The sequence below is a fragment of the Thamnophis elegans genome, chromosome 4 (genome assembly GCF_009769535.1).
Source record: "Thamnophis elegans isolate rThaEle1 chromosome 4, rThaEle1.pri, whole genome shotgun sequence".
In the NCBI taxonomy this organism is placed as follows: Eukaryota; Metazoa; Chordata; class Lepidosauria; order Squamata; family Colubridae; genus Thamnophis; species Thamnophis elegans.
In genome coordinates, this window is record NC_045544.1 from 16,568,945 (window position 1) to 16,641,033 (window position 72,089).

The 72,089-nt window shown below is 39.5% G+C and overlaps 1 protein-coding gene across 1 annotated transcript; it reads right to left on the reverse strand.

Annotated features, from left to right (window-relative positions):
• Window positions 1-7,506: 7,506 nt before the first annotated feature.
• On the reverse strand, window positions 7,507-47,780 carry ELOVL4 (ELOVL fatty acid elongase 4). The gene is made up of 6 exons (XM_032214817.1): window positions 47,696-47,780; window positions 30,387-30,574; window positions 26,744-26,824; window positions 12,686-12,857; window positions 9,914-10,041; window positions 7,507-7,794 (listed from the first exon to the last, which is right to left on the reverse strand). The coding sequence occupies exons 1-6, from the start codon at window positions 47,778-47,780 to the stop codon at window positions 7,507-7,509; spliced, it is 942 nt and encodes a 313-aa protein (XP_032070708.1).
• Between the last annotated feature and the right edge of the window lie 24,309 nt (window positions 47,781-72,089).

Below are 72,089 nucleotides of genomic sequence, written 5' to 3' on the forward strand. Positions count from 1 at the left end.
GCGTGTCTCACGGCCCAACACCGCCAACCTCACCCTAATGGTAAAGGCAGCCTGCCTGGTTCCCTTCCCCGCCGTCCCTTTAGCGAGGGGTGGCAGGTGGGGGGGGGGAGAAGCGAGGCACGCATCTTACCTTTCCAGGTCTGTTGCGTTCCTCGCCCTTTCGCCCATTGAATCCCCTTGTAAAAAAATACTTCATGAGTTCAACTCGCGAGATTCAACTGAGACCAACTGAGATTCTTTCATTCCAGACTACATTCTGAGCTAGCAAAGAAAAGCCAATACTGTACCTTACCCACTAACTCTAACTTGGATAGTTCAATTAACTAACCCTCAGGGCAGGGGTAAAATGCTACCGGTTTGGACCGGTTCGCCTCAACTGGTAGTAAGAATGCTACCGGTTCCGGTGAACTGGTTTTTCCAACCATCAGCTGTGATGCCCAATTTCCTGCTTTCTAGTTAATCTAAATTGTGTGGCGTAGCGGATTGCCCCCACCCGCTGTTCACTTACCTTTTCAGGCGCACTCAGTAGCAGTCTCCACCCCCCCCGCCCGGATGTCATCATGTCTGTGTTTGACGCTCTGCGCATGCATGGAAGGTCCTGCGTATGCATGAAGGTGGCACCTGTGAGCAAAGCGAGCTCACCTTGCTATTGAAACCCGGTAGCCAAGGTAAGTGAATTTCACCCCTGCCGCAGGAGAACAGTTAAGTGTCTCGTAAGTTGATAATCCCTCTATAAGTATTGTCCTAGTCATATTTTTGCAATACAGGATTGTCAATCCAATGTTTTTCTTCCAAAATAGGTCAGATCTCTTAAGCAAAAGTAGGCCCATGATTGCTGTCTTATCTATTGTTCTATAAATAAATTGGTTCCTTGGTGCTTTCTGAACTTGGTTGTTTTCTTGCAGACATTTCATTACCCAAACTAGCAATAGCAATAGCAGTTAGACTTATATACCGCTTCATAGGGCTTTCAGCCCTCTCTAAGTGGTTTACAGAGTCAGCATATTGCCCCCAACAATCCAGGTCCTCATTTTACCCACCTCGGAAGGATGGAAGGCTGAGTTAACCTTGAGCCGGTGAGATTTGAACAGCTGAACTGCAGAACTGCAGTCAGCTGAAGTAGCCTGCAGTGCTGCACTCTAACCACTGCGCTAATTACATTGTAAATCAGAGTAAACATTGGACTCTGTACAATTCAAAATAAGTAGACTTTCTCACATCTGAGATAAAGTTCTTCTCATTCAAAACTCTAGACAATTTCTCTTTATATTTTTATAAAGAGCTAATCTGCTACATTTTAGTAATAGTATTATTTTAATAAGAGCTCATGAATCAAATAATAATACCAACAAATATCCTTAGCTAGTCCTCAGTTTAAAGCATCCGTTCTTAATTGCATAGATCAGTAGAACGATAACATAGCAGAAATATATAACTTTTCTCTTGTAAATAGACACATTTGCAAAATGTAAACTGAGTATTATAACCAACCTAGAAGGGGGTAGGGATGGAAACCACCTTTTCTCCGTTGTTATCGAGAACCATCACATTCTGAACATGCTGTGACGTATCATATCTCACCATCCAATCTGCTCCTGGAGAAAAGTATTTTGAATGTTCAAGAATGAAGGGCCAGACAGCTTGACTGCCCCTACCAATAGAAATTACTCTCAGTAACATATGATCATGGTGTGTGTGTGTGAGAGAGAGAGAGGGGAGGGGAATTCAAAAAAATTACTACCAGTTCTGTGGGTGTGGCTTGGTGTGTGTGGCATGGCTTGGTGGGCGTGGCAGGGGAAGGATACCATAAAATCTCCATTCCCTCCCCACTCCAGGGGAAGGATACTGCAAAATCCCCAATTCCTCCCGATCAGCTGGGACTCGGGAGGCAGAGAATAGATGGGGGCGGGGCCAGTCAGAGGTGGTATTTAGTGGTTCTCCAGAACTAGTCAGAACCTGGTGAATACCACCTCTGGTGTGTGTGTGTGTTTGTGTGACTTTCTTGATGTCTGTGGTTAGATTCTATCATAAGGCAGGACTTGTCTTCATGTGTTAGTGTCAATCAGCAACCTATGCCCAATATATTGCAATAAACAAACAAACAAACAAATAATTGGCAAAGATAATATTTATTTCTGTCAACCCATTCAGCAGTGTCTGTAAATAAATACAAGTATTTTTAGCATCTTAACTTACTAGATTTTTCCAGGAAATATCACCTTCTTGTAGCCCATACATTCTTTGGATTATGGATCCTTCCACTTATTAATATTGGTCCTTCTGGGATGATGCAGGATATTGCTTATTTATGAGACACAGGTATTGACAACTTTGTTCCATCCTAGCGTTTGTGCAATTACGGCAGGTGTTAGAATTCAAATGCACATAGCCAGAGGGACTGTGTTTATCACTGTAGTAAGTAAAAGCACTTGTCCGTGTCCATGAAAAACACTTCAACAAAGCAAAGATGTTAACATAAACATCAGCATTTCAAATGATTATGGGCATGACAATGTATTTTGAAATGACTTCTAGAGTACTAATCCAGGCTGTCTGTGTATCGATAATCTTAAATGAAAGATATGCACTGGGACCGTGTCTTTATACACATGCATACATCCAACACGGAGTGCCTGTAAATGATATTTAGGTCTGTACAAAGCATTCATAAGAGTACTTTGTGAAATGAAGCTGTGCATGTGGGAGATTTCTCCCCCAAATAGCCTTAAAACAGCCACAATAAGCCTTCTGTGGGGAGCAGGGACAGGGACAAATAGTTTGCATAGCTCTTCTTACAGTTCTGCTGAAATACAAGATGATGTGCAGAATTATACCGGAAGGATGTTATCGATGTCCTTAAGTATTTTGTCTCATTTTTGTTTTGTTTTTGTTGCAGATGTTTCATTACCCTAATTAGGTAACATCATCAATACTAGTAGCACTATCTAGTTAGGTGTTCTGTCCCCCCTTCTCCGCTCGTTAAACAGACGACAGGCAAACAACTTAAAAGGAACTCTCTTTATCAGTTCTCGGCTCAAACTGGCTGCGAGCCCAAAAATAACATAAATACAGTCTCTGCCTGAAGATAACGGAATGAAAAACAAATCTTTCTTACGGCAACACAAGTTGAACAAAATGAAAGCAAAGCACTTCTTCCAAAGTCTCTACGAATCAGGGTTACAGAAATCACAGCACTTCTCCAAGTGTATCCTTGAATCAGGGTTACAGAAAACAAAGCACTTTTCCAAGTGTATCTTACATAAATCACGACTGATGATCAATCAATGTTGAACGAACCAAGGAACGTTGACTCCTGCAACTAGGGCGTGGCACCATCCGTCCTTTTATCCCCAGAGTATGCCCCTAACGAGCCCCAGCTGCATAACTAATCTTGCATCTCGAAAAGACTCACAGAAGACTGCTGCTGAGTCACAACAGTTAGGGTAATAAAACATCTGCAAGAAAACAAACAAGCTCAGAAAGCACCAAGGATCCCTCATTTCAACCCTGAGCTACACGTATTCTCCTTTATTGGTATTTTGTCTCACTTAACAGCAGGGGCTGCTTGTTCTTATACTTTACTCCCTTGTTCTCAAAGCAAAGTTATCAGTGCTTGATGAGGCAAGGGTTGTGCTTTTTTTAAATTAGTGGGCTTACCGCAAGACACAAAATCACGCAGCCACCTTCCTTTCATACCTAAGGCAGGATTACAACCTTGGTCCCTACCTTCTTAATCCAAGACCTTAAGTACTATACTATGCTGCTCTTTATATAGGAAGAATACTGGAATAATTTTCCATTGTTTAAAGGTGGGGAGAGCAATCCCAAACCCCAAGCACACTTCTATCTTCCAGGCCAGGGGTCCCAGAATTAGTTTTCCTTTTAGTAAAAAATAAATAAAGAAGAAATATTAACTGAAAACCAAATGACCATAAATATACTTATTTTAGCTGGTGACATTACAGACATAATATGGGCAGATACACCAAGGTTAGGTATAGCCTTCTAAAACTCCATTAATATGAAGTCAGGTTTTGTTGTTTGTAAACACAATGTATTTTGGTATATGATTTCTGTCACGTTCTATTGTGTTACAGTGAAGCTTTAACCTCGCCCCATCCCCAAACACCATCAATATAGTCCCTTGTATATATTGTCACTTGCAATATAGCCTTAATGGCAAACCTATGGCACGTTTGCCAGAGATGGTATTCAGTGCCCTCTCTCATGGCACGTGAGCTGTCGCCCCAGTTTAAGCTCCGCTGCGCATTTGTGCGTACCTCCCACCAGCCAGCTGGTCTTCAGGTCTGTGGAGCACATGGGTGGGGATACATGCGGGTGTGTGTGTGTGCATACATGGGTGCTGGGATGCATGCAGAGGGACACACACACCCACATTGCATTTTTGGGGTTTCATGTGCACACCCAGGCTTTGGGCAAAAGTTACCCATCATTGCAATTTAGTCACTTGTCCCACATAAATAATGAATTATTGCTCAAAATTGCTCAAAATTGCTTTGTATCAAAACTGATTTGGGCTATCCTGTGCATGCCCAGCATATATCATCTAACTATTGAGATGGGAATGTTGTTGATCTGTCAAAAGTGAAAGATTAAAAGATCTTCAGGACACAACTTGTGCATGTTGGTGCTGCATTTTCCTCCCCAGCTAGTGGCAAAGAGAATGTGAAAAGGTAAGGTCATTACAGGTTGAGAATGAATAATAATAATAAAGCTCTAGAAAAAGGAGTAAGTAGGCAGGATATTATAGGTACTTTAGGAGATTACTTGAGTATGTTCCAGAGGTGGGTTCCTATCAGTTCGCACCTATTCGGTAGAACCAGTTCGTCAAATCTACCAAACTGGTTAGAAGAGGTTCCACCAGTAGACCCGGAAAGCAGGCGACACCTACAGAAGAGGTTCCAAAATTTTTTGAAACTCACCACTGGTATGTTTCTTCAAATCTGTTCTCAAAAGTTGTGGAGAACTGATGGGAGCCTAGAAATATAGAGGCTCCAATATTGAACAATCAAAACATCGGGGTAGGTCATGTGGTATCTGGGGATATTTCTCCAGGTGTCCATCTACCTTAAGTTTTCATTAAAAAGACCTTATTTTATGTATAAAGTAGGTAGCTAGGAAACTACCATCTGTGGCATTGTTTTTATTTCCAATGAAACCTTAAGCCTCACATCCTTTCCACATTGTTAAATAACAACACAAATAGGGGACTGTAGTTTTTGTTTTTAAAAAGTGCCCATCTACCCAGAAAAAATACAATGGGAAAGGGAATAACCTGATAGGGTTGAGCTGGTGCCAGGGTCATGGTTTGCCACCAAGATGTTTTGTTCAAACAGGCAAACCTTTCCATGATATATATTTATGGAGTTATCTATAAGATATCCTTTAAAGGTCTCTATTGGCCCCAAATGGTCATTTGCTCTCATGTGCGCAGAACAATTTACATTGAACAGCGCATGCACATGCAGTGCACACATTGTATGCCAGTTGCGAACTGGTAGTAAAACCAGCAGCAGCCCACCCCTGATCTAAACTTTATTTCCTGACACCTAAGTCTCTCTAGCTAAAATTATGCACACCGACGTCCTACTGATTTCAGTAGAAGAACTAAGGAACTTTAATGAAGGAACTAAAGAACCAAGGAAAAAACTGTAATGCCCCTTCTCTGAAATCAACAAAAATTCAAGTTATTAGTATTTGGTTCCACATCAGTTCAGATCATAGAAGTAAAATTGAATTTATACAGATTTACTGCAGCGTATATGTATGAGAGAATTGAAGCTCATCAGTATTTTATTGCTAAATTGGATTACTATGGGTACAAGTCTAAAAGTTAATCTGTTACTACCTTCAAAGCCAAGCTATTTACCTAAATTATATTTGCATTTGAAAATTTTCAAGTCAGACACATTATGAATATCAAGAAATGTGATTTTGTTTTCCTGTTGTTTATTGTAGACAATACAAGACAGGTAAAATAAAACAGAATATTCTGTGAGCTTCTTTCTCAACTAAATAACTTTATTTCCATGATATAAAATATGCTGCTAGAAAGAACTATTTCTGAAAAATACATGAGGAGTGGCTCTTGTATTTAGAACGGAGAAATCTAAAGACCTTCTGGGTGATGCAGCTCTCCCTCAAAGTCACTCCAAGCCGGAGCAAATCATGACTTCTCTCCAAATTGCTCTGGCTGTGCAAATGAAGAGTCATTGCTGTACTTTCTTCATTGTAGTGCAATATAATGTATGTAGTTCATAGTAGAGACAAGCTTGAGGTACTCTCTCAAACTTTAGAGAGAAGCCACAATGGTGCAGCAGAAGGAATGAGAAGAGCATCTATGGAAATAAGACTTAGAGAAGCTGATATGGAAAGAATAGAATCTTACCAAACCATTATTGTTCTTGCAGGGATGCGATTGCAAGAACCATCATTACATGCACAGAGCCTGTTTTAAACACATGAGTCTGGAGGTTTTACAGTACCAAAGAGCAAGATTATTGTGTGAATAAACAGTTCACAACAATATAGGTACAGTGCATCTGGTCATGGCATTGAAGTGCTTGCTGCCACAATTAGATTCCAGTAAACTGTGGGTTTCAAGCCTTCCAATGCGAAGTTCTTTATAATTATGAATCTCTCTCCTCTTTATATTGAATTTGTCCCATGCTTAATAAGTAGGCCATTAGCAAAGTAAAAAAAAATGAATTCTATCCTTGATCCACCCACTATGTACAATCTGACCATTGAAAAAGCATCAACACCATGCATTTCGTGCAATTGGATACAAGAATTGTTAAAGATGTTCAAATGTGGTTTTAGGCTTGTTAATAAGAAAACACATTTTGTGAATGGGAGACAATTTTTTTTCTAAATAATATATTACGGGCTCCTTATTTCAGAAATGAATATTTAATAGTGGTTGTTATTTTTTTTACCAAATAAAGAGGTAGGTGTATTTTCACACAATGAACAACAATGTAACAGGGGAAATTAGGGGGAAATTAGAACAACCAAATACAGCAATACTGCATAATTTAGATGAAGAAACTACAAATTATTAAAAAAGAGAGCAAACTTCCCTCTCCATATTTTCATCGAGGGCTTCTTTCTTTTGCTTAAAACATTGATTAGAAATGGTAGAATTTGTAAGCTCTCTTTTTCGAAAAGATGCCTGTTTCAATAAATCAATTGTATCCATGGCTAATTGCAATTTTAACCGCTGGATTGACAGTAAAGAATATTTCAGCAATTCTCTCTTACGTTACCAACACCCGCAGTCTAAAAGTTTACATAAAGTTAACGAATCTCAATAATTACATAATTACAATAGGATTTTGTTGTTAAAACAATCTTCATAAATAATGTTTTCTATCTCTTCAACAACCTAACGGTCAATTGGTAAAGACAGGACAGTATTTCCTTTTCTTTTATTATCAGATTGAAGAATCCTCACTGCTCGTAATGTTTAAGGCTTGGATCAAGTTACTCTCCTTTGGCTTTCTTCTGCACTTTTCCGTTTTCCATAATTGCACCGTTTTCTTGTTTGCATGTACCATTTGCTATTACGCCGTTGGTGATCTTGCCGTTCTTTTCTTTTTGCTTGAGGTCCTTGGGCTCCTTGGGCATCTTGTATGTCCGATAGTAGAAGTTACCAAACAGAACAATAAAAGTGCTGGCATAGAAAATGACACCCCAGTGCATCCATTTAGGAAAGGGGCAATCAATATAAATAGACAGGGCGGTGTGGCCAATAGTCACGTGGAACTGAAGCTGAAAGGCAGAATAACAGAAGGTCCATTAATCCTGATTATTAAATTTCTGTTAAGAGTTTATGTGAGTCCCTCCCTCCACCAAAAATGTGTCTGAATAATACCATTCATACATTTCTTTACTTTACTTAAAACCATTATGGACTTTCTAATTCAGAGAGGGGATTTAGCCAGTTCTGACTGGTTCTGGAGAACCAGTAGCGGAAATTTTGAATAACTCAGAGAACCAGCAAATTCCACCTCTGGCTGTGTCCACCCCCATCTATTCGCTGCCTCCCAAGTCCCAGCTGATTGGCTGGGTCTTCTTCTACTGCCCTGCACAGGAGAACGGAGCTGGAAAGCAGGTTAGTGGGGTGGGGAGGGAATGGGGATTTTACAGCATCCTTGCCCCAGGAGTGGGGAAGGAATGGGGATTTTGTAATATATTTCCCCTGCAACATCCACCAAGCCTAAAAAAATATATTCTGTATACAGCCACTCCTTGTTTAGTGACTATCAGGGTTAGCAATCATTCACAAACACAATGATAAAAAAAAAAATTTCTAACCAATGTGCACCTTTATGACAACAAAAGCCTTTGGTGTGAAACTGATTAAGGTCTGATCAGTTTCAGGCAGTAGCACAGTTCAACTAATTCAAGTCACAGACTTGAGCTTGTATACTTGTGATTAGCACTTTTTAGGGAGGTTCCATCCTGTGGAGAAAAGCAGCTCAGGAAGAGATAGCTTGTTTAAGCAATATCACCACCCTGAAAGGCGGGCGGAAGGGACGGGGGATGGACAATGGGTCAGTCACAGGACTTATAGGGCAGAATTTTATTTGAACGAAACCACATCAACTAGTGATCTTTGCAGCATCTTTTTCTATCAACCCATGACCATTTTGCTTAATGACATGACATTTGGAATGGAGGGCAGTCACTAAATGAATTGAATTTTATTATTTGTATGCCGCCCTTCTCCGGGAAGGACTCAGAGCGGCGAACAATTCAATAGAGGAAAAAAGGGGAACATAAAACGACATACAGACAATTAAAATAAGCAAGAGTCACGCAGCCATACAAGTTGAGAGGGGTGAGGAGTGATTGTGTGGGAAAAGGGAGAACAGCTATAAGAGCTCTAGGTGAGTATCTTTATTTATTTATTTATATTTATTTAGTAGGTTTATAGGCCGCCCAATCCCAGAGGACTCCGGGCGGCTTACAAAACAAAAAGAAGAGTAATTAATAAAAAAATAAAAGAAAATAATTTAAAACATCACACATGCACTCAATCTGATGGGGGCTGGACCTCAACAATGAGGTCAACAGCCCCAGGCCTGCCGGAATAGCCAGGTTTTAACAGCTTTTCGGAAGGCCATGAGAGTGGGCAAGGTCCGGATCTCTGGGGGTAGTTCATTCCACAGGGTCGGAGCAGCCACAGAGAAGGCCCTCCTCCGGGGAGCCGCCAGCCGACATCTTGTTGCCATTCTTGTAGTTCTCTATGTGCTGATAGCAAGAGTGGGTGGTAGGGAGTTTCTTCTTCTTTTATCTATATGAGTTTCCTCATGTTGGAAAAGATAGTCACTCATAAAGCCCTCCATGGTAGTGGATCTGCGTACTTGAGAGACCGCCTCCTGCCAATTACCTCCCTGCGACCAATTAGATTGCATAGATTAGGCCTCCTCCGAGTTCCATCTGCCAGTCAGTGCCGACTGGCAACTACACGGAGGAGAGCCTTTTCAGTAGTAGCTCCGACCCTTTGGAACGATCTCCCCGTGGAGATTCGTACCCTCACCACCGTCCAGACCTTCCGCACAGCCCTTAAGACCTGGCTAGCCCGTCAGGCCTGGGGATAAAGCTAATTTGTCCCCACCCGAATGATGAATGAATGTTGCTTACTATTTTACTTCTATGTATTGTTTGTGTCTATTGTCTGTACCCTCCCTTCCTCATTTTATGTAAGCCGCCCTGAGTCCCCTCAGGGAAAAGGGCGGCCTATAAATACTAATAAAATCCAAATCCAAATCCAAATAGTCTCTAAAGGTGGTGTCTATGTTATTACTTTCAAAGTTCTCACACTGAAAAGACCCAAAATTAAAAATAACTGATTTTTTTTTTAAAAAACCCAAATATTACTTACTAATTGCATTATGGTCAAGTATCGTTTCCACCAAAGGTACTTTTGGATTTTTGGGCCACAGGCAGCTAGTCCATAGTACATGTACATGACAACGTGAATGAAAGCATTCATATGAGCTCCAAAAAATGCTGTTGGATAGAAGAAACAAAAGAAGCACATTAAGGAAATCATTAAGGCATTCAATATTCAATGATGTTTAATTTTTCTCACCAAAGAGAAGAAAGCACAATGCCTCAACAACAGTTTCCCTCATCATTTCTTCTTATAATTTTTGAAAAGCTATAATTTCTCAGGGCTAGATCAAAGGACAAGAAGAAAAAAAGGAAGAGACTCCTCTGTTAACACATATAAAGGCCCACCAAAGGGACTCTACTTGAGAGACCGCCTGCTGCCAATTACCTCCCACAGACCCATTAGATCTCACAGGGTTGGCCTCCTCCGGGTGCCATCTACCAGCCAATGCCATCTGGCTATTACCCAGGGGAGGGCCTTCTCTGTGGCAGCTCCGGCCCTCTGGAATGAACTCCCCGCAGGGATTCGGACCCTCACCTCTCTCCAGGCCTTCCGAAAAGCCGTCAAAACCTGGCTTTGCCGGCAGGCCTGGGGGTGATGAGTTCCCTCCCCTCTCGACATGTATGGTTGTGCGACTGTTGCCTATTTTATTATTTGTATTTCGTTTTTATGTTCCCCTTTTCCCCCTTTTGAATTGTTTGCCGCCCTGAGTCCTCCCGGAGAAGGGCGGCATACAAATAATAAAATTCTATTCTATTCTATTCTATTCTCTATAGGTAGCCACTCTATAGCTTGAATGAGTTGCTCCAATTTTATTGCAACCATAAATCGTTACAAGTATTGGAGAGTGGAATCATATTCCCACATCACTTGTTCTACATGATATGTGTGCCTGAAAAACCTATTTGTAATTTTACTACACAACAGCACAACTAAGAGTAGAAATGTTTGGTGATTACATGTCCATTTTCAGTCCAACAAAGGATAAGCAATGAATAACTCTTCCATATTCCTAGTTGTACAGGTAGTCATTGACTTTGACCACAATTGACATTTATGTTGCTAAGCAAAACAGTTTTCTTGTGCTGGACTGAACACGCAAATGTAACACTTGATCAAGTCAGAAAACTGATATTTGAGATGGCTCATTTTTCTAGACTTGTACTGGAAGGATTATTGATTTGGGGTAAATGTGTATCCTTTCAAACTGTTATCGTTTACAACTATAAAGTATATAGGGACTGCAGAGTCATATGAACGGTTATACTATATAATAGAAATTATGAATTTATTATTTAATAAGAGCAAAAAATATCTAATTTATCAGGCAATCTATGGAAATGTATACACAGGGAAACATGCATTATTAAAGACAGAAAAATGAAAACTATGGGCAAGATTCTGATTTAAAGTAAGAGAGTTGTATGACTTAAGAAACCATAAAGAAAAAAAAATGAAAAGAAAGTGTGATAAGTATTACAGCCTGATCAGGGGTGGGTTCCTGCCAGTTCTAACCTCTTCTATAGAAGAGGTTCCACAAATCTACAGTGCCGCTTAGAACCAGTTCCAGCTCCTTCCCCCCACCCGTCTGCACATTATCAAGATGAAGAGCGAGAGGAGGAATTCTGGGAGTTGAAGTCCACAAGTCTTAAAGCTATCTAGTTTGAAGACCCCTGGGGTATTTTTTCTAAAGGGTTAAAGGTGCAAGGGTCTTGTAACTTGACTGCTTTAAGACTTGCACACTTCAATGCCAGAGTTCCTGAGCCAACATGACTGGAGGAGGAATTCTGGGAGTTGAAGCCCACAAGTCTTAAAGCTATCAAGTTTGAACACCCCTGGGTTTTTTTTTCTAAAGGGTTAGGGGTGCAAGGGTCTTGTAACTTGACTGCTTTAAGACTTGCACACTTCAATGCCAGAGCCAAGATGACTGGAGAAGGAATTCTGGGAGTTGAAGTCCACAGGTCTTAAAGCTTAAACACCCCTGGGGTTTTTTTTCCCCTAAAGGGTGAGGGTCTTGTAACCTGACAGCTTTAAAACTTGCGTGCTTCAAATGCCTGAGTTTCTGAGCCAACATTTTGGTTGCTAAGCAAGAGCGTTGTTAAGTGAGTGTCACCACATTTTACAAGTTGGCCATGCCCACCCAGTCACATGGCTGGCAAGCCATTCCCACAAAGCAGGCCACACATACAGAAGAGGTTCTAAAAATTTTTGAAACCCACCACTGAGCCTGATATAATCTTTATGTACAATTTTTATTCACAGAGTAAAATGAAGCAGTTAAATCTAGTTTTTACAGTACATAAAAATAAAATAAATACAGGTGTTCCAAGCATAAATGGAAGTTATTGAATTTATTATGACTTGGTCGACTAGATTCTTTCATCACCATGTTAATTAAACAAGGCACAATCAAAAAATTTATCTGCCTGTGGTTGCAGAATTTTAGTTAGGCAAGTTAGATCTATCTGTTGCTTCATGCAGTTCATAGACCTAAACACAAGGGGAAGAATATGGATTTAAAATCTGAATCATGCACTTATGCCAGTGTGAAAAGTGTTTCACAAGATTATAGTAATATATTTTTCCTCCCCCTCATTTCCCAGACAAGGAAGAATATACCTTTAAACTGTTAGTACCACAGAATTAATTCAACTTATTTTTATAACTGTAGTATAGAAAATATGTACATGCTAATACTCTATATGAATATTCATTATCTTTTCAATATTCACTTTCCACTTACTAGACAAGTTTACTCACCTTGTCCTCCTGCAACCCATTTGATGCCAACCCACCATAAAGTAAACATAGTGAAATGGTGATAGACATGAAGAAAACTGATTTGGTTAAATTTCTTTCTTAGGATGAAGAATATTGTGTCCAGATACTCAATTCCTTTTGATATGTAGTACCACCATAAAGCTCCTGCTATCTGTGAAACGAAAGAAGAATATAAAGACAAGATCAGACCAATGAATCACGAAAGACAAGATCAGATTAATGCACCATGTAGGATAGGATGTGCGTCCCATGGAATCTTTAATTACTCAATTTGTTCTTCTGGGTTAAGAAGTTCCTGCACAATTTGCACAATATTTATCTCTTTTCGTTGACTGTCTCAGTTAGTAGGTATTTAAATTAAGAGTTAAACATTATTTTGTAATGCCAAGACAAGAGATGTGAAACCATTTTGTACATTATTCTCCCCAAAAAAGTATTTTAAAAAAATCTCCCACATTTTCCTGAATTTAGCCATTTGAAGTCTTATTTGGAACAAGCAGCTTTCATGACTTGGAAATTAAGATAAAATCAGATATGCACACCACTTCATCAGGCCTAGCCATCTTATACTACAAGTGCAGAAATATGATTAATATTCTTATTTTCATTTATTTATTTATTTCATATTCACAAATATTCTCTCTCTCTCAAAAGACAATACTGTGTGTGTGAGAGAGAGAGCGCGCGGGTTGTGGGGTTGGGTTAACGTGTGTATATAATTTGTTTTTATATTGCTATTTTTATTATTTGTAAGTCACCTAGCATCACTCTGGACAACAACGAATAATAAATAAATAAATAATGCTATTGAAAGTTTCCAAAACAAGAGAAAAATACAAACAAAAAAAAAGAGTAAAAATGAAAAAGGAAGAAATAAAAGAGCCAAAGTTCAAAAAACAAAGGAAAAAAGGTAGAAGAAAAATAGAAAAAAAAAAAAGAAGTGGTTTCGGATCTTCTTTATAGCAGTTATAAGTATAACTGTAGATTCTTAAAGTTACACTATGAATCTATTCTTTCTAGTCTGTCCTATTTAAACATTAAAACCATACATTTTTACGTACATAAGTACAAGGTTACAGGCAGCAGCAAACAGATACTGTCTTTTCTCTAATGAAATTAAAGATACCTCAGTGTTCTAATCATTGTGGTTATAACTTCTTAATTGTTTTATGAACCAAGATTAACTGCTTAAACATTTACTACTTTTCAGTTTCTGCTCAGAGTATAATAACTCAGTGCTCTCAATTTATATATAAAGTGAGTAGGAATGATGTTTATATGTAACACGGTATCACTATGTGAAACTATATATATTTTAAAAAAATATGAATTCTAACACACTATGCACGTATTTAAAACTTTCAGGAATCTATAAATATTTCTGAAAAATATGAAGTAAGAGTAGAGAATATAAGATGTTATTTAAGCAGTATCTCTAAAATGTGAGTCTTTCCACAGTGGACAACTGAGAGCTCTCTTTTTCTTAAAAACATAAAAGTTACAGTTTCATATTCTCCCAATGGAAAGCACTTGATGATGATCTTTCAACTTGTGATTTGCAACACATGAACTAGAAGAAGCAACCATGCTTGGGAACCCGCAGGGAACACAAGAAGGGATGAAATGGCAAAATGTGTGCAATAGCATCATTCAAATGTCAGAACTTGTAACTTGCATCAGATGCTGGCGTGCAAGCAAGTAATGGGAAAAATCTGTACAATGCTACTGCACCCATGTTGTAATTTTGCTATAAAGATTTACTATGGACAGTGTTGCAATTACTCTCCCACCTTAGGATGTGTTTCTAATACTATTCAAATATCATTTAATGGCACAATGAAGGCACAATTAATCCTAATCATGGGATTATGAAAAGAATACTGATAAATGGATGAATCTTTCCTAAATATTCCATGTCTCAGAAGACAAGTCTATTTAATTCTGATTATTTTATTTCAGGAAAGCATTATAAACAATTGGCTTCTGCTGCTCCCCGCTCCTTGGAAGCACACTGCTTGATTTTGCCTTCAGTCAATCATGCATTAATACCTTGCCTAGTCATAATACCCAATTATGGTTGAACTGCTTTGGAAGACAATTCATGACTTTACACAAATGGCTTCGGGTTTATGACCACAATTAGGACTGAAACTTCCATTGTTCAGTGAGATGATCATTAAGTCAGCCGTGACGATTTGACCACATGACCATAGAGGTGCTGCGATGTCCATAAGCATGACTGGTTGCAAATCACCTTTTTCAGCACCACTGAAATCTTTGAACAGATATAGATATAGAAACAAATGGTCATAAGTCAAGGACTACCTACAAACATTTAGAACAGGTTGTATTGTACTGGTATAGCAATAGCACTTAGATTTATGTATCGCTTCATAGTGCTTTTACAGCCCTCTCTAAGAGGTTTATAGAGTCAGCATATTGCCTCCCGCAACAATCTGGGTCCTCCTTTCACTGACCTCGGGTGGACGAAAGGCCTTGAGCCGGTGAGATCTGAACTGCCGAACTGCAGCTAGCAGTCAGCTGAAGTAGCCTGCAGTACTGCACTCTAACCACTGCACCACCTCAGCTCAGTATAATATTCAAAATAACATATTGTGTTATTTTGTATTAATTGCAGTGGGATTAATGCATTTCTGGCGTAATCTAAAGCAGATCTGGGCATTTTACGGCCCCTGGGACATATCTGCCCTTTGACTATCCCCATCTGGCTCACATGGCGTCAATTGGACATCAGAAATCAAATGTAAATAAATGTATTTCAGGGGGCAGGAAAAGCATCCGAGTCAGGCCAAACTCTGTGCAATTGCTTCGTACCCCTTCAATCAGCTGGTGGCCACAGAGCGAGCACTTTTCTGCCCTTACGCAGGACTCACCCACCCCCTCACCTAGAGCAGCCTGAGGAGTTGACAGAGTTTGAGGACATCAAATCAGGGTATACATTGGTTCAGCCCTCCACAACCATCCCAGTTTCTCATGTGGCCCCTTGGGAAAATAAATTGCCCAGCCCTGATCTAAAGGATTACTGCATTTGTAGAAATATTTTTTTTTTAAATTAAGATTGGTATCAGAGACCCTATTTGTTGCTTTGCCTATTATTCACATGTCTTATAATTCCTTGAACGACTGACATTTTTCAGTTTTAAGTACTGTAGTTTTTAATTCAGATGATGCTATTCAACATACTGCAGAGATTAAAACTAATCATCTGCACAATAATTTTACCATTCTCAACTTTTGAATGAATGATTCTATGATAGCGAGCATCGGTTTCAAGTTGATTTAAAAAAAATACTAAATTTGTTTTATTGTTGTACTATTTAAGTGTTCACATATCCTTGTTCTAGGTTGGTTTTATTATTGAACTGAAATAATGTTTTTATACGTCTGTAAACTGGCTTGAACTAGGTAGCCTGGAAAGACAGCATGAAAAGCATGTGACTAAACAAATAACGTTTTCCAGTTATTACACAGCAATCTAGAAAGTTGATGTTCTGATACTATTTGAAAAAAGCCGAAGTAATCTCTCCCTGCTTTCTAAAACAGTATTTCCTAGCTAACAATATTAATACACAAATGAAGGCAAATATATGTGTCCCCGGATAATGTTGCAGGATCCAATCTGGGACGGTCACGGGGACCAGTCTTCCAAGCTTTCTGACTCATGTTGGAGCCCATCTTCAGGGAACTTCTTTCCAACAGAGTGTATGCTTTGGGCTATTCTGTGTGTGGTATTTATATGGCGCCTGTTGTTATACAGCTTTTTAGATGTTGATTGGGCTGTTGATATGCCAGCTATGATTGACCACCAGCTAAGGAGGTGAGGACTTGGCAGCGCAAGCAAACAACAGCCAATGGCTTAATAGCCAGCCATCAACACCCCAATCAACATCTAAAAAGCCACATACAACAAACTTATGGAGATTGGATCCTGCAGTATTAATACATCCCATTTTTTTCAAATGTAAAGATAGCCACCATGAAACTGTAGAACATGCTTGTTGGTTTAGATCAAAATCTTCCTGTTCAGCACTCTGTTCCCACATTTGCCAATTCAAGTGTTGCCTGAGCTGTTGCCTGAGGGAAACAGCCAAGCACAATAGCAGAATAGACTCTTCCAATTTGTATTTTTTCATCAACCGGTATTTAAAGGGCAGAGTGCATCTGAGACTGGAGGCAAGATACAGCTCACACAAAAAAAATAGGTATTTTAGGTGCATTTGCTCACTGCAATGAATTATGTGGTTGACTGGCTTAGTTTTTTTTTTTATTAGAAGGGCATGATTTCCATCGTTGGTTTGTCATTAAGAATACATCAGCAAGCCACAGAACAGTATTTTTGAAACTGTATATTAGCTCACTGCAAATCCCTTTGAGTTTAAACTGACAACTTGTTAGTTGGGATCAGGGAGAGAAGGCTGGCTTACAATCCCACCCCCGAAAGGAGTTCCATCTGGAGGCATCTGCAATTATCCACACACACTATGCAATGACCCCTAATAAATTTTTTTAGCAGGGTAGTTTGATGGAATATTTGGGGGGATATTAACTTTGGGCCTGTTAAAACTATCACAAAATACAATAGTGGTGCTCTCAGATGAGGAGTATCCCTATAGTCCCATTGTGGTTTGTTGTTTTAAAATTTCTGTTTCTATGCTATACAGAATTGGTAGGCATGGTACGGCATGGCGGAAGGAAGGGAGAGAGGGAGGGAGGGAAGGAACGAAGGAACGAATGAACGAAGGGAGGAAGGAAACTGCCATTTACCTTCCCCAGATGAATACATCAGGGAAATTTTTCTCTTTCTCTGCAGATTGTAGTTTGATCAGTCTCTCTTTCAAACATGACTATTAGTTTGCTAATCCCCCCCCCTATCAAATTGGGCCCTTTATTGTTCTGTTTTTTTCAAAGTTGATATTTATACTTCGGATAGTTCCTGATATCGCTGTAAGGAATGCAATAAATGCATGAAAAATAGTTTATGCTTTTGCTTAAATTACTCTTCCCAACCTCAAAAAATGTCGGAAATAAATTATATAAGGAAGTTCAGGACTTTATCTGTGTCTGTTCATCAGCAAGGTAACTCTCCAAGAAACACAATGAGAGAGAGAGAAGTACAACAAACATTGAGTTAAAGAACAACAGACCCAAGAAATTCATTGTGGAGAAAACCACAATTGCTCCCTTCTAAGCCCCTCCCTCCTGGTCATGTGATCCAAAGAAAGCATGCACAGTCTATTTATGCTAAAGCACATACACCCACAAACACAAAGACACAACATACAGAAAAAGCAGAAACACACAGGTTATGTTATAGAGTAGAAAAATACTTCCTATGACCTCTGCTGTCCTCCATGGTTTCCCTAATTTATTTTAGATCAGATACTAAATGGTTGCTACTTGTCTTAAATGTCTATGATACTGATTTTCAAAACTATTGTTAATGCTATAACAAAATAACAAAAAAGGCAAAATAAAAAATATGGCACAATAAACCTAAAACTAAATAAAAACAATAAAATAAAATAAAAAATCAACAAATTTAGAAAACAATGCCTCTTCTGATCATAAAGAGAGATCCAATTTAATCTTTAAGGAACCTGGAAACTCTCAACTGAGAAATATACTTTATGTGCATTGACTAGCCACACTGCTAAAGGGAATAGAATACAGAGCATGAATTTATATTCAGTTCAACTGTTGCATAACCTCCACTCTCAGTATGGAACGTATTTTTAATTTTCAATAGGGAGTATATTCAGTATTCATAAATTCAGTGAGAGCCGTAGTGGCACAGTAATTAGAAAGCAGTACTGCAGGCTAAACTCTTCCCACTGCCAGGAGTTCAAACCTGACTGGCTCAAGGTTGACTCAGCCTTCCATCCAACTGAGGTTGGTAAAATGAGGATCCACATTGTTGGGGGCAATATGCTGACTCTGTAAACTGTTTAGAGAGTGCTATTGCTATTCAGTATGGAATATATTTTAAGATTTGTGCCTTCATTTTGAAGCTATGAAAAGTATGCTGTTGAAAATAAATTTGGATTAGAAATGTAAAAATAACATTTACATTATTATCAACCAATTTATTGTGGAAAGTACTGGCATCTTCTAAAAAACATAATCTGTGTCAAGAATGATTAATACAGGACTGCCAAGTTTTGGCCTGCAAACGTCTGGATAATGATTTGGTGGCAGCAAACAAGAACAAATAATTTCAGCTTTTTGCTGCCATCTAGTAATGGTATGGATGCAGATCAGACTTCCTTAATAAAGTGATCTTTAGGACATAGAAATTCAAAAAAAAAATCTGAGATATGTGTTATCACTACTATTTATATAAAGAAATTGTCTTATAATGTATATAATCTTGCTCTTTTCTTCAGGGTAAACCTGTCTAAACAAATTCTAACAGAAGAGTAAGACATACAAACAGCTAAGGTAAATCTTTGACATAAAGAATTTGAATAGGTGATAAAACTCATAAATCAAAGTTCCAAAGGAAATATGGCCATCTGAAGCAGTTCTGTGAAAGCAGAATTAATAATCGTGGTAAAAATCCAAAAATTAGTGATAAAGTTCTTGAAAGTTCTCTAGATAAAGAGAGGACAGGAGATCATCCACAGGTATTCGGGATGGCTGCTCCACATGAGAAAACTGTAGGACAGCAGTTTTCTGTGTGTTTGAGTGCGGGAAGATGATAGAACTAGCCATCTTGTTGCAACCATGATGGAGACTTTTAAAGGATGCTAAGCTCACAAACCTCACTTTCCAATCACGTTGTTGATTAACTATTGCTAAGCTGTTGTAAAGCCCTTTAGAAAGACAAATTTGAAAGCACTGGGTGACGCTGTCTTTAATCCTGAGCAAAATAAAAAAATTAATCATAAGCATAGGAATTTAAAGAATCTGAAATAAACAGCAAAAACCTAAAGAAGATTTTGATCCTGTAAAGTTATAAATGGACTAAGGGTTCAGATAAAATTGGAAACTTTTACAATAAATTTTGGAATTAATTATCAAATACAAACAGCATCTCATGGGAATATAGAATATCAGAGTTAGAAGGGACCTTGGAGGTCTTCTAGTTCAACTTTTCCTTAAGCAGAAGACTCTATACCATTCCAGACAAATGGCTATCCAATCTCTTAAAAACATCAAGTGATGGAACATCTATAATTTCAGGAGGCAAACTATTCCACTGATTAATTGTTCTAACTGTTAGGAAATTTCTCCTTAATTCTAGCTTGTTTCCATTTGTTAATTCTTGTCCTGCCTTCAGGTGCTTTAAAAATAGGTCAATCCTCTCTTGTTTGTGACTGTCCCTCAACTATTGGAAGACTGCTATCATGTCGTCTCTAGTACTTCTCTTTGTTAAGACTAGGTATACTGTCCTTGCAATTGTTCATCATATGCTTTAGTCTCCAGTCCCATAATTATCTTTGTTGCTGTTCTTTGCACTCTTTCTAGCATCTCAACATCTGGATGCAGCATTCCAAGTGTGGTTTTACCAATGCAGTATTAAGCAGTACCAGCACTTCATGTAATCTTGATACTATCTCTCTGTTGATGCAGCCTAAAACTGCCTGGCTTTTTTGGCAGCTGGAGTACACTGCGGGCTCATACTTAAGTGGTGGTCCACTAGAACTCCTAAATCCCCTTCACTGGTACTGCAGTAGAGCCAGATAGGTTGAGCCAATTCTATACCTGTGCATTTGGTTTTTCCTGAATAGGTGTAAAACCTTGCTTTTCTCGTCACTGAATTGCATTTTGTTGGATAGAGCCCAGTCTGTCAAGATTTTGCTGGATCCTGAGACTGTCTTCTAATGTATTGACTATTCCAGCTTGGTGTTATCTCCAAATTTGATGAGTTCCCTTTCTATCTCCTCATCTAAATTGTTTATGAAGATGTTGAAGAGTACCGTGACTAAGACAGAACCTTAGGGTACTCCACTGCATGCTTCCTTCCATGTCAATGTAGTTCCATTGAGAACTACAGTTGTGCACAGTTGGTCAACTAGTTACAAATCCATCTGGTGGTTATGCTGTTTATCCCACAGTATCTTACCAAGAAGTAGGCTGTAGTCTACTTTGTCAAATGACTTGCCACAGTCCAAGTATACTAGTGTACTATGTCCACAGCATTTTGCTGATCCAATAATAAGGTTTGTCTAGCATGATTTGTTTTTGATCAATCCATGTTGGCTTCTACTAATAGCTTAGTTTGTTTCATTCATTCATTCACTCACTCACTCATTCATTCATTCCATTCTGAGCCTTAGCTTTCCTGACTTCATCTTTGGGCTATATGCTGCTTTAGTTATGTCTCCTCTTTCCAGTTTTTATACTGTCCTTTTTGTTTTTTAGTTTATCAGAGTTCTTTATGCAACCATACTGGTTTTGTCGGGATTCTCTTTTTTCTTTTTCTTTTTCAGTGGTATTGTGCTAGACTGGGTTTTTATAATCTCAAATTTCCCAAGATTCTTGAATTGTTTTCTCCTTTAAGATTTCCATCCAGTTATCCTACCCAAGCTCTCTCTAAGCTTGTTGAAATCAGCTGTCTTAAAGTGTAAGACATTAGTTTGACTTTGTTTTAGTATCTATGCCTGCATTATGTTGAATTCCAATATGATATCATCACTCTCTCCCAAAATTCCCACAACTTCAACCCCTCTATTATTTAATCTTTGTTAGTAATGATTAAGTCCAGTATAGTTAACCCTCTAGTTGTCTTCTCCATCTTTTGGGTGACAAAGTTGTCTGCTAGCTTTGTTGGAAATTTGTTAGATCTCCCATTTAGCGCAGACTTTGTCTCCCAATTGATGTCAGGGTACTTTTGTAGTGTGTTTCCTGCACATCTTACCTAACTAATTAGCAAAAAGATTCCATCTATTTCATCTGTTTGGTCATCTGTAGTATACACTTTTGGCAACGTCATTTCTTTTTTCCTTTTATATTAACTCAAATGAGTTCAAGAAAGTTTTCATTCTGTTTTGCATTTCTATAGAGATGTAGTTATTTCTTATCTATAATGGAACTCCACATCCTCTTTATAGATCCTGTTTTGCTTTTTACAAGATATAAGACAGATAAACAAATTTCATAATTTCAAAAAGTGGACACTAGAGGGGACTTTAGGTACAGGAATCCCATAAAGATCTGCAAGATTTGTTATAGATAAGACATAGCATAGGGTATGAAAAAAGAAATGTTTGTAAATTTAGAGAGAGTGAAAAATTACAACATTTGTTTATACTTATTGTGATGAAAATTGGAAGTCACTACTTTATATATATCTTTTTTTCCTAACACTATTTTCTTACTTTTCATTCTTTTTCCTTTGCACTTTTAACCCTTGCTATTCTGTTTTTTCTTTTAGTTTGCATTAGATTCACACACACACACACACACTTATCCATCTAGGAAATTAGTAAATATTGAAGGACATCAGGTTATTACAAATATATTAAAGAAATAAAGCTGTGACTCATACAAACAATGATTACATGTAAAAAACTGAAATGTGTAAAACATGATGTTTTCTTCAAATGTGAAACAGAAAGACCTGGGTAGTTGGAACGAATGAAGCTGATGTCTTACATGTTAATTAAGAACAAGTTCTGAAAAGCATTTTAAAAAACAATTATGATGTTACCGGTACGGCTGACAAATTATTAGATGTAAAATGACATTATCTTAACATCTTTCTGCCTAAGAACATTTAAAATATGCAAAGTCTGCCTTTAATGCTCAATTACATATTTTTTAATCTACTAGCTACTTAGTTTTAAAGAGAAAAGCAAATAATTCAATTAGCAATTTTCTAGGTAGAAACTATAAACAACTATTATTATTCTACTTTTCATCTGAGAAGAAAATAAATAAAATGATAAATCTCAAAGCACTTCTTAAGCAGTTGCTCAAGCTAGAAAAATAATCAGTGTCACAGATGAGAAGAAAGCAATTTACATTTGCCAGGTGTGAATAGATAGTTTGCAATCCCCAGTGGACTCCCTGTGGAAAGTTCACTAAACTGAATACAAGTGGCATGTGGGGAGCACAGCAGCCAAATGACTCAAAGAGGATAAAGAGATTGGTTAAAGAGGTGGCAGGGAGGAAATCATCATTCTTGGCAGCCAATTAACCCCTACATGGGCAAGGCCACTGGTGAGCAGATGGAGATTCTATCTACTATGGTGTGCTCCTAGTTCTTTTATGTGGAATCTCCAGGCAGGTTCAGTGGCACACTTATTCTCCCTTTTGTTTGTTGTTAAAGGCATGAACAACTGGTTTTCTTTCTTTTTTCTTTCTTCAGTTTGAAGTACCGGGGGGGGGGGGGGGAACACACTTGTTTAATACAGTACCGTATATACCCGTGATGGCGAACCTATAGCATGTGTGCCACAGGTGGCACGCAGACCCCCCTCTGTGGGCACATGAGCTGTCACCCCAGCTCAGCTCCACCACGCATGTGAGCACAGCTCCCACCAGCCAGCTGGTTTTCAGATCTTTGCCATGCATGTGTGTGTGGGGGGGGGGGGGGGGGGCAGGGTACATGCAGGAGATGCATGCGCTTGCAAGGGAGGGGCATGCACAGGGGATTGGTTGCGTGGGGTGGGGGTTGCGTGTGCATTCTATTATGGGTTGGCAAGCAAGATTTCGGCACATGATGACAAAAAAATTAGCTATCACCAGTATATATATAAACTGTATGTAGGGGAAGGAATTGCAGAACCTGGGGATGTCTGAGTGAATAGGGGGAATCAGCCTAGAATTGTTAGATAGCCACAGGTTTGCTGTTGGCCCTTATCTAAATCTAGATGTTGATTGTTAGTTATTTATTGCTAAAGCCTATGTGCCTAGGCTTTAGCAATAAATCAGTTTAATTGTTACCTTCACACATGGAGCTAGTCTTTCATGCCTGACATTACAGTAAGTATACTCTGGAATACACAATTTCTGACTGGGATAAATCCATGATTGGGGAGCCAGACATTATACAACCAATAACCCAGAATATCAATTTTCTCATAATGGACCCAAGAGATACAACCTCAGGTGTTTCCCCTAATTTAGGCCTACTAATTGCCCTATCTTGCACCAATTCATTGTAACTGTAATGAGTAAATCTATGGCCTCCTCAGACCAGAGTTTATTGAATAAACATCCACACTAGAAAAAATTGTAAGTGCTTATTATTATATTCTGTTGTTGTCTTCAATTACATATTGTATAAACTACTCGCAAAGACTGTAATCATGTCAACATTGTAGAGTCATAAAACGTAAATAACCTAACCAAATAAGAGCAGAAATATAAGACTATTATCAGCAAGCATGGCTGATGGATGATGTTATACATCCCTAATGTGTCTGCTATTATTGCTATTACTGTAGCAGTAAGAGAGCCGAGGTGGCGCAGTGGTTAAATGCAGCACTGCAGGCTACTTCAGCTGACTGCAGTTCTGCAGTTCGGCTGTTCAAATCTCACCGGCTCAGGGTTGACTCAGCTTTCCATCCTTCCGAGGTGGGTAAAATGAGGACCCGGATTGTTGTTGGGGGCAATATGCTGACTCTGTAAACCGCTTAGAGAGGGCTGAAAGCCCTATGAAGCGGTATATAAGTTTAACTGCTATTGCTATTGCTACTGTAGTTGATATAACTAAAGGCTAGAATGATACTGGAATTTTCAGATTTTTTTAAAAAAAACTATTTTTTTGTAGAATTTTGCTTCACATAACATTGAGGAGAGAGAATTCTTGACCACGGGATATTTCTTATCATCAAGCTTTAGTATTATCTGCATCAGAAATATTTAAGAAATCAAATAAAAACAAATGCCACTAAATTAATAGCCTCACACTTATGTGTTCTTTCCTGAAGGCCTCTGTAGCCAGTAACAAAGCCTTGTTATCGGCTATAGAGGACTTCGGGAAAGCCTTGCTGGTTGCAGAAGAAATGGGCCAAGGTGTGCGAAGCTTGGCTGCAGAAGTTCCTGAAGGCCTCTGACAGCGAAAAAGAGGCTGGGGGCGACCTGTACAAGTGAGTGAGTCAGTGGATGACATTCCTACCTGAAAATAAGACCTGGTATCTTTTTTTGGTGGAAAAAATATTGTAAGAGGGTCTTATTTTCAGGGGAATATTGTATTATGTTATCAATTGGTAATAGGTGTGATTGTTATTACTTTCTAGAAGGAAATAAATTATTTTTTTAAAAAATCCTTTAAAGGAGGCAATGTTGAAATATTTTAGCCAAATAAACTTTTAGGATTCTTAAAACTTTTTAGCCCACGTAATGAGCTGGAAGCAGTCATTTTTCATGCATCCAGTAACAGGGCATTCCCTTCCTTTGTAAATATAAAGTTGCCTGCTTGTTGATATCCATTGCTCTGATTATTTTGCAAAAATCAGTGCTTAGAAGGCCTGATTCACACTGGCAGCCTGCAGCTTAGCATGTTAACTAAACTTTGTTTCCTGCATGGTTCAGCACATTTTCCTCATAAGCCTAAAGAGAAATTGCAAAGGTATCATCACTATCTTACTTTAAGATGTGAAACGTGTTTAGCATTTAAATCTGAATCTGCATCTCTAGGCTAGCTCTCTTGAGTTGTCTCTAATTGTTCTCAGAATAATCTCAGATGTCTTCATATCAGAGACAGTCCATGACATTCTAAAAAAAATCAGTGTGAATTATTGTGTGTCTCCATTTGGGTGGAACAAAGGGCTCCGGAACGGTGTAAGAATACAGTATAGATAGTTCTTGATTTCCAGCCGGAATTTCCACTGCTAAGCAAGGCAGCCATTAAGTGAGTCAGGGTTCAATACAAGCAAGTCCTCAACTTACAACAGTTCATTCAATGACTGTTCAAAGTTACAACAGCACTGAAAAAAGTGACTTCACACTTATGACTGTCGCAGCATCCCCATGGTCATATGATCAAAATTCAGACACTTGGCCACTGATTCATATTTATGATGGTTGCAGTGTCCCGGGGTCATGTGATCCTCTTTTAGGAACTTCTGATAAGCAGTCAGTGGGGAATCCAGGTTCACTTAACCACTAGGTTACTAACGTATCAACTGCAGTGATTCACTTAACAACTGTGGCAAGAAAGTCGTAAAATGGGGCAAAACTCACTTAACAAACGTCTGACTTAGCATCATAAATTTTGGGCTCAGGACTTCCTGTATTGTGACCATTTTTTTTGCCATAAGTGTTAAGCCAATCCCTGCAGTTGTTAAGCAAATAACACAATTGTTAAGCAAATCCCCCCATTGACTTCACTTGTTGAAAACCAGCTGGCACAAATGGTGATTACATCACTCTGGAACACTGCAACTATTGTAAATACATGCTGGTTGTCAAGCGCCCAATTTTTTGTCACGTGACCATGGGGATGCTGCAACAAACGTAAATGTGAGGACTAGTCGTACATCATTTTTTTTTTAGTGCTGTTGTGATTTTGAATGTAAGTTAAGGACAACCTGAATTGGCTAAGGCAAAAGGTGACTTAGTTGTAAAATAAATTATATTAGAGACATTTCCCATGTTTTCAGTTGATGATATTTAGATGATGTACCTTTTAAATTGCACACATTAACTTGCAATTCTTAAGTATAGGGGAAATTATTTGTTCCTAAGCAATAAAAACACATACTTCCAGAAGCAGGACATTTTACCTGTTTCATGGTATTTCTCATATAGTATTTAAACCAATTTGAAGTACATAGAAAAAGTCAGGGAGTATAATTTTAAATTGAGGGGGAGGAGAGGGATGGAGGAGATATGGTTGGAAACAAGGGAATAATCCCAAGTCTTATAAGGTCCTGCATGTTTCTTTAAAATAAAGTGATGAGTTTAAACAGACTTTTAAAAACTTCTTGAAAGTAACATGTAGCGTAGCTCTTACATTATCTGCGTGCTGAAATAGTTTTTCACTAGGGGACAGGAAGAGACAGAGTAATTTCAACCTATAAAAATAATTTAAGTGATATAGGAATAATTGTTATTGCTACTCACCCTAACTTCGTATTCATTATCGGAGTAATCCACAGACTGGCAGATATAGCTGTATCCTCGAGCTCTTGATGACAAAAACAGCTGAAAGTAGGAATTCACAAATTAATATTGCAAAAATTTCTTTCTAAACTAACTAGAACCATTTAATAAAGCTTGAGTTTAAATTTCTACTCTCCTTTTCCTCTCAAAGGATCACTTAAGCTCAATGTGCCACATAAATCCTAGGCTGTTTCCTTTGATCTGGGGTACCCAATCCCCATGGAGGTACTATGGAACACCATCCCAAAGCTTTTGGTGTGAGAGAACATGGAAACTTATGTTATTTATTCATTTAACTTAGTTCTTGTGTTTTTTTCTATTCCACTGAAGGCATCTCACAACTATTAGCACAAAAGAAAGCAAGAGCACAAAAGAAAGCAAGGATACTATAAAATCTCCAATCCCTCCCCATTCCAAGGGAAGGTTACTGCAAAATCCCCATTTCCTCCTGATCAGCTGGGACTTAGGAGGCGGATAATAGATGTGGGCGGGGCCAGTCAGAGGTGGTATTTACTGGTTCCCCGAACTACTAAAAATTTCCGCTACCAGTTCTCCAGAATCTGTCAGAAACTGCTGAATTTCACCCCTGCTCTGCAAGAAAACAAGCAAACTCAGAGAGCACCAAGAGCCCCTCATTTCAATCCTGAGTTACAAATATTCTCTTTTATTGGGTTGGAAAAAAACAGCTATTAGAGGCAAAAGATGCAATCCTTATTCTGTTGCAGTTCAGTTTCTAAGCCATTTAAGACTTTCAACACTAAGACTTTTTATTATGCCTTAACCCAACAATCATATTTCTTGAATTTATACATATGAAATTAGATCTGTCTGTCGGTGTATATTCAAATCAAATCAAACTTAAGTTTTTGTCCTAAGCATATTCCTTCTCCTGGTCCTTCACAGTTTTTTGGAAGTGGCTTTCAGCATACCATAAATTAAAAAAACCCAAGCATATCCTTCAACCTGAAAAATACTGCTAGTCCCTGTCTTAACTTCTAGGAAGTTTGTGAATGCTGCTAGAAGGCACCAGGTTGGAAAAAGGGTGCTTCAAGCAACTTGTTCCTTTGGCAAAGCCCTTCCCCTCATGTGCAGATTATTCAGCAGAAAGAGGATTACTGCTGTAACAGGATCTGAAGAAAAGCAAGCTTCTTAATACTCTGTGATGAAGTGCAGCCTTGCCTTCACATCAATAATTTAGAAGGACTGTGGTAATTACTGCAATAAAACTGGACATTGAATGTATTAGTGAGGGATCATACCTGTTTCATTATACAGGTACAATACCAGATAGTTGCCTTTATGTATGGGTGAGTTCATGCTAAGTTTGGTATAAACCAGGGGTGTCAAACTCACGGTGGTGTCCTGTGATGTATCGTGACTTCGCTTCGCTAAACTGGGTGGGTGCAGAGCGAGCACGTGATGCATCCGGCCCACGGGCCGTGAGTTTGACACTCTTGGTATAAATCATCAGTGATACAACTGCTTGTATATCTTATCAAATGACATTATAGACCATGAACAGCTACACTTTGATAGCTATTAATCATCGTATTGGTATTCCAGCCATCTTTGTGATAGCTACTTAATATACTATGTTTGATTTTGTTGGTTTTGGATTAAAAAACATAATATGATAATGACACCATAACTAGGATATGAGACATTGTGTGCAATGTTACAGAATATTGAGGCTTTTCCTATTGCCTACACAGTAATTGGCTCTAGACATTGTTATGGCTGAAACTGCTGTCCCTAAAGCAACCAAATCACTTTGAACTGATTAAGCAGGGATCAGTACAGTGTACACCCAGCTCCCAGCAAAGCAGAATCACACTTTATATACCTCTGGCTTACTACACTTCAAAGACAAGACAAAGGCAAACACAGTGTAAATAACAACATGGCAATGGAATGTTTTTGATAAACCCATCTGAGTGACCTTCTCATTATTTAACCCTTCCTACTAGGTTAATATGTTATAGTACCTCTGAAATATGGTCAGAGAATAGAAATGATTTAGTTTACTGAACTACAGGTTTGTGACTGATTCTTCTCCCTGTTGCTACTCAGGATCAATTCAGCATGATGTAAATGTTGTCATAAAGCCTCTTTAAGCAATTCACATGCCGGGATGTGTGTATGTGTGTGTGTCATCTCATGGCTCTAGCCCTAATTACAACACATATGGTCCCTTTTATCACCACTACATAAAATGTTTACATCAAATAAAAACATATTCAGGAATCCTTGCAGAAAAAAAAGAGAAGAAGAAAGACAAAAAAAATTGAAGCTAACATTCCAAAACGATTGTTTATCACATCATTATTTTTTTTAAAAAACACACCAAGATAAACATCTAATTATCTAAATATTTAATTATCTAATGTTTCTTTCAAGAGTCAGGCAAGATTTTTTTTAAAATGCTGGAGACTAAGAGCAGCCCTAGATTTGCCTGCTCAGCTGGTAGAATTTGGAGTGCTGAGACAGCCATAGCCACCTGCTCTTCTGGTAGATGGCTCAAGATGTCTGGTTCCTAGTGAAGGCAAATTTGTTATGCTTTTGCATACTCTGCAAGATGCAATTGCAAGCACTGTCTGCTTATATTGTGCTTTGCTATAAGAATGTACCGAATAAAAATACTGCTGGAATATTGTGGCAGACCTGATATTAATCTCTGCATTTGTGTTATCTTCAACCAGGGTTTGTTGAAATTAACCTTAAGAAATGGATTCTCACATAATTCTAGACCATAAGCCATGGTTTAGATAGATTTCATGTAACTATGCTAAGCTAAAACCAAATAAAACATGTCATGACTTAACATAATTGATGGTGCTAAATAATTCATGCATGTTCCTGAGTTTCGAATGGGCGTTATTGAAGGGAATTAATATTGTTTCTTGTACTCCACAGTAAGAAGCCACAAGCATCAAGTCTGCATACTCCACTCAACAATTTCAATGAAATTGATAACTGAATGCAAATCAGGCTGGCCAAATATTTGTATTTTCCCCTGATGAGTCACAAGAACAGCTTGTCCTCGAGTTATGACTGCTCATCACAACCGTAATTCATGACAGGTTGTAAGGTGGGCCAGTCATGTGACTGACGTGATTTTATTATCTTTTTTGCAGCAATCATTAAGTGAGAACCAAAGGTTTGCTATGGGCATGGGTTTTGCCAAAAATGGAAGTAAATGCTGGTTTTCAGCAAAACCATTGTAATATGCAGCTATGTGACTGAGGGATGCTGTAAGTGACTGTAAATGCGGCTTAGTAGCCAATTGCCTGAGGTGAAGTAATATAATCGTGTGGAGTGGGCACACCGGAACTTGAAATCCACTTAAGTATCCCCTAGGTATGTCCACTGGAAATTTGAATGGTGACTAAGCAATAGGCCATAAGTTGAGGACTACTTATAGCAACTATGGCTACAGTCCTAAATAGAACTCCCTTGCAATTAGACATATTGTACTCAGTAGGATTGACTTCTAAGTATAAGACCGGATATACAGTATATGTAGCTATCTTTATATATCTGTCTGTGCATTACAGGCCTATCTAATATGTGTCTTTATCCATGTACAGCATGAAAGTAGAAATACCTCTTTGAAAATGTAGAAGTTAAGTAGGACCATTCCAAAGTTGTAAAAAATCAACAAAAAGCGAAACTGGAAAGGCTCCCTTGTCTTCATCCATTTAGGCCCAAGCCAAACAGCAAGGAGGTAAAGTGTGCTTATTATCAAGGTTGGAATAGGAGATTGCATCATAAGCCAGTTGTCAACACGTTTATCTGGAAGGAAACAGAAAGAATATGTCTGAGAATAGGCTTTTGCATCATGTTTTAAAATAAATTCACATACATGGAGAGCCTGGAGTGTTAACGTTTTAGTCGGTCGGTGGCATTTTCCCTCTTTCTCCTAGTTTTCAGTTTCCTCCCCTTTTTTGATGGGACAATAATTGTCAATTTTTGCTTTCTCCCTGAGGATTCATTTTTTCAAAAGATGTTTGATACTCCTGCAAATTCAGGCTGCCTTTTTATTTTAACAACGAAACAATGTTGCTTTGGAAAACTGATATTGCCGTTTCACGCTAAATCATATGGACAAAATTGCAGACTTAGAGTTTTATGCTTTGGATTACATTATAAATGTTATGTAAATTTACAAATGAGTACCACAAATATTTAAGTGGCTTTATGACTTTTAAAAAAATGTTTGAACAAAGGCTTGGTGTATAACATTTAATCCAAGAACCAATCATGTGAGATAGTCTTATATGCATTAACATTCAGATCATTTTATAGTATTAACTCTGCTTTTGACATTAGAACTGTTATATTCTGTTGAACTGATGTGAGAGGAAAGAACTTTTCTTTTTCTGTCGCATATAGAGACATGCATGCTGATTGGCGGAGCCCCATCAAAGCTGACACACTAGCCTGAGCATAAAAGAACTCGAAGAAGTAGTGCAACATCAAAAGATGTAGAGAGACCTGGCCCACAAAATCGTCAAGAGTCAGACATGAATGAATGGATAACTTCATCATCATCAATTGGTGGAGGGGGAAAAATGCTTGGAAGAATAGTTATTCTTTAACATTCCATTGGACTTGCTTAAAGAGGACTTCCTTTGACACATGTTTGAAAGTAACTATAGCAAGAGGGGATGTAAATTCTGGGAGTATCCAGGAAGAAAAAGTTAAGGCATTAATATATATAATCCTAACAGAAAAGGAAAGACATCAGTAGCACACCATTAAGATAAACGGTGAAGAAAAGAGAGATTGGGACACAATGGTGCTATACCTGGGTACCTGTAGTAATAGGGTTACCTTGCTAATAATGTTCACATGCTTTGATTATGCTATGTGAGTTCTGGAGGAGAGTGGGGATTTGCTAAACCTGATAACAGTTCACACAATCTAACTGGGATACGAGAAATCAAAATTACTATATTTGAGAAAGAAGAAAGGATAGATTTCACTCAACAAATATTGCTGGAATAAAATGCTGTAGTCACCTCTCAAACAGAAATTGCTGTCAAATTCCATGCAGCTGGGCAAGATCAAGGAACCATGAAAACAAAGATTGTTAATCTAGAGTCAATTTATAATTCAGGAAACTGTAATAGGAATTCCCAGCCTAATTTATAATGAATTAATTAAGGTGGAGTCTCTTTGAATTCTTTAAAACATTTCTTCCCTTGGGCTGAATTGTCATTCCATAGAGAGTGCCTGCTGTGTTTTATGATATTATTTCTGTCTCTTCTCTTCCTTTCCCACCCTCGATTTTTCACATTATGTCACCCATTGATAGATTAAAGAGGAATGGGAGAAAATTGCAACCTTCTTTGATTCCCCTGTGCAGCTGGGACTTTTTTTTTTTTTAGATAACCCTTTTAATAGAAAAAACTTGTTACTTGAATATTGACTTTTCAAGTGACATTTATGGGATTTACAGGATTATGCAGGATTAGGTTTGATTAAAAGTATTTCTATATAAACTGAGCTGAAGTTTGCATACAAATGTACAACTGTTACATATAGTTTTGATTGACTTTTTGGAAAATGTAAGTTGTATCCTTTCTTTCAGCTGCAAAAGGGACCTTTTTAAAGCTGATTTTGTTCAGCTGACTACATATCTATCCTGATACACCTGATGATATCTAAAAGGAGCTGCTGAGGAAGAGGTATGTAAATATACATGAAGGAATATAAATATGTATGAATGAAACACAAAATTTCTTTATAATTGGCACACACATTCAATGGGATAGATTCACAGGGAAAATTGCTGGGGGAGGCCAATCTGTGGTCGCTTTATGTTTACACTAAGGCTCATTTGATGTGATGTACTCGGTTCCAGAATTAGCTGAAGTCTGGAGGCTTCTTTGTTACAGCAACAGTTGTCTCTGCCATAACTATTCCCAGGCTCCAAACATAATAACGAGAAATTAGGCATGTTTAAAAAATGTCAGCTCTACGTTTGATATTATACAGTTAATTTTTGACCCATTAGAATGGGTCCCATTAGAATAATTTCCCATTAGAATGGGAAACAAAGACAGTAGTAACAACAGTTGACACTGAAACATAAAAAGAAAAATGATTTGCCTCCTTTGATTTCATCTGAAAAAAGTCTGGCAGTTTTCTCATCACAAATTTCTCCACATTCTGATCTCCATAGGATCGATCTGTCTAAATATGAGCCTGTCACTTGATATTTTCAGAAACCACAGAAGAAGAACTGCTTGCTTGCTTCCTTTCTTCCCTAACACAATATTAACTATTCCTTCCTTTGGGGAGGCAGCAGAGGTGAAAAAAAATGACAGCTTGGATGAAGTAAAATAGGAAATTGATGAATATAATTTGCACAGGCTGTTTTCCTTCCCTTGAACAGAAGAGCTCAAATCCAAGGAATTACGTTAAGCAATTATCAACTGCTGCAGGCCCAGCACTATATAAGGAAGGAATATCCTGGCCACAGGGATTTGACAGATTTTCAGCACCTAAAAGCTACACAGATCCACACAAAGCTATATAAGGTGGGGACACAAAATGCTAAGGGCAAAATGGGAACATGGTTTAAGTTATCTAGGTCTCAACTACAAAGGGAAAGAAAATATACCTTGTGATTTATTCTGCGTCCCACAGCAATTGATAAAAAAAAATCAGGTTCTGATATTTAATCACGTTCATTTTGTGACTTCCTTTGCTGCCACAGATGATGATAAATGCTTCTGATCATCACTCACAGATGTAGTTAAAACTTGATTTTGACCTAGAGAACTCTGATAATACAGGGGGTATATTTGCACTCTACTTTTAGGTTGGGCAAACAAAGCAGATTGAAAAGTTGAATTGAACTTGTAAGAAAAAAAAGAGTTCAGATATCCTCTTCGTTTTGGAAAATAAAGTTTAATTATATAAATATTTACTAAGGAATAAATGCCAAGCTCGGTACTTATTCCAAGTACATGAATATAGGAATAAAGTCACATTTTTTGAGATGGTTGGTTATATAAATATGTTAAATGAATGAATAATGGGCCTTATTTGCTGGAAGTAAAGAACTCTAAGTACACTGATTTATCTTCGTTTTCCCAAGCAGGTCTCCTCTTCATTGCTGACTGGGAGTGCTAAACCAGTCAAGAGTTTTCTTCAGCATTAGCTGACAGATACAGAGTTACTCAATCCAACATGTCAACACTGCATTTCTCTGTGCTTGTTGCTATTTCTTTCAAAGAATAGATTTCAACGGTTTCAAAGAAGCAGCTACATTACTGTCTACTTTAGTATCTTCATCACTTAGTTTCAAGGATTTTTTAAAAATATTTAGCATACCCATTTTAATGTAACATAGCAGAGTTGCTCTGTTCATATTTTTATATTTTTTTATAAATCTTAACTATAAATACTTTTAAATATAAGAGATATTAAAATAGAATTAGCATGGACTCTTTTGTTACATCTTCTTGCCATCTGATAGAACTTTTTCCCAGGCATATATCAAACTTTTGTCATTGTTCTGGTTTCCTACAGTTATACTTTTCCCATAATTGTCCTTACTATATTCCGTGCTAATTTTTTCTATTTTAGGCAAAAAATTTAGGCAAAAATCAGCAGGGTATCACATATTCTGTCACACAAGTAGACCTTCACATATGACTGTAATAGAGCCTGACCATTACTGTCTCATATATCATTATGGTAAAAAAAAAATGATTGGTTATGTGACTGACCTGATTTTACATCTTTTGTGAACATTGTTAAGCAAATGCAGTGGTCATTAAGGAAAACAATGGAAGTAAATGCCAGTTTTGGGCAAAACTATCATAACAATAGCAACAGCAATAGCAGTTAGACTTATATACCGCTTAATAGGGCTTTCAGCCCTCTCTAAGCGGTTTACAGAGTCAGCATATTGCCCCCAACAATAATCCGGTTCCTCATTTCACCCACCTCGGAAGGATGGAAGGCTGAGTCAACCCTGAGCCGGTGAGGTTTGAACAGCCGAACTGCAGAACTGCAGTCAGCTGAAGTAGCCTGCAGTGCTGCATTTAACCACTGCGCCACCTCGGCTCTAACACACAATCACAAAGCACTGCAACTGTCCATAAGTCAAGGACTCAGGATGAATTAGTACCTTGAATCCCTTCAATGCAATAGGTAAATAGGCCTATATTTTTTAGCTGGCATCTACTTTTTTATAATTCAAATGCAGGTATGAATGTATAGATTTCTATTCTATGTTGCCCTCGGAGTTTGGCTTCCTGTAGAAGCCAGTGCACCAGGCATAAATCCAGTAGCTTTTGCAGTCACACAGTATATGCTATATAGAGGAAAGAAGCCTCTCTCTCCTGCTTGTACGATGAGTTATGAAGTATGACTAAAGAGTGTTTCTATTGTATCCCATGTGAATGAGTTTCAAATAGTTGCAACTGGGATGGAAAGCCATTTGTTTTTCCAAAAGTACTTTATCTTTTGATCTGATATATCAAAACTGTGAAAAGGCTATCTTCTTTTAAAAGATGTGATACTGAATTCGAAAAAAAAATACAAAACCAAACAAAAATTTATAAATTTACAAAACCAAACAAATATGAAGACAGAGAAGGGATGAGTGTTTAAGCATTAGCACCTCATTAACTCAGAAAGTGAGTTAATAATTGACAAGCGAACTCTGATGGACTGCTCTAGAATTGGTTGGAGTTTCTGGCAAATTGTATAAATTTACAAATTATTAACAAACCTTTGGGTTTATAGCAGTCCTCAGTTTGTGTAGATAAAACTGCTTTGGGATATTTTAAATTGGATTCGGAAGGACCATGGGATGGAAAGACTGGCTTCTCGAAATGCATGTTTACTATGCCTCACTTCTAATGTAGTGGTGAAGTCTAAAAGACTTCATCATATTCAGTCTCTGTACCACAGCTTCCACATGCTAGCCAAATCCTAATCACTTCCAAGCTTTAACCTGGCCTGATTGTAGTTCAAATATCTAAGTGGGGCCGGAAGTTTGGACATGAATCATGTAAACATTCTTTACCTGATTTATCTTAATTCACTTCCCAATCATTTACCAAAACTATTTCTCAACCCTGAATTCCAGGTGAAGTATTTCACTGAGCATACTGTACCTAATAGTTACTGTAATTGTTTATCTTCTGTATTTTTGTTATCTTTTTATAAAGTAAAATTAAAAATACAGAAAATGTATTCCCTGAATTACTTTTAATTTTCTAACTATTACTTTCTTTATGATAAATATCTTCCTCAGGTATACTGAATCTTTTGTTTGAAGCAATCTACTGTGTTCAGATTGCTTCATGATAAGCAATGTTTCTGACCACACAAACAGGATGAGATTAAATACTATCCCATACTATCCCTATCCTATTCAGCATGCCAGCCAGCAGATTTTACTCTTTCCTAAGCAATTTCAACCTATTATATTGGGCAGAACAGTTTTTTTTTTGTATTTACAGTATATAACACCAGAAATATGAGTGCTCCCTAAACCAATAAGATTGTATATTGTAGTAATAATACATTTAGTTGCCTATAACATTCAATCTATATTCTGTTATTCAGTCTTTGTTTATAATCGGTTTGTTAAGGAATTCCAAAATCCAGCTGACCTCTTTGAGATAAATGAAAAAATAAAACCAATGGAGCCTTCTCAGTTGTAATCCTCCTTTATTTTTTCCACCCTATTCCCTTTCATCCATTTTTTAAAAAGGGCAGAATAGTTAAACAATTTGTTTGGCTGCTAGTGTTACCAGTTGTTTAGAAGCAGTATAATGAGTTAAATAAAAGAAATAAAAACCTTAAGCTGAGCATTTAAATGTTTAATAGTTTGGGGAGATTTAAACATGGATATAGTTTTTCTAACCAACAACTGAAAATTATTTTAACGATTGAGGTAGTGTATAAGTTAAATGAATAAGTTAAATAAATAAGTTAATAAAATAAATGCTGAATTTAAATGATGCCTGTATTAGAGCTGGAAATTGCACCAGGCATATTTTAAAAAAAAACTCTTACTTCCATTATCACTCAAAAGTTAATATTTTTACAAATGCATTTGGCAAATGTTAAATCAGAGTTTGTTGGTTCAATTTTAATTGAAGTAAATAAAGTCCTAACCATAAACTTCTACTTGCTAATTCACACGTGGAGCTTTACCAAGTATTAATAGCTAGGGCTGCTATTTTTAGCATAAAGGCATTTACGGGCCCAATCTAGCACACCCTTTTATTCAATCAGCATGACCTCTTCTAATGTCTGCAGTTGAATAACTAAGAGGGAAACATTAACTGTAAATGAATCTCTATAGATAGAGTTTGTTTTTTTCCTCAGAAACTGCTTTTTAAAATTGTTGAATTCCTCCCAGCAGATATTACAGGTCAATGCAGAAGTTCCAATGAGTTGGAATACCTTAAAACATTTTATAATACTAATATACAAATGCTGCTTAGATATTTTCTGATTCTTTGCATTAATTTTGTAATTCTACTGGAAATCTGTAATAAAAAGATCATATCCAGATGATTCATGATAGTATTGTATTCATTTCACAGGCAGAAATGAATATTGGCAGTTAACTTCAATACAAAGTTTTACAAGTTTCAACTACTTGAAATTACTCCCTAAATAATTTTACATATTGTAAGAACATATTTTCTTACACTTCTGAACAATTGGGCTTAATATGCAATAACAGTAATAAACCTTCACAATAACTTCTACATGATTATTTTAACCTAAATAGCTGATTAGAGAAAAAAAATCTTAATGATAAACATTTCTATGGTTGCCCCTCCATTTTCTTTCTAAAGGAACCAGTAAACCTGGCACTCATGCCAATAAATACATGATATAATTTTATCTTGACACAGCTGTTCTCTGATCGATATTTTATTACTTATTTTCTTTTATTATCTTATTTTGTAAATGACTACTGCAGAGAAAGTTTGCTACTGTATCTACACCCTATGGTACCTCAGAAAATAAAAGCTACGATATCTATATTCTATGTATCTCAGAAAATAGGAACTCCCTCAACAGGTTAGACTGACAATACTGAAGCAGATTCTTTATGGCAAGATATTGCCCAAGTACTCTGATATTTCACTGTTTGTAGCATTAAGATGAATAACTAGTTTTTTTAAAAAAAATAGGCCTGGAATTCTACCTGTACCCCAAGCAAGGATTTTAAAACAGGATGTCTGCCGTTCTGGTGGGATTGACCAAGTAATCTTCTAGCCTTGTATTTTATACCAGCTACACTTCTAAATTATCTTCAATGGAAGCCCCACACAGAGCATGTTGCAATAATCCAGATGAAAGGTGATTAAGCTTGAATAAGCTTTCATGTACTATTTAAATAGGAAACCCAAGATATGACCAGGGGGACCTTTGGCTAACTTTGATTGTTGTTCCCTTTAAGATCCTACTTGGATTAGAATGTTCCAGAGGCAATGTCTCATACCATACTTACTACTTCGGCAAATATGCATAGGAACAGATACGCACCTGCAAGAGAAAGTTCATTTTTTTCTATATCGATCCAGAGTAACTAGTGTTGTTAGGGTAACCAGAGTTGTTTGAGTGCCACATTATTTATTGACGAATAGTAGGTTCCTCTATTGTTCATTTGTTCATCTGTTGATGGACAGCCAGTTCATCATTGAAAGAGTTAATCTAAACTGTTTTGCTTTATCCAGTTTCTCACAGCCTCCAGGAACCGGTTCAGAATTCCCTAGCATTTCTAGCTCAGCCCAGAGAGAAATCTACTGGTGAATGTCATTAGCATATTGATGACACTTTATCCTGATAGATCACCTCCACTATTGGTTTCATGTAGATGTTAAATGGCATAAAAGACAGCTCTGAGTAACCAAGGACATGAGTACTTCTCCCAGCATCACAGGGCAGAATTGCCTGCTCATATAGCAATGGGATAACTTTACTGTGAGACTTGTCTACTTACCTGTCCCTGGGATATTCTAATCCAAGTATGACTATACCTCTAGCAGCAGTCAAAGATGGGCAAAGGTCCTTCCTGGCTGTGGCTTGGGCTTCCTATAGCAAGTCAAAACAAATGTCCCTTTCCCAATCCTTGAAAAAAGCCAGAGGATTCCATGGTTGATGGTATCAAACACCATGAAGAGGTATAGAAGAATCAAGAGGAACCTGTCTAGGTCCTAATATTAATGATATATACCTGACTGATCAGTACTGCTTCTGCCTCAATGACTTGCTTGGAATTCTGAGTGAAATCCAGATAGGTTGTTTTATGAAGATGTAGATGTATCCCATTTTTACTACTGCGAAGTTCCAGCATCAAACATTCCGAACTATTAAAATAAGCATTCCTGTTGTAGCTATGCATATATGTTCCAATGTATATTTGCTGAAAATAAATCCTGAATTATTATTAATAATAATGTAATAATTATTAATAGCATTTTATTGGATGAATACAGAATTATCCTGACTAAGTATGCATATACATATTCTCCCCAGAGCAGTTTAGTTTACATAACATGCTAAACCAAAAGTAGGAAAGTAACGGAGTGTGATTTCTAGCCTTCTTGCTAGAAATCTAGACCCATGTGTATAGGAACACATCCTCAGTTCCAACTTGGCCTCAAATAAAAACTCGGAAGCTTTATTTCCATTTTTTGATAACCCACACTTTGTCAATTATCTCATTCAATATGAGAATGTGACCATTCAGTATGGTAATAATAGTAAAAATAATCCAATTGTTACGATGAAATTAGCTTGCTCCTAGTCATCAAACAAAAATAGAAAATATTCACATTCTTTTTTGTGGATGTGCTAGATAATGAAGTATGTTCAGGAGCCTGAGATTTGCTGCAGCTTGTTCTTAAACATTTAATGTTTAAATCATACCCATCACCCACAAATATACATAGTATAGTGAAGAAAAACTTATGCATAACAAGCTTGCAGGTGCCAGAAGAGTCTTGTTTAAAAAAGAAATTCTACAAAAATTTGGATCAGCTTTAATACAATAAACTTTTAGATGAATAAATTCAAGAGATGTGGTTTGCTTCTAATTAACATATTTTGGTATAATTTAATATTTCTTAGCAAACAACAACAAAGACCCATGTCTATGACTGATTTTAATAATAGTTGTAAGATACCTCAGGAACCTTATACTATAATTAAAGTGTAGCATATACAGGTATTATATATTGCTTAGTAGTATAAATGAGTATATCAATAATTTCCTTTATCTAGTCCAGCAATTAGTTTTATACTGCTGAATATAGATGTTGTATTCATCAAAAGTATGAGCAGAATGTTAGATGTGATTTGTTCGCTTATCAGAGGGTATTCCACATTATCTCTCTAACAAGCTTTAAATTATTTAACTTTTATTGTTTATGTATTTAGACAATACATAAATTAGCTATATTTTCCATCTTTGGCCCTTTTTTTAGGAATTTGAAGATTGAATTTGCAAACTTACTCTTCTCCTTGCCAACTTTTTAAGAAAGAAGACACTCTTGTTATCATAGGAATCAAGCAATATTTTAAAATCATAACATTTCATTTGAATTTTCTGCCGCATTCTCTATACTTCAACAGGCTAACGTAGTACACTAATAAAAAGACATCTGGAGAAACTGAAAAATATTTCAATACCCAGATAACAATTAGCAAATTATATTCCACATTAGTTCAGAAGAAGGCCCAGTAAATATAATGGGAAGTACTCCTGACAAAAACATGCATAGGACCATTTGATAGCAGGGATGTAAAAGTTGCCTACCAAGGTATGCATCGGCCTTCAAAGAGCTGCTCTTTCAGGGTTCACTGTTGAAAAGCAATTTTTATTGGGACAAAGCAAAAATCATTAAATACTGTGGACCAATTATATTAACTGCATTTATTAATTGCAATTCAATTCAATTTAATTATATCCAATTAATTGCATGCCAGTCATATTAGTATCTGCACTAGCCTCACTTAGTGCCTTGTTTAGCATATTCACAAAAGCTAAGAAGTCAGCTATGTACCATTTTTCTAAGAAATAATTCATAGTGGCATGATACTGTCAGTTTCCCAGGCATGCATTTTGTTCAATATTTATAATAGTGGAAACTATTCCCAAGATTTTCAAGTTCTCTCAGCTGCTCTCAGTAGCAATAAAGAGACCCTGTATGTGCTTTCTTTCTCTCACTGGAAATAGTTTCTCCAGACCAGGCTAGGCTTCTTTATGTCAAATGTTGCTATTGCATGCAATAGCTGAATGGTTTGAGCTGTTGAGCAGAAACCCACTTTAAAGGAAGATCCAAACCTCTACCCAATTCACAGAGAACAATAAGAACAAATGATTTCAACACAGAACAGAAAAGAACAGAGCAATCTTAATAATTCTCAGAAGCGTCATTATCATGTGACTCATGGCCAAATGCATGTGGTTATAGGTATAATGTGCATATATAAAACCATTTTACAATGGTCAGAAATTGGGAGTATGAGATGTCAATTAAATTGTGGCATATTTTGCATGCTTGCTGATGGTGTGCACAAAAGTATCAATGTCTATGTAGATTCTCAGTCATCCAGGTCATGGTTGTCTCAAAGGTGCTTTTTCAAAAGGCAGCTGAACAAAAAAAAAAGTCTTCAAGGAAAAACAAATGAAGTCCAGTTGCCTTTTGAAAAAGCACCTTTGAGGCACAAAAGTATCAAGTTTTTTTTAGGAAACCCTTTTTCAAGAGGCAACTGGACTTTCTCAACCAGAAAGTCCAGTTGTCTCTTTAAAAATAACTTTCGGAACAACCATAATCTGGATGACTGAGAATCTCCATAGACATTTTGAGAGAAACATTACTGTATTTTTCTCTGTTTTTCCTGACACTGGAAACCTAGAAGTGAATTTAAATGAACTTAAGAGTATATTGTCCTTTGCAGCAAACAATTTTAAATTAAATATTTAAAATGAGGCAATTCTGCAAATTAGCAGAAATAAATAATCGACATATGCATATTTACAAATATTTTCATGGGGTAATGTTCTAAGTACATTCAATAAATGAATAAAATATGATGTTTTACAAAGTGCCACAATAATGTTTTGCACAAATTAGCCTCAGACATGCATTTCCCTGAAGAAAAAGTTTCATTCATAATGACTTCAAAAAACAAAATCAAGAACAAAGGCATATTGTCATCACAAAGTATTGTGCAACCTCTTGGATAAGAAAATATAGATGATCCACTATTAACTCTGAAAAGTACTGGGGAAAAAAGGAGATGGAGGGTAAATTTGCAGATCAGTACTAGTTAATCTAGCACTTGGACAGTGCCATTAATGCTATTCCGTTTTTGTCTGGAAAAAAAAACCCTGCATCTGTCTCTAGAGCAACTATAAGATTCTTTGCAAAATGCAATTGATTGAGCAAAAGGGATAAAGCAGCTGTACACAAAGTTATGTGTGTACTGAAATGCTTCAAGTATTGTTTTTGGTCCCAACCTTTGATCCCCACACATTGTTTCTCCATGGCAGTAAAAACTGTTTAGAAGTCTCATTGTCATCGTGTCAAGTGTAACGTAAACATCTTTTTCATATGTGCCATTCCTTTCATTTTGATGCAGAGAAAGGGAAAGTGATGTGTACAAATAAATGATTGTGTGTTTTGATTGAAATGAATGGGAAAGATTCTGCTGCTGGGGTATTACATTAACTCAGTGTTTCTCAACCTTGGGGACTTTAAGTCCTGTGGACTTCAACTCCCAGAATTCCCCAGCCAGCTATGCTATGCTGGCTGGGGGATTCTGGGAGTTGAGGTCCACAGGACTTAAAGTCCCCAAGGTTGAGAAACACTGCATTAACTCTTACGTTAGAACTCTGTAACTTTGACCCATGCCTCGAGTTTCATAAGAGAAGGGTTCAGAAATACTTTGGGGCATAATATCCTTAGTGTGGCATTATCTGATGGAGAATAGTCTGAATATTTATGCCCTGCATAACATCAGCCTTATGGTCCCCACTGATAGACGTTAGGCATTTTATTTGCCCTTTATTTATTTTATTTACATCCTGCCTTTATTATTTTTATAAACAACACACGGTGGTGAACACATCTATATTCCCTTCTCCTATTTTGCCCACAATAACGAATATGTGAGGTGACTTGTGCTGAGAGAGGAGGGGGAGGGAGGGAGGGAGAGAGAGAGACTCTCTCAAGGTCATCCAGCCAGCTTTCACACCTAAGGCAGGATTAGAACTCAACATTGTCCTACTTTCTAATCTGATGGCCTAACCATATTCTCTCTAATTGTGATGGATACCTACATTTTGGATGTTACTTCCTTTACGATTTTTAAAATAGAAAACAGGTTACTTTGATATTAATAATGTGGCAATTAATTGGATGACATTCACCACAAATGTCACTTTTCTTGCAGAACAGAGTTTCATTTTTTATTATTAATTTTTCGGAAAATCATTGTGATTTGTATTGTTGCCTATATCTAAATTATTCATTCCTGAAGCTAATTTCAAAATGACTTCTGATATTGCTTAGAATCTTGGTTATCTGTCTTAACACTACTGTAAGGGATCTTATTAAAAAAAAACCTCTTAAATGTTTTATATATTATGTTATACCAGTTTTAAACTATGTTTTTCAAAAGACTGTTTTCGGGGCCGTTTTGAACACATGGAACAAAATCAATCTTGTATCACTTCAATAATGTTACAAACCCACAGGATTACATTACTGACATAATCTGTAAACCATTGAATATTTTCCCAGATACTTTTTGATTATCTGGAGTTTTTAATTTACAGAAACAATGGGAAATAAATAAATAAATTTGAAAATTAAAAAATGAGCTGTCTATAGATTTGGGCAAGAAGTAAAATCCAAAACTTAAATACTAGACTCAAAAGAAGAAAGTTCTCGCATTGGATTCACTTTCATCCCTCCTATTTCATCATAAAAAGGTTAGGAAGTACAATAATTACTTGAGATGCCATTTTAAGCCTAGACCAAAATCTAAGCATGGAAGATAGGCTGAAATTACAGGGAAGCGGAACCAATGACACATTCTTTGTAACTAACTTCCAATTATTACACCATCACCTCACCCCCACAACTTAGTGAGGGCACAATTGCATGAATTGGCCCTCCAGCATCTGATTAGAGTTGGGAAGAAATAATTTGAGAATCTGATTTTAGAACTAGAAGAATGTTGAAAACAATGGAGAGAAACTGTGTAGGTGTCTTAGTAAGAATAAAATTTCTTCATTTGTTGTGCAATGTGGTGAAATATTTCATGAGTTAAGCAATAGCCAAACATGGCCAGGCCTTTATGATAGGGTGCTGGGAAAAGCCAGAAAAATGCTGTATAATTTCAAGATGTTATTGATTGAAAATGCTGTGGTACACCACTAGACGTACTGATTCATCCGTTTGGCTATTGCTATCATTGCTATTATCAGATAATCTTATAATCAGGTTACTTGTGGTATTTTGTTTTCAGAAGATTATATGGACTGTGTTTCTTGTTTTTCAATTGGTTGAAAGTAGAAGGTGGAATCCAAAAAAGCTGTCTGAAGGACTAAAACTACCATCTGTCCAACAGAAACTTCATTCAGATTAGTCTACTTTTCTAAACCTTCACAATAAATAAAAAGAACTATGGGACCAAATCCATAGTTAGATTAGAGGAGAGAAGAAATAGAAGCATTTCATCCACTTTTTTTTCTGAAAGAAGATTTAGATAAAGTAAAATTGATAACAAAGAATAGCAGTTAAGAATATGAAATCCTAAATAAAAAATATATTTTAGCTATCAACTCAATGGGAAGAGTTAATAAAACTATTTGTCCTATCCCACTGCTAAGCCCCTTGTTAAAAATATATAACAACGGTAATTAATTGAATTATTGTTAACAATTATGTAAATATGCACTTGATGATAATGTCTAAAAGAGTATTAAGAGACTAGGTTAATAAAGGCCAACATTGTTATTTAAAATAATAGGAAACAACCACTTTATTACTGTTCTTCACACAAACTTGTTTGGATTTTTTTCAAATTAATATCATTAATTTCAAGAGTCAATGATATAAACAGAAGTCATATAGCATTATGGGATCATTATATTTTTCTAACTCTACTGAATAGTACAAATATAGTTTTGAATATTATACACATATACACATCCCTTAATGACTATAGAAACACACATGTGTATGGCCTGAACCTAATCATATTGCTAATATAATTCCTTCATAATTAATCTAGAGTTTTTTCCTAGCAGTATTCAGCTTTAGACCTGCTCTGCTTGCTTCCATCTTCAGAATGAAAGGATATTTTTTTTTTGTAAATATCCTACCCTCTGTAACCATACCATCATTTCCTTTATTTTCTGGAAGCTCTCCAAATCTCTGGAGCAGGCTTTCAGAGGATCGCAAAGGAAAGGAGTAGCTGAATAAGTATGATTTCTTGCCCACTTCAAGTAGTGGAAATGTTTTATTGGATCAGAAGTCTTCCATAGGACCCCCCCCCCCAAAGTTTTTCTGCAATAAAAGTTTGTTAGATCCAGCCCATTCCTCTGCCTAGGAATACAATGGAAGTTCTATGCTTTAGTCCATCTAAATTATATCCACCTCATTTCAAGACCTCCAAGATAACCAATACACTGAAAAATGTGTTATTATTGTAACTAAACATAAAGCCCTTTGGGAACATCAGATTATGCCAGATATACCTATACCAGTCTCAGATGTTGCCTTACCACTTAATGTAGTACAAATTAGACAGCTCAGCACGAGATGTTAGGCAACTTTTTCTAAATTAATCAGATGACAGCTAGGCTTTCTAAAGAGAAGAAAGTAATAAAGTGTTTTTTTTTCTTAAGCAGAAGTCTATATTATACCATTCTTGGCATTTTAGAATTGTTAAAATTCAGTGAGATTCTGGCTATGTCGTATGGAGTACAAAGTAACAATCACGAGGTAAAGCAGTTATTTAAAAAGTTGATAATTCTATACTATTAACAATTTGTTTTCAGAAATAACTAATGTAAGCTATGCCTTGTAACAAGAAAGAAAGTGGTTCCGTGTAGACAGATTCAATATTTAAAGTTTTGGATTAGTAGTGATGTTGGATGAATATATCTGAAGTATGATTAAAAACAAAAATAATAGGAATAATTAGGCAGATGGTACACAAAGCAAAGTTTCTGAACTTTGAGAGAATGGCATTGTCCGATAAGTGCTAGCATTTACTTACGGATTCTCAAAATTTATAACCCACACAGTATGAATTTTATTATTCCCTGTAGTGAAATCCATACAGTATGTTGCAGAATCATCCCAGCATTTAAAATTAGGTATTGGCCACTCAAATATAAAATGCAATCCTGGCTCCTGAAGAATATGTATGCATACCATCTGCAGTCATAAGCATGAAAATGTCAAACATCCGGTTATCCATGTATTGTTTCATTTATCATGCATGCAGAACAAAGCTATTTGCTGATGCATAAGACAAGAAGCAATATAAGGCTGCAACCTTAGGTAATTTATCTGGGGGTAAAGCCCACTGAACAAGAAGTTATTCTTCAGAATAAACAAGCGATGTGATCATCTTGTTCTACTGTCTTCTTGCACCTGCCATGTCAATCCTAAGTGATACCCTTCTGTATCAATTAGACACATTTGATATAAATCTACTAGCTAATTTTTACATTTTTCATAAACTGTTAGTTTGGGATTTAGACTTAAGGAACCGCACTATGAAACTTGGAATGTATTATCAGGAAAGATCTGACTTCCACAAAAAAGGCAAATAGATAGAAAGACAAAAAAAAAAAAAAAAAAAGAAGGGGGAGAGGAGGGAGAAAGAAGGAAGAAAATTCCTAAAGATTTATTAACAGTGCATTCCTTTTCACAGTGCAAATGATGCAACTGGGTCATACTTTTAGTCTCATTTCCCCCAATTTGCATTGGCTACCCATTTTCAGATGTATCGACTATCCACTTTCAGTCCCTCTCAATCAGCATAGCCAGTCAACTTGGCACCTCCACAGACACCAGATTAATGGCTGGCGGAGTTATGGTAAGCATACTTCAGGTGTTACACTTAGAGTAAGCACTTTCCAAACTTTTAAATGTAGAGCAGCTTGTCGGCAGCAGCTCCTTCTCCTTGGTTATGTTCACAGTTAAAAGGGTCAATACTTTAGAACAGCCCTGCAGCAACCACCTCCAGTTCGGTGCTCACCTGGCTTTGATTTAGCACCAGCTTTCAGGGGAAGAATTTGGGGCTCGTTCTAAAATACTTGGTAAGCTTCCACTATCTACTCTCATTAGAAGGCTGTCTAATATTTTAAAAAAATTAAAAGGAGACGGAACAGCATCTCTGGAAATGGTGCGGCTGTTTCTTCTGTACTTATGACTTGGGGCTCCCCCCCAAAAATGTGGGGATGAGGAACCCCCCCTCCAATGTCTAGCAAAAGGATTCCGTTTGAGTTTGCCGCCTCCTGTCACGCAGCCACTGGCTTTAGACAAGATAAGAGAGAGAGACAGAGATAGAGACGGAGCCATTTTGACCGTTGTGTGACAGTGACAAACCAAGGAGGAATTTGGGGGAATGGGGTGGAGAGGAGCCCCCTCTCGAGAACCTGGATGGGAAGGTGATGAGGACGGCAGAGACGCCGTTGGCCGCAAACAGCAGCGGCAGCCGGGCCGGCGGAGGTGGAGAAGAGAGAGGCAGGTGCTGCATAGCCAGGAGCGCTAACGGGAAAGCAGGCCAAGTACCGGCGCATCGGGAGGAGGAGGAGGAGGCTGATAAAGAGGCTTAACAAAAATAAAGAAACGAATAAATAAAAAAAAGGCTTGGCGCTTGCTTTACCTCGGATGGACCAAGTCCAGCGGTAAAACTCCAAGGTGTCGTTCACCACGTTGGCTATGAGGCCCGGCTCTCCGGAGTGACCCATGGCTGGCCAGCTGGCGGGCAGGCAGGCAGGCAGGCGGGCGGGAGGGCGACTTTGCAGCAGTCGTAGCAGCGGCGGCGGCGGCGGCAGCAGCAGCAGCAGCAAAAGGAGGAGAAGCCGGCAGGCTTAGCTTAGGTCAGCTCAGAACAAGCGAATCTTTGGCTCCTGGCCGGGGCTGCTGCTGCTGCTGCTGCTGCTGCTCCCCTCCTTCCAGGTGGAAATGAAATTTAAATCTCTGTCTCTGGGTGTCTATCTTCAGGCTCCGCCTCTCCGGGGACGACACCCGTGCCCGGGGCAGGGAGATGGCAAAAGGCAGAAGAACCGGCGCCGAAGCCAAGGCTGCAGCACCTTTGGGGATGGACCGTAAGCGCTTAGGCACGTGACGCTCGCTCTCTCTCTTCCCGCCCCCTCTTTCCGGGTGGCATCTCCTGGCGCAGGCGCCCGCCCTGCACATCTTGGAGAGTCGATTCGCGCAAGGGATGCCCGGGCGCAGGGAACGGGTCAATCCCGGTCGCCTTCACTTAGGGTTGGAGGTGGAGCCCCCAAGGTACCTTGCGGTATCTTGCGAAGGCTCGCAGGGTGTGTATGTTTGTGCAGGCGGCCCTGCCAACCGAGAAGCTAAGGCCAGTTACACTCCCCCCCCCTCACATAGCTCGTGCAAATCCATTTATAAAATCTCAATGAAATAATGTTTAGTTCTGTATTGATTAATATGTTTGTAGTGATTGAAAAAGGGGAGGAACCTTTTTTGGGGAGGGGGGGAGATGCCGGATCCCCTCTGTGTAATTGTTTCACCTTTTCCTCCGTCTCTGATCGTAGGCAACAGACCATACAAGATACAATAAAGCAATACATCACCTCTATGGACAAATATTGTCTTGGCAAAAGCCCCAGAACATCTTCTTAGAAAGGATGTTTCATCCTTCCTTCCGCCCACTGCTTTAGCTCCACCTAAACTTAAACCTTTTAAAGCCTTTAAATGGCATAGCTCACCAATGTGATCTATACAGGGTAATGATATACCAGAATTCAATGACACCTCCTGGTCCTGTCACAAAAGGCCAGCTGAAAGGAAGTCCAGTTCCCATTCTGGGGCACGGAATAGCCTCCCCCCCCAAACACCACTTTATAGAATGCCCTTCCCCGCCACAAAGTATACACGGCTTTCGCCTTTCCACAGTTCTCTATAAATGGATTAAATCTATTTTATTTCAAGATGCTTTTGGTTCCAAGTGATGGAGGGCACCAATCTTGCAGTTGATCCTTGTTTTTCTTCGTTGTTGATGCTCATTTGGATTTTTTTTTTTTATTGTGGGGTACAGGCTTTTGGGATTTCAGTCATGTAAAACAAATAGAAAAACATAGGCAGCCATCAAAATAATAACCCTAACCTTCACCTCCCTCCCTTAAAGGGGCTCATTTAGGTGTTTAGGACTTTAATCAATATGCGGACGATACCCAGTTGTATCTGTCCGCCCCGTGCCAACTCAGTGAAGCGGTTGACGTGATGTGCCAGTCCCTGGAGGCTGTCAGGGTCTGGATGGGGGTTAACAAGCTTGCGCTCAATCCAGACAAGACCGAGTGGCTGTTGTGTTTCCCTCCCAAAAATTTGGTTAGTATTCCATCACTCAGGCTGGGGGGGTGAAATTTTACGCCCCTCAGACAGGGCTTGCAACTTGGGAGTCCTCCTGGACCCACAGCTGACCTTAGAACATCATTTGTCGGCTGTGACCAGGGGGGCATTTGCCCAGGTTCACCTGGTGCACCAGTTGCGTCCCTACCTGAATCGGGAGGCACTCGCAACAGTCACTCATGCCCTCGTGACCTCAAGACTGGACTACTGCAATGCGCTCTACATGGGGCAGCCCTTGAAGAGCATTCGGACACTTCAACTCGTCCAGAATGCAGCCGCGCGAGCGATTGTGGGTGCACCTCGGTACACCCACGTTACACCTATCCTCCGTGAGCTGCACTGGTTACCGATCGGTCTCCGGATACACTTCAAGGTGCTAGTCGTCACTTATAAAGCCCTTCATGGTATTGGACCTGGGTACTTGAGAGACTGCCTGCTGCCAATTACCTCCCAAAGACCCATTAGATCACACAGGGTTGGCCTCCTCTGGGTTCCGTCTACCAGCCAATGCCATCTGGCTACTACCCGGGGTAGGGCCTTCTCTGTGGCAGCTCCGGCCCTCTGGAACGAACTCCCCGCAGAGATTCGGACCCTCACCTCTCTCCAGGCCTTCCAAAAAGCCGTTAAAACCTGGCTGTGTCGGCAGGCCTGGGGTTGATGAGTTCCCTTCCCCTCTCGACCTGTGTGTTTGTTGGCTATTTTAATTGCTTGTATTGTATTTTGTGTTCCCTTTCCCCCCTTGAGTTGTTCGCCGCCCTGAGTCCCGTTGGGAATAGGGCAGCATATAAATAAAACAAATCTCTATCTCAATCTCTAATCACTTATAATAACAATATCTTAATTTGAGATGGGAAGGCAATAGACAGCCCACATTTGTTCATCAAAATTGGTGTAATGTAGGACTAGTGAAACATGCTTGAATTTGTGCCCTGTTTTGAAACTTGCTGGCATATCAAAGAAGCAATGGAGCAGTTTGCCAGGAATGGTTAATCTCTGCGTTTTTGCCTCTTGCCAGTGCTTATTGGTGGAAGAAAGTACACCTGGATGCCATCAGAATGGTTGAGCAAGAGGAAGTTGGTAATAGCTGTTTATGATTCTTTTGCAAAGCATTTGCTTCAAACTTAAATCAATTTTATTCTGCTTTAATTTGAGCAGCTTTCTTCTTGACTTGGGCCTCTCAGAATCTAGTCCCTTTACAAAAATCTAATAGGGAGACCACTATATAGACTTAATTCTTGATTCTTAAGAAATCAATATCATGTAGCTAGGACTACATTCTAAGACATTAATTATTTTCACATCTTAAAGCAATAAATTCCATTAAATATACAATGTAATTTGGATTATTTGGATAATGCTTATCAATTATATTGTGTGTCCATGTAAGCCTTTAAGATGTAAAACCATTCAATTATGACAGTATAGTAATACTTCAATCAACATAACAATCAAAATCAGGTTCATGATAAGATCCTGTGTGTGTTTGTATATGCATTTTCTACACACACATACAGCAACATTGTGCAAATAAATGGGTTTTTAATTACCAGAATAGTACTATATCTATCTTGATATGTGGGTTTGGTTTTTTTTTTGCCTTTTTCTAAACTGGGCAAATACACAATACAATGTTGAATTCGCATTGCACAGCAGCAGAAGCGTATTAAATGGCTTAATCAGAAATTGGTTTAGTTTGCCCAACGTTCCTTTAAATTAAAAAGTTTAATAGTAACCACATTACATTTCTATATTCTTATGGAAATAATTCTTGTTTCTCGTATATCTTCTCATGGATACATATGATCTTTCCATATTTATTCTAGTCTAGCGATATTTATGTAATATCAACGCTATTACTGAAGATTTTGAATGGTTCAGATTTCAGCAACTTAAACCAAAATACACTATTCAAAGTACATTTTTTGCTCTGATAACATCAATTAAACTAAATACATATGGACCAGTTACTAGTATATAGGCCCTTCTCAAATATAAACCTGCCTAACTTTAAAATCTGCTTCAACGTTCATATTCTTGGTCTTTTCCCCTTTAAAATATTATGCAGAGGATTATTAGAAACCGCCTCTCCACTTTTTGAAATATCTTCTTAAGATATATTTGTATAATCTCAAGAATTGCAGTCTTTTACATTACAAGTTAAAATTGTTTTTATTTGTTTTGCTCAACTACATATTTCTGGTCAAGCTGTGTGCCGTGTGATTAGGTGTGTGTGTGTGTATGTGTGTATAAAAGCAAAATACCACTGATGCATCATCACAAAATCTCCAGAAGTGTAAAGCCTACAAACTTGAAATTTGGCACGTATGTTCTTTTTGGCTTCTAGGTGCTCACTAAGAAAGAATTTTTTGAAATGACCATCAGATCATTAATATTTCTTATATTATTATTAACACACTCTGATGCTAAGGCGTTAGATGTTCTACTCCCCCTCCCCACCTTAAAATAACTCTGTTCCAACTGCCACTTGGGCATGGGCATGGCCAGCACGTGACTCATATGACCTGCGGGCTGGGAGTTTAGACATTCTACTCCCACTCCGCACCCGAGAAATGCACTCTGATGCTAAGGAGTTAGAATGAGGGAGAGAAGGGGACAGGATAAGATAGGAGACGCCTCTATAGGGCAAGCCTGAGGGAGAGAAGGGGATAGGAGAGGCTTTTGGAGGGCAAGCCTGAGGGAGAGAAGGGGATTGGAGAGGCTTTTGAGGGAGAGAAGGGGAGAGGAGAGGCAAATCATAACTACTCATTAATTTTCAAGCTGTAAGTGTCAATTTATTAAGCCCAATCATGTAGTTTCGTAGCGGAGAACGGTTATCCAGCTAGTAAGATAATAAATGAGGAATGGAAAATTTCAGATTCGTACAGGCCTAAATATTACCTATCAGCTCAACCTATCTTATAAGTGATGTGACAACAAATAAATTGGAGGAAGAAATGTTATATACAGCTTTGAGCTCCTGGAAGTAAGGTGGGATATAAAAGTAACAAATGCATACATAAAATCAGTTAAGAAGATTGCAACAAAGAAGCCTAGGCAGAAACATATGGCAATTATTTTGTCCATGAGGAGAGCACCACTGTTGCATTAATGCTCCCCATAAATACATAGTGTTTGGAAGTATACTGCCTCTGGCCATAGTTATAATTTATAATCATATAATCAGTAATAGTCCTCTTGACATAAGAGGTTAACAATCTCCTGGTTTCACCTATCCTGTTGCAATAGAAGCCAAGGCTTGAGTATTGCTGTGTACCATTGCCTAGAACAGAAGGACACAAAAGACTTAAAGCACGCAGTGACTGAAAGCCCAGGACTGTAGTGGAGCTGGATACTGATAACACCAAAGTATCATTTGATACCTGGGCTGTTATTTCAGTTGAACGACCAGCCTAAAATCCTGGTTGATATGGTTTGGAAAAGCTATAGAATTTAAATCGGAAATCAATTAACAATGCTCTTACTTAGCAACCAAAATGTTGGCTCAGAAACTTTGGCATTTGAAGCACGCAAGTCTTAAAGCTGTCAAGTTACAAGACCCTTGCACCGCTAACCCTTTAGAAAAAAAAACCCCAGGGGTGTTCAAACTTGACAGCTTTAAGACTTGTGGACTTCAACTCCCAGAATTCCTCCTTCAGTCATGTTGGCTCAGGAACTCTGGCATTGAAGTATGCAAGTCTTAAAACTGTCAAGTTACAAGACCCTTGCACCGCTAACCCTTTAGAAAAAAAAACCCCAGGGGTGTTCAAACTTGACAGCTTTAAGACTTGTGGACTTCAACTCCCAGAATTCCTCCTTCAGTCATGTTGGCTCAGGAACTCTGGCATTGAAGTATGCAAGTCTTAAAACTGTCAAGTTACAAGACCCTTGCACCCCTAACCCTTTAGAAAAAAAACCCCAGGGGTGTTCAAATTTGACAGCTTTAAGACTTGTGAACTCCCAGAATTCCTCCTCTCACTCTTCATCTTGATGATATGCGGATGGGCAGGGGGAGGGAGCTGAAACCGGTTCTAAACGGCACTGTAGATTTGTGGAACCTCTTCTATAGAAGAGGTTAGAACTGGCAGGAATTCATCCCTGATATAAAGCATGGTACATATTCAAAAGTTTACATGTTTTCCGGTCCAAATTTTCCATTTCAGCCAAAGTCCAGTTGATGATTCTAGCTGGGTAGTGTATCACTGGAACTTCCCATATAATAATGGCTTTATGTTTCCAGCATTCAGTTTTGAATTTAGTATTTTGCGGACCCTCCTGATGTATTCCATTTGTGTTGACTTTTGTATTTTCCATTCAAGATGTTATCTGCTTCCAATATGCCTAGGTATTCGTAACACTCATCCTTTGCTAATGCTTTCACTATGTTTCCATTTCCCAGTTCTATTCCGTCTATTTTTTTTCCATTTTCCCTCACTGCATGGATAATATAGCACATTTTTCAAGTCTAAAGTTCATTCTGATGTCACTGCTGAATAGTTGGTCTGTGTTTAGAATTAATGCAAGTTCTGTGGGACTTTTTGCATACATTTTTAAGTCATCTATAGTAGTATCTTGCCATATTGGCTTGAGATTTGGTATCCCATTTTGTGTTTCATAGGTTTATTGTCAGTGGAATTAATGGGATGTTGAACAGTAGTGGCGAAACTGAGTCCCTTTGGAAGATTCCTCTTCTGATGTTGACTTCACCAATATTCTCCCCATTTGCTGCTAGAATTGTTTCCCATTTTTGAAGATTTGCTTTCAAAAATGTATAAATATTTTTGCTGAGTCCAAAGTTTTCCAGACAGGCATTAATCCAACTGTGGGGTAGTGAGTCAAATGCCATATTCAAATTCATTTTTCTTCATCTTGCATTTTTAGTACCATTTTGTCAATGAGCAGCCGATCTTTTGTTCCTTTCAATTTTTTATAATTTCCTTTTTGTTCTACTGGATATAAGCTGTTTTCTATCAGATCATTGAATATTGAATTTGCCAGTATTCTTGTAAAAGGTTTGAATGTTGTTGGCAGACAAGTAATTGGGCGATAGTTGCTTGGTTCTGTGTCCTTTTCTGGATCTTTCATTATCAAGTATGTTCAGCGAGCTGTTAACCTTTCTTCACTTGTTGCATTTTGAAGCATTACATCAAATTGAGTGGTCAAGCAATGGTGGAGGCTGGTCAGATATTATTATTATTATTATACAATTGTACCACAGCAACCAGTTGTTTCGCTGGATTTGGCATTGGTTACTAGTCGGGCCCCACCCAGGGGCCTAGGACGTCGTAACGTATTTTCATAATATGCGTGCAGATCCAAGCAGTGCGGCTTTTTGCATTTGACTGATGGTGATTTTGTCAATTTTTAACTGTTTTAAATGTAATTCCAGTGCTTTTGGAATAGCACCCAGTGTGCCAATTACCACTGGAATTACCACTGCTGGTTTGTGCCATAATCATTGAATTTCGATTTTTAAGTCCTGGTATTTCGCAATTTTTTCATGTTCCTTCTCTTTGACCCTGCTATATCACCTGGTATTGCGATGTCTATGATTGTGACCTTATTTTTCTCAACCAGTGTGATGTCTGGTGTATTATGCGTCAGTATTTTGTCCATTTGTATGCGAAAATCCCACAAGATTTTGACCATCTGATTTTCGGTGACTTTTTCAGGCTGATGTTCCCACCAGTTTGTTGCTGTTTTAATATTATAATTTTTGCACAAACTCCAATGGATCATTTGTGCTTCTGAATTATGCCGCAATTTATAATCAGTCTGTGCGATTTTTTTTACAGCAGCTGAGTACGTGATCAACAGTTTCATCAGCTTCTTTGCAAAGTCTGCATTTGGCATCATCAGAGGATTTTTCGACTTTGGCCTTAATGACATTTGTGCAGATAGCTTGAGGTTGCATGTAGTTGAATGTAGAGTTTATGATCAGGATAGATGGATTATATGGAGCTATCTTGTACAATAGCCCAATTTGGACAACATCATTTCTCCAGGTACCCATTTATAACTTGCTTCAACTTCATTATAGTCATCACTACCATTGCAATCACCTCCTTCTTCTGTCCTGAATGTTCTGAGTTTTATAATTATTTCCCTATGTTGCTGTCATAAAAGGCGACCAATCCCACAAGCTCTTCCCACAGCTACTCCTAATTATAGGTGGTAAGCTTAACATTGTCAATTAGTTACCCTAATCCATACTGCTATATTGCATAAAGCTGGACATACGGTAAGTAATTCAACTGGTAGCAAGCAATGATCCTAATGTTTTCCATCCCCTGTTGTAACATTCACTATACCTTAATTAAGATGGCCAGGAATGTATCCAGCTCAAAACCACTTCAAGGCTATAAACACAGGCAAATTATTGGCAGCGCTTCAAATAATACTCTCAAAATATTTTTCTTAAGAGCGTTAAACATACAGGTCTAGTCTAAAAAAATACTGGTCTATTGAAAGATGAAAAAAGGAGTTTGCAAAAAATCCCACAGCATATCAGCAAATGAACACAGTGAGATGGGGTACTTTAGTAAGAATGTGTAAACCAATGCTTCCCAATTCCTCCCCCCCCTTCATTATCCAAATCTGCTTATCAGAAAATCTTTTATTTAAATGTCCCTGTTGGGTAATGGGTTTCTATCAATGGTGAAATTCATTTTTTTTACTACTGGTTCTGTGGGCATGGCTTGGTGGGCATGGCAGGGGAAGGATACTGCAATATCTCCATTCCCTCTCTACACCTGGGGGAAGAATATTGCAAAATCTCCATTCCCACCCACTCCAGGGGAAGGATACTACAAAATCCCCATTCCTTCCCCACTCCTGGGAGAAGGATATTGTGAAATCTCCATACCCAACTACTTCAGGGGAAGGATACTGCAAAATCTCCATTCCCACTTCACTCCAGAGGAAGGATACTACAAAATCCCCATTCCTTCCCCACTCCAGGGCAAGGATACTACAAAATCCCCATTTCGTCCTCACTCCTAGGAGAAGGATATTGCAAAATCTCCATACCCACCCCACTCTGGTGCCAGCCAGAGGTGGTATTTGCTGGTTCTCCAAACTACTCAAAATTTCTGCTACCCGTTCTCCAGAACCTGTCGGAACCCACTGAATTTCACCCCTGGTTTCTATGTCATTAACCAAAGAAAAACACTTTTAAATCAATGTTGGAAGCATGATATGAAATATCTACTAGCTATATTGAAGGCCTTAAATCCCCAGGCCATGGGAAAATGCATTCTAGAATACTGAAGTGGTTGGGACCTCTGTCTCATGTCTGTCAGAAGAATTTGGGACTGGAGAGGGTTAGAGAAAAGCAAATTCAGTCTCGCTCTTCAAGAAAGGAAAGAAAGATGATTTCTGCAATGATTGACAAGTGAGCCTAACTTCATTACCTAGAAAGATGTCTGGCCAACATGCAGGAATACAGAAAAAGAATGCCATCTCAGCTGGACATGTTTCTGTTTAAGTAGTTGTTAAGAATAGACACCAATTTGATGAGGCATAGTCAATCATACTTGGATTATTAAAACAGTTTGTTGGTAGATGTCTTTAATTCTTCTGTTTCCTGTTTTTAATCCAGACCACTGCATCTGGACCATTTTGGATCTTTCAGGGTAGTGTTATGTTTAAGTACACTTAAGGGCTCTTTACTAGCATTCTATTTGACTCAGAACTGAGTTTTCATAGAATCATAGGGCTGGAAGGAACCTTGGAGGTATTTAGTCAAATCCCCTGCCCAAGAACATTATACCATTGCCCTGCCTTATACCATTGCGGACAAAAGGTTGTCCAATCTTTTCTTTAAAATCTCCAGGGATGGAGCACACACAACTCCAAGAGATAAACTGTTCCATTGATTAATAATTCTTACTGTCAGGAAGTTCAGAGGTGGGTTCCTACCAGTTCGCACCTATTCGGTAGAACCGGTTTGTCAAATCTACCGAACCAGTTAGAAGAGATTCCACCAGTGGACCCGGAAAGCAGGCCACACCTACAGAAGAGGTTCCAAAATTTTTTGAAACCCACCACTGGTCCTTGGATATGATTATTCTACACTATCATACTCATATTTATAAAACTCAGTGCCTCTGTGAAAGGGAAGGATGACTACTGCGTTTGTGGTGCAATCAGAACATTGCGTGTGTTGAAGTTGTTTTAACGGAAACCAAAGATGCCTTTTAAAAAACAAGTTTACATCATATTCTTATGCATGCCAGTGCTGTGTGTGAGATAATTTAAGGTGGGTCTGACAAGTGTCGTCGGCATCTTCATATCCGGTCACATGGGTGGCAAGCCACTCCCATCTGGTCACATGGGTGGCAAGCCACTCCCACAAAGGAGGCCACACCCACAGAGTAGGTTCAAACAATTTTTGAAACCCCCCACTGGCACAGCTCCATTTACACAAATGGCATGCCACACAGCTGCTGCTCACTTAAATGGAGTTGTCCATGCGGGCGCTCATCCGCTTGCATACATGTGCCAGCCATTTCTGTGTCCCAGTTGCAAACCCCTCATGGCCCACTATTGGAGTCTCCTGGTCTAAATGACTTTTTACTTGAATACTGGGTCAGTGGATGGTTTATTTATGCTATCCTATTTTCTGTAAGATTTGCAGTCCCTTGATTATCTATTTTTGTATAAATTATAATGAATCTAGCTATATTGTATTGGGTATTGTTAATTTGTATGGCTGTAGTGATTGTGATGGATGTAAATAATTATTCAGTTGAATTGCTTGTTAATCTCTGAACTATTTTATTGGAAGAGATTTTTGTAATCACAAGGCGGTTTTGCTCTGCACGGCATCTTGGTAAAGACTGGTATTAATTAGTTAATAAGCATCATTAGTATTATTTCCATCCAAAATTGTGCAATGAAGGAGTCTAAAACATCTCCCCATATCTTCTTGTCACATCACCATATCGCTGCATAACCCCTACAATCCCATCAGGTCTCAAGGCTAATTTATAACTCAGGACACAAAGAAGTTGTGTACATTGGTGTACTGAAAGAGAAAGAGAATCTTTTGTACCAGGAAAGTGGAGATGAGGTAACTAATCCACAGTGCTTAATTTATACCCTTTGAAGATGCCTAGGCGCTGTGTTCAAAATACCTAGAACCTGTCTGATGTTATTGAAGGACACGTCTTCCATTTCATAACTTGATTACACTATGAGTATTGTGAGGACATTTGTCCTGCCCCAGTCCACACACGCAGATACCCAAGAGTTTTAATGCAAGACCCTAAAATTATTCCCCAGGTCCCACTCACAAGAAATGAAAACTCCCAATGAGTTAAAGTTTGCACAGCCCAACCACAAAGCTAATGATAAATACAAAGTCAGAGGGTGAGGCACAAGTCTGTAAATCCACACAGAAAGTCCTGAAGTTCAGGCACAAGTCCAAGCACAGTAACCAAAGCTATGGTTCAAATCCAGAATCCAAATAAAAAGGTCCAATTCATCTTGTCTCCGGTGTGTTGATAACAAGGGCTCGGATAATTCCATAGGATTCCGTTGCAAAACATTTATTTAGAGTCTTTTTCTTCCTTTAAGGTTGAAGCAAGTCTCTTTGTGAGGCCTTAGATACTCTTTGAGGTTTGAGGTTCGAGGTTCGAGGTTCATTTTATTTATATGCCACTCTATTCCCAGTGGGACTCAGGGCGGCGCACAAACCCAAAGAGGGGGGAGAGAAAAACACAAAAACTACAAAAAGTACAGGGCATTTAAAACAACCAACAGCCACACGATTCGAGAGGGGAAGGGAACTCATCGACCCCAGGCCTGCCGACACAGCCAGGTTTTAACGGCTTTTCGGAAGGCCTGGAGAGAGGTGAGGGTCCGAATCTCTGCGGGGAGCTCGTTCCAAAGGGCCGGAGCCGCCACAGAGAAGGCCCTCCCCCGGGTAGTGGCGCAATTGGAGTCCAGGTCCATCCGAAGCTGAGCAACTTTGTCCGCGAGGAACTGGACATACTCCTCCGCTCTACCTCGTAAGGGATTATCCGCAACTCTCCCATTCAGTTACCCTAAACAAGGCGGCAGGGCGCGACTCAGCGGACGCTATCAGAGCGGCAATATAGGTGTTCTTAGCTGTCCGTATTGCCGAAAGGTACGCTTCGATGCAAGCTTTTAATAGTGCTCGGTTTGAATAAGTAGACCTAGAGATCATGGTAGTATCTCCAGAGGGACTAGATTTTTCAGTCCTTGTGTATCAAACACACCCACTCAACTTGCATCCACTCAATAAATTTTTTGTTAAAAATAAATTTATTTTGTTAAAAATAAAATAGACATGACAAATCTTTTGTAGGCTTATTCTAATGATAATGATTTCACTAGGAGATTGGCAAGGAGGAACTGGATAGTGGTGTGTACATGATAGATAAAACATTTTATTTCCATGTAATGGTTGAGTATGTAATACAGGATTGAGCAAGCATTTCTTTTTAGTCATTAGAGGATTACAATCTGTTTTGTCCTGTCCTTGATATGGAACACTTGTGTACAATAGGATGATCTTTCCCATCCTCAGTCTAAAACCTTAGAATAGTCAGATTCCACATACACACACCCCACCCAACATAAACAAAGACTTTTTCACTTTGGGATGTTCACTAATCCTTGTTAAGGCATTGTCAAACCATTCTAGGAATCAGAAAATAGAATAACTGAGCCAGAAGGGATCTTGGAGGTTTTTCTAGTCCAACTCCCTGCTCAGGCAGGAAATCCTATACCAGTGATGGCTAACCTTTTTGCCTTTGCATGCCAAAAGCATGGGAGCATGGGGGGGGGGTGTCATGTGCATGTGTGCCCTCCCCTGCGCATGCTCCCACCATGCATATGCATGCGACCACCCTCCTTCCCCCTGCTTTTGGTGCACGATGGCACAGTTTTTTGCCTTCCAGGCTCCAGAGGCTTTCTAAGAGCCTGGGGAGGGCAAAAACGGCTTCGTCCCCCCCCCGACAGGCCCTCTGGGGCCCGGAAATGACCCATTTTCCGACTTCCGGTTTGCGTGTTGGGCCATTTTTCCCCCTCCAGGGAAGCCTCCTGGAGAAGGAGAAGAAGAAAAATGGCCGAAAATGAAGGCCGAAATCAGCTGGCCAGCGCACGCATGCGTGCTGGAGCTGACAGGGCAATGCCTCGCGTGCCCTAAATCGTTCCACTGATTAACTGTTGTCATTGTCAGGAAATTTTGCCTTAGTTTTAGATTGCTTTTTGCTTGATTAGTTCCCATCCATTGCTTTTTGTCCTGCCTTTGGGTGCTTTGGAGAATAGATTGAACCTCTCTTCTTTATGTCAGCCCTTTAAACATTGGAACATGTCACCCCTAGTCCTTCTTTTCATTAAGTAGGCATGTCCAATTTCTTCAACTGTCTTCTTTGTTGCTCTTCTCTGCACTCTTTCTAGAGTCTTATCATTTTTTTTTATATATCATGGCAATCACAACTGGATGCAACATTCCAGTTTATATTATGGCAGGGAATAAACATGAGTTAAATACAAAGTATTACATGATGCAAAGAAAGGAAGGCTGACAGAATTGAAGGCAAACACATGTGTCCCAGGATAATGTTGCAGGAGCCCATCTGGATCAGTCACTGCAACCAGAGCTTTAGTCTTGTGAGCTTTCAGATTCGTGTAGGCTCCAACATGACACCAAAAGCTCAGAAGACTAAACCTCTGGTCCTGATGACCAATCCAGACTGGATATTGACATGATTTGTAAACCACCATTCCTGCCAAATTCGATAAATAAACTCTAGATTTGCCGGTTTGGATTATTTGGGCTGACATGTATTTTCTGGTGGCATTAAGATGGATCTAGAGAGAGATTGAGATTGAGATTTATTTTATTTATATGCCGCCCTATTCCCAGCGGGACTCAGGGCGGCGAACAACTCAAGGGGGGAAAGGGAACACAAAAATACAAGACAAGCATTTAAAATAGCCAACAGCCACACAAGTCGAGAGGGGAAGGGAGCTCATCAACCCCAGGCCTGCCGACACAGCCAGGTTTTAACGGCTTTTCGGAAGGCCTGGAGAGAGGTGAGGGTCCGAATCTCTGCGGGGAGTTCGTTCCAAAGGGCCGGAGCTGCCACAGAGAAGGCCCTCCCCCGGGTCGTAGCCAGATGGCATTGGCTGGTAGACGGAACCTGGAGGAGGCCAACCCTGTGTGATCTAATGGGTCTTTGGGAGGTAATTGGCAGCAGGCGGTCTCTCAAGTACCCAGGTCCAATACCATGAAGGGCTTTATCCTTCATGGTATTGGACCTTGTGACCTCCTTAGAATGTCAAAGAGATGTGGTGGAGGCAGAGGAGAAGGTATTGTAACAATGTGCTTGATGCCCTACTCTGCAGTTTGCACGAGAATTTTTATGTAATTTACAAAAAAGAGTTCCCTTTCAAGTGAATGCTTGAAGTACAAGAATATTTAAACCACCCATCTTCTATTTCACCCTCTGGATTCAGATCATTTGCTTATTGTCCAAGCAAGGGCTTCAAATCTAGTCTTGAGAAAAATTCTACCCTGGACAAGGGGTGACCTGAATAAAGATCTAGAACAAAAGATGTCTTGCACTCTTTGTTCTAGATCAGGGGTATCAAACTCTAGGCCCATGGGCCAAATCCGGTCCGCAGGGTGCTTAGATCTGGCCCGTGGGACCATCCTGGAAATCGCGAAAGACCGGACCACAGTGCTTCTGCTAGTGAAAATGGAAATCAGGAGGAGGGCTGCACAGGTTGCAGGAGACTGCCGCAGCCGAAAACTGACTTTGCGCCGTGTGCTGGCCTCCCGGGCTCCGTTTTCGCTGGCAGAGGGTTGCAGGAGGCAGTCACAGCCATGTTCTGCGCATGCGCAAAAGCCAAAAACAAGATGGTCAGGAGAACCGGTTCAGTAGCTGCGGGTTCCAGTGACCCACACCGCAAGATACTACCAGTTCGGCCAAACCCGTCCAAACCAGTGGGAGCCCACCACTGACATCCCTCAAGATTTCGCACAATAGCCTGCTGTAAGATAGTCCTTGTTTCACCCAAGCAAGGGATAAATCTCTTTAACGAGGGCCACTGAGCAACAATCTGTGGATTCAATAACAGTGGAGAAATAACTGTTTTACTACTGTTATTGCCATCTCTAATGTAGGCTCATTCCTGCTTGGTTGGGTTTACTTTTCATCTTCTACCAACAGTGCTTTAGTTCCTGAGAGTATTTGGGGATTCGTCGATGGACATTCTCAGTCTTCCAGGTCATGGTTGTCCAAGATGCTTTTTTAAAAAGGCAACTGGACTTTGTTTTTCCTTATGCAGTACAATGCCGTGAGACGTGTAGGGTTCTGTACATTGGAGAAACGAAAACAACCACTTCACAAATGCATGACATAACATACGTGGACAAACCCATCAGGACAAGATTCAGCATCCATCTGCCTCTGAAAGACAAAGGACACTCTTCTGAAGACAGCAAAATCCCCATTCTGGTCAGAGAGGACCACTGTTTGAAAGAGGGGGTCAAAGCGTCCATCTACATTAAGACTGAATAGGCCACTCTCAGCAGAGGGGGAGGGATATGACACCACCTATCTCCTGTTTGCAACACAATCCTTTCAGCACTTCCAAGAAGGTTCCACACGCACTTGCACTATTCAGGTGACCCCCCCAAGGACACAGATAAACCTCAAAGTGGCCTCAGTGACTCTCAGAAAGAGTGCTAGAGACAAAGGAACATAAATCCTTCCATCTTTCACCTTCAGCCAGAACCGAATAAGCTTCTTGGATGAGAAGCAGTGGTGGAATTCAGCCAGTTCGCACCTATTCGGGAGAACCGGTTGGTAACTTTCTAAGTAGTTCAGAGAACCGATTGTTGGAAGAAATCTCCTTTTGTTTTTTTCCACTTTACTGAGCTAATCCTGTAAGGAAGGCAGGAAGGAAACATTCTAGTGTTGTTTCTAGCCTGATCTTTATTGACCTGCTTACAGAAACTGCCTCTCCGGTTAACCCTTATTATATTGTAACAGGTAAGGCGAAGTGCCCATCGTCCTGAGTGATGTTGAGTTGGCCAGTCACATGACCACCAGGCCAAGCCTACCAGGCTGGTCATTAGGCAGAGAACCAGTTGTTAAATTATTTGAATCCCACCACTGATGAGAAGTGAAACGTCTTTAAGGAAAAACTAAGTCCAGTTGGCTTTTGGAAAAAGCAGCTTGGGACAACTTTGGGATTCATTAGCAATGAGAGTCCTCCTAGGAAAAATCCAATGCAAGGACTGGTTACATGCCAATTGTAGGCAGTAACCAAGGCCTCGTTGAAAGCCATCAGAGCCTCAGGAAAAACCCAAGCTTCTTCTGGAACTTTAAAGAGTATCATTAGGCGCTAATGGTGTGTTAGCCTTTTAATGGAGTTCCGTACACTATGCCTGAGAAGATTTATCAGATGGATAAACAGATAAACGCATACGCACATCACATACTGCAGTGGTTGCAGTTCTGGTCTCTGTTCACTTGCTAATCTCCCTCCCACCTTTCTCTCATTACAGTCCTTCATATATGCCAGTGATGGCTAACCTTTTTTTCCTCAGGTGCCGAAAGCGTGCGCACGCTATCATCCCGACACCCATAATGCAATGCCCCCTGCACCACCCCACATGCATGCGTGACACCCCCCATGCTTCCCACACCCCACGCATACTTGCACAACCCCGCCATGCTTCTTTTTGGACCTAGCAGGCCACCCTAAAGCCTCTGGAGGCCGGAAACGGCCTGTTTCCGGACTTCTGGGAGGCGCATTTCTTGCCCTCACAGAGCCTCCACGCGAGCCCTGTGTTTACCTGGCATCCAAAATGGGCCGCGTGGAGACTCCTGGGAGGGGAGGGGTGGCATGGGCGGAGGCAGCCAAAAATCAGCTGGCCAGTGTGCGCGCACATACATGGTGGAGCTAGCCTAGGGCAACAGCTCGCTTGCCCACAGAGATGGCTCCACGTGCCACCTGTGGCAAACGTGTCATAAGTTCACCATCACAGATATATGCCATTCCTTACTGTAGATCAGGGGTGGGTTCCTGCCAGTTCTCATCTCTTCTATAGAAGAAGTTCCACAAATCTACAGTGCCATTTAAAACCAGTTCCAGCTCCTTCCCCTCGCCCTTCCGCACATCATCAAGATGAAGAGCGAGAGGAGGAATTCTGGGAATTGAAGTCCACAAGTCTTAAAGCTGTCAAGGTTGAACACACCTGGGTTTTTTTTCCTAAAGGGTTTGGGGTGCAAGGGTCTTGTAACTTGACAGCTTTAAGACTTGCGTGCTTCAAATGCCAGAGTTTCTGAGCCAACATTTTGGTTATTAAGCAAGAGCATTGTTAAGTGAGTTTCACCACATTTTACAAGTTGGCCACTCCCACTCGGTCACATGGCTGGCAGGACACTCCCAACCGGTCACATGGCCGGCAAGCCACTCCCAGAAAGCAGGCCACACCTACAGAAGAGGTTCTAAAAAATTTTGAAACCCACCACTGCTGCAGATAGTCAAAACGTGGTATCTGAAGTTGGAGCTTTTACATACCTCCTAGAAATTTAATATTGGTTTTGTTATTATGGATTTCCTTAGGCGCCCAATATTACAATGAAATTTATCTCAGAACTAGAATTGTTTGAAACAGTTCGCATAAATCCAAAGCATCGGATAGCCCAGAGCACATATTCCAATAGAGAGAAGCACCGATGATAGGCTCCAGCACAAGTCCCAAAGATCAAAAAGCCGAAACCTCTGGTCCATGTGACCGAACCAGATTGGATCGTGCAACATTATCCTGGGACATGTATATATTTGCCTTCATTTGTGTTAGAAACAGTTTTTATTTTATATTTCATTGCAATTGGGACACAGGATGTTTCTGAGAAACAGCAAATTGTTCTTTGAATGTACTGCATAAGGGAGGAGGCATTAGCTGCTTATAATATTTTTGATTTCTCATATACTGCAGGCCATGGAAACATTTAAGCAATCCTTTTGAAGTTGAGAACATTTTGTTTTGTTAGAATCTTCATTGGGAATTTCCCAAACATATGGAGACACTATTGAAAATACTATTTCACAAGTTAAATTACAGGTAGTGTCCAACCTATGACCCTTTAGGAGCTCTGGTAGGGCAGTGGTTAGAATACAATATTGCAGGCTAACTGTGCCAACAGTCTAGAGTTCAATCCTGATGGGTTTATAGTTGACTCAGATTCCATCCTTCCAAGGTCAGTAAATTGAGAAACCAGAGTGCTGGGGGCAATATATTGACCTTGTAAAAAAACCCAGAGAGTGCTGAAAAGCACAGTGGGATGATATAAGTGCTTTTGCTAATGCTATTTGTTTAATGACTGTTCAAAGTTGCAATGGCACTGGAAAAAGTGACTTACAATTGCTTATACTTATGACCATCTCAGTGTCTCTGTGATCACATCAGTGGTGGGTTTCAACTCTTGTTCCAACCGGTACGGTTGGAACAGAGGTGGGTTCCTACCAGTTCGCACCTATCTGGTAGAACCGGTTCGTCAAATCTACCGAACTGGTTAGAAGCGGTTGACGTGATGTGTCAGTGCCTGGAGGCTGTTAGGGTCTGGATGGGGGTGAACAAGCTTGCACTCAATCCAGACAAGACCGAGTGGCTTGTGTTTTTCCCTCCCAACAATTGGCCATGTATTCCATCTCTCAGGCTGGGGGGTGAAATTATACGCCCCTCAGACAGGCTTCGCAATTTGGGAGTCCTCCTTGACCCACAGCTGACTTTAGAACATTATTTGTCGGCTGTGACCAGGGGGGCATTTGCCCAGGTTCGCCTGGTACACCAATTGCATCCCTACCTGAACCGGGAGGCTCTTGCAACAGTCACTCACACCCTTGTGACCTCAAGACTGGACTACTGCAATGCACTCTACATGGGGCAGCCCTTGAAGAGCATTCGAAGACTCCAGCTTGTTCAGAATGCAGCCACGTGAGCGATTGTGGGTGCACCTCGGTACACCCACGTTACACCTATCCTCCACGAGCTGCACTGGCTGCCTATTGGTCTCCGGATATGCTTCAGGGTGCTAGTCGTCACTTATAAAGCCCTTCATGGTATTGGACCTGGGTACTTGAGAGACTGCCTGCTGCCAATTACCTCCCAAAGACCTATCAGATCCCACAGACTAGGCCTCCTCCGAATTCCATCCGCCGGCCAATGCCGATTGTCGACCACCCGGAGGAGGGCCTTCTCTGTGGCTGTTCCGGCCCTCTGGAACGATCTCCCCGTGGAGATCCGGACCCTCACCACCCTTCAGGCTTTCCGCAAAGTCGTCAAAACCTGGCTGTTCCAACAGGCCTGGAGCTGATGAGTTCCCATCCCCACTCGAATTGTGTGGCTGTTGACTGCTTTTAAATTGTTTTTGTATTTTGTTTGTCTGTTTTTATTGCTTTTTGTCTGTATTATTTCCTTCCCCTACGGTTTGTTAGCCGCCCTGAGTCCCTCCGGGAATAGGGCGGCATACAAGTGTAATAAACCTTAACCTTAACCGTTCCACCAGTGGACCCAGAAAGCAGGCCACACCTACAGAAGCGATTCCAAAAATTTTTGAAACCCACCACTGGTCCTTGGATATGATTATTCTACACCATCATGCTCATATTTATAAAACTCAGTGCCTCTGTGAAAGGTAAGGATGACTGCTGCGTTTGTGGTGCAATCAGAACATTCCGTGTGTTGAAGTTGTTTTAACGCAAACCAAAGATGCCTTTTAAAAAACAAGTTTACATCATATTCTTATGCATGCCAGTGCTGTGTGTGAGGTAATTTAAGGTGGTTCTGACAAGTGTCATCGGCATCTTCACATCCAGTCACATGGGCAGCAAGCCACTCCCATCCGGTCACATGGGCAGCAAGCCACTCCCACAAAGGAGGCCACACCCACAGAGTAGGTTCGAACAATTTTTGAAACCCACCACTGGGTTGAAACGGGGCTGGCGTGCGCTGCAGCACAGAAGCTTTAAAACACAGGTAAGAAGCCCGGGCGGGCAGGCAGGCGGGCCCTCTGGAGCACTGTACCGGAATGGCAACCCACTACTGGGTCACATAATAAAAATTTGAGCATTTACAACTGACATGTATTTATTTATTATTTATAAATGCATTTGAAAAATGAAGTTGTTTCTGAATTTGAATTTTTAAATCAGACATATTTTTTTTGTATTATGCTGGCGAGTTTAGTTAAATACTGATCATTAAATTGATTATAATAGATTGTGAAGTTTTAAATTGTTACAAATCATCTTACTATGTAGCATTAAATGAATGTCCATTTCCAATTTTTGTGCACTCTTATATAGGTTGTAAATGTCTTCTCTATTATTTTAAATTATGTTTTCTACCAATTTGTCCTTGATTGTCCTTTTAAATGATTTATCTTTTTAAAATATCAACATTAAAATTTAAAAAAATAGGATTTGGTATAAGGGATGCTCACCTTGTTGAAGAACTTAAACAGTTCATTGGCAATGATTACGTTGTTTTGCAGTGCAATGAAGCTTGAAACAGTGGTTGATGAATTTATGTAAGTTATTAAAAGAAACTGGGAGTTATTTTTTTCAGCAAAACTATTTTTGCTCTTTGTAATTTTGGAAAGTAATCTCTGTAAACCATGCAACGGGTGTTATTGCTTATTCTCAATGTCAGCTGGATCAACTGATGGAATGGTACAACTTCTTGTTTATAGAGCTTGTTCAAATTACTGTCTATTCCTGTAAGGTAACAGTGGATGAATCAATTCTGAATTAGACAAAACAATAAGTACAAGATCGTATTGAGTGCCCCACACATACCTTTAATCAAAGAAAGAGACTAATAAAATCTATCTTTGTATGGAACTGAAGATGGAAAACAAGACTGGCCTTCCATTCGCTATTAACCAAAAACTATAGTTTACATGTTATGCAAATTTTGTAAAATTAGATATAAACTAAGGTTTTTGTCAAGTAGAATTGGCATCAGAATTCCATAATTGGACAACCTTTATAATTTACCATTGTTATGATAGGTTTACTAAAGTTCTTTTTAGAGTCTCAAGTGTCCTTGAGGCTTATCAAAAAGCAAAACAAAAGCTGGAATTGTCTGGCATCTGGATGATATTGTTTTCTTGGGCAACTACTGAAGAGCTGTCCAATTAAACTCCTGACAGTTTTTGAAAAATTAAATGCAAAAGATTAAAAGTAAATGAAAGCAAATGTTGCTTTAGTTTCGGATGAGATTATCATCCGAGGAGCCGAGGTGGCGCAGTGGTTAGAGTGCAGTACTGCAGCCACTTCACCTGACTGCTAAGCTGCAGTTCGGCGGTTCAAATCTCACCGGCTCAAAGTTGACTCAGCCTTCCATCCTTCCAAGGTGGGTAAAATGAGGACCCAGACTGTGGGGGCAATATGCTGACTCTGTAAACCGCTTAGAGAGCGCTGAAAGCCCTATGAAGCGGTATATAAGTCTAACTGCTATTGCTATCATACTTAGAACATATTGACTCTGCTCAGGAAGTGAAAGAGGAATTTGAAGATGATAGAAGTCATTCTTTAACCTCCAACTCTTGATAATCAGGATGCAATTTATTCCTAATTTGGCAGATATTACAGAATCACTAGCGACTATTGACTGGTCTGCAGGACGTAATTCTGCATTGTAATAGGTTATTTATTTATTTAGCATATGGCAAAATAAAGTCTCAGCAAGTGTGTGTGTGTGTACTTAAGGAAGCTAACCATCTAACTATTTCTGGTGTTGCTGTGGTGAGAGCATCCCAGGTGTCTTGAAATTTCCTGAAGGGACATTCTTGAAATATATGTGTTATCACATTGCAGACTCTTAGTCGTTTCCTACTTAAAGAGCTTTGCTTTAGTTCTGGCATGTCCTGTCCTGATTCTATTTAGGTGGCTTCATATTTTGTGAGGGGAAACTGACAGCAGTGTGGATTTAAGGGTTCCAGATATTATTCTTATTGTATCACTAAGGTGAACATCAGTCTTGGCATGACAACTTTCTCCCCATAGATGTGCAGTATTCAACAACAGAATATGCTAATGATTGTGCCACTATATGCAATATTTTCCTGCATATTATATGCAATGTGTTCCTATGATTCCTATGGTAAGAGATGCCTCGAATACAAATCACTGGTAGATTACATCCCAGAGTTCTAACAGAGCTGGCAGATGTCATCTCAGAATCACTGTACCACATCTTTCAAAAATCCCGGAGCATTGGAGAACTACCAGAGAACTGGAAAAGAGCTGATGTGGTTCCCATCTGTTAATCTATGAATACATATTTTGGATGGTAGATGTGTTTTACCCTCTTTCCACCAAAAGCTACATTTTACTTTTTCTTTATTTTTTCAGCTGCTTGGATGGAATGTATCAGTGGTGAGTTTCAAAAAATTTTGGAACCCCTTCTGTAGGTTTGGCCTGCTTTCCGGGTCCACTGGTGGAACCTCTTCTAACTGGTTCAGTAGATTTGACGAACCGGTTCTACCGAATAGGTGCGAACTGGTAGCAACCCACCTCTGGAATGTATATACTTCAATTTTTATTAGGTTAGGGCATAGCCTTCCACTTCTCATAATATTGGCTTAGTGACTTCAGATCTTTAGTAAGGATGTATTCCTGCTTCCTCAAAATCCTCAGTTTGGATAGCTGTTGCCATATGATCGGCATAGCACAATTTTTCAGAGTTGGTTTGTGGCAAATCACTAATATATCGAATAAATAGAAGTGGGGCTAGAACTGATCCCTGTGGCAAGCCATTCTTAATGGGAAAGGATTTACTAGTGGTGTCTCCTACAGTAACCTTGAAGTATCTGTTTCCTAACATGTTCTCTAGAAGGCTTGTGCCTTTAAGACATGGACTAGTTTCCTTCAGCTTGAGCATCAAACCATCAAGCCATGTCATGTCATAACTGCAGTCAAATCAATAAAAGCCATGTAAGTTTTTAGTCTTTTTGGAAAACCAGTTTTGATAAATGAAGTAAGAGCCAGCTCCTCTTGGTGTGGAACCCAGCCTGAAATGAAGGGACAACCCAAACAACATCAACATCTTGGTACATTCTGTTATAAAGTAATTGTTCCAGAGGCTTATAGCAAATGCTCAGCAGAGCTATGGGGTGCAAGTTTGCTGAATCATTGTGTGGTTGTCTGGGTTTGGGATATTTTGAATTGACTGGGGATTTTTCCAATGTTCAAAGCATCTGTATAAGATTGTTGTAGCCATCTTCTAGTACAGTGATGGCGAACCTATGACACGCGTGTCAGTGCTGACACGCGTAGCCATTTCGGGTGATACGCACATGCTCCCCAAACTTGTTTCAGCGGCAGCTCTCAGCCTGGGCGGCAGCGTCACGCAGGCTGTGGAAGGAGGAGGAGGAGGAGGAGGAGGAGGGAACCAACCAAAGAGAGGCTTTTACCGGGTCTGCGCCCCACAGCCAGGATCGTCCTTGCGCCTCAAGCCACGTTTCTTCCTGCAAAGCCCTTCGGGCAACCCGAGAGTTCCGCTTGACGCCAGAAGGGCTTTGCAGGAAGAAACGCGGCTTGAGGCGCCAGGACGGTCCTGGCTGTGGGGCGCAGACTCGGTAAAAGCCTCTCTTTGGTTGGTTCCCTCCTCCTCCTCCTCCTCCTCCTCCTTCCACAGCTGAGAGCTGCCGCTGCCGCTGCTGCACAACTGAGGGAGGGAGAGGGAAAGCAGAGGTAGCCTCAAATTTCACCATTGGGACAGGGGAAAGGGCTTGTCCCTCAAGAGTGGGGGGGGATAGAGGTGGGAAGAAGGGGCCCGGCCTGTCCCCAGCGCCCCCCACAGACGGATTACGGATCGAACGCTTCTCTCTCTGCAGCCTTTTTCTGCAAGTCCCAGCTACTCAGCGGGGCGTCATCATTTCCGGGGGGTTGCAGTTTTCCAGCTCAGATATCAGGATCCGCCGGGATTAAGTGGGAGAAAACGCCGCTGGCCGAGCGGAACAAACACATCCAAAGGTTAATCTTGTTTTACGAAAACACAACTTCCAAAAGTCGATCGTGGCCTCCGTCAAGAAGCTCTTCCCCCACCCCCCACCCATTCTGGGGTCTTGGTGTCTCTCGGCTAAGATCCACCCCGGAAAGCAGAACGGGGGCAGCCCTCCTGTAATTCTGGCTGGGTTAAAGAGCAGGGATGGAGGAGCCATATCACACCTTCATTCAAAGGGTGGGGAGGGGGAGGCCCGATAAAGTCCCTCCCTTGGGGTGTCTGAAGTCCCAGCTGAAGCAGCCGAAGGAAAAAGGATAAGCATCCGTCGCTGCCCAATGGCGCTTGGGGTAACCCCGCTGGGCAGAGCCAGTCGAGGCTCATCCTGCAAATGAGGGTTTCCTTTGGGGAGGGCCAGGTGGTTTCAAGCACCCCAAACAGCCAATCTCTCTCTCTCCGTCCCCCTTCCTTTGCTCCTGGGGCTGCAGAACTTTCCATGGGCTCAACAGTAATTGAGTAAAATTCTAAGCCACTGCAGTAGCTGCTTTTTGGTTTTATTTTTTTTAATATTTATCAGTCTCTCTTTTAGTTGAAGAGTTGAAGTCCACAAGGCTTAAAGCTGTCAGGTTTGAAGACCCCTGGGGTTTTTTTCCTAAAGGGTTAGGGGTGCAAGGTTCTT

Bases quoted from the DNA above. Each gene is read 5' to 3' on its own strand.
- ELOVL4 (XM_032214817.1), bottom strand. From the start codon at position 47,780: ATGGGTCACTCCGGAGAGCCGGGCCTCATAGCCAACGTGGTGAACGAC. The intron at 30,575-47,695 runs GTAAAGCAAGCG...GTTTCCTTCCAG, and splicing joins CTGGACTTGGTCCATCCGAG to ATAAACGTGTTGACAACTGG. The intron at 12,858-26,743 runs GTGAGTAGCAAT...TTCGTTTCACAG, and splicing joins ATAATGAATACGAAGTTAGG to ATAGCAGGAGCTTTATGGTG.